Source organism: Schistocerca gregaria, chromosome 4 (assembly GCF_023897955.1).
Source record: "Schistocerca gregaria isolate iqSchGreg1 chromosome 4, iqSchGreg1.2, whole genome shotgun sequence".
NCBI classification, from domain to species: Eukaryota; Metazoa; Arthropoda; class Insecta; order Orthoptera; family Acrididae; genus Schistocerca; species Schistocerca gregaria.
The window spans coordinates 312732894-312795198 of record NC_064923.1 but is presented as its reverse complement, the minus strand read 5'-3'; the positions used below and the strand labels follow the sequence as shown (position 1 = coordinate 312795198).

Sequence of the window (62305 nt, the reverse complement as noted above, 5' to 3'; positions counted from 1 at the left end):
GATCAGGTGGAATTAATGCTCAAAAACCTATTAGGAACCTCGTTATGCAGTTCCCAAGCCTTCTCTGCAATCAGCACATCGTCGATGTAGCAGATTAACCACATTCTGAGATCTGTGGGAATAATGTTAAAACCAGTGATAAATGTAGATGAACTGAAGAGCAAGCTGTGGTATTAATAGTGAGAGCCATAACATAAGAATACTCCAAATTTTCGACACGAAGGATGCAACTCAGTCTGCCAGTAGTTTCTTGCATGTCAGTATAGACAGGACCTACTAAGACTTTTTTTTTGCTAAACTTCATTTAATGTGAATGATCTATCAGATTGCGGTACAATGGTTGTATTAATTTATCAGGAATCCAAAAGCAACTGAATACAATATTCCTTTTAGGACACCAGTAACAATTTATTATTACAATAATTCACAGCACTTTCAGTCACAACATTTTCTCAATTTCAGCCTTAACTCTTTCTTTTTAAACGACATTTCGCGTAAGAAAATGGTGATTGGACTTTTATAACTTTTCTTTATTTGTTGACACGATCACTTTTTTTATGCAAGAATCACAACCGGTTTCAGACGCAACAAAAGGTGATAAAAAGCTTATATTAAGAGCTTGAAGAAAGTGAAAAGATCTATGCTAGGTCCACTTACGAGCCAACTACTTATGAGATAAGTACTACTACTACTTATGAGATAAGTAAAGTATTATTAAAATACATGTGGATGATATCTAAGAGCAGTATTTGAGGACGAATGTACAAGTATTTTCAAACTGAACGATAGGGAAAATCAGCGAATTATATAGGTACAACAAACTGTACCTATCTTTCCTTACTCTTTGCACTAGATGTGTGTGTCATTTATAAGATAATCTTAATTTTTCAAAACAAAAAAATATGACTATTATTACAGCAATATATCAATTAGTTACCAAATAAAACAAAAAAACAGATTACAGGTCGTTTAATCAACAAAGCAATATTTAAAACAAAGTAAGGCCTTTGTAATAAAAGAAACAAAAGAACAGTACTGATGGTGCAGATTTACGATGGCTGACAGCGCTGTACTTATGGCAGCTAGATGTTTGCAACATTGCCCGTAAGCTTGGAAGAGACGACACAGACAAATACAGATTTATGCTGCAACTCATAGGCACTCCTCTTCTGGCTGCGAAGTGTTTACATCTGCTGGGCTGGTGCTAGGAAGTGAATACACGTCCCAGAAGGCACAGTGCAGCAGGGAAGCCCCTTCAACAGTTCGAGCATGTATGTAAACACGGCGACTACCTCAGCTGAACGGATCGTCATAGATATTAAAATATATATCTGTTGCAAACTCATTCTGTTCATTCAGGAGTTTGTTCGATTCCCTCCGCTTCGTAATACTCTATGTGATCAAAAGTATCCGGACACCCCCAAAACCATACGCTTTTCACATAAGGTGCGTTGTGCTGCCACCTACTGCCAGGTGATTTTCCCTTGGTGTAAGGAGCGTAAACATTGGACGACTGAACAGTAGAAAAACGTTGTGTTGAGTGACGAATCACGGTACACAATGTGGCGATCCGATAGCAGGGTGTTGGTATGGCAAATACCCGATGAACGTCATCTACTAGAGCGTGTATTGCCAACAGTAAAATTCGGACGCAGGGTGGTATAGTGTGGTCATGTGATTCATGGCGGGGGCTTGCACCCCTTGTTGTTTTGCGTGGTGCTATCACAACACAAGCCTACATTGATGTTTTAAGGACCTTCTTGCTTCCCGCTGCTGAAGAGCAATTCGGGGATGGCGACTGCATCTTTCAACACGATCGAGCACTTGTTCATAATGCACGGCCTGTGGCGGAGTGGTTACCGGACAATAAAATTCGTGTAATGGACTGGCCTGCACAGAGTCCTGACGTGAATCCTATAGAACACCTTTGGGATGATTTGAAATGCCGACTTCGTGCCAGGCCTCACCGACCGACACCGATACCTCTCCTCAGTGCAGCACTCCGCGACGAATGGGCTGCAATTCCTCAAGAAACCTTCCAGCACCTGATTGAACGTATGCCTGCGAGAGTGGAAGTTGTCATCAAGGCTAAGGTTGGGCCAACACCATATTGCATTCCAGAATTACCGATGAAGGGCGCCACGAACTTGTAAGTCATTTTCAGCCAGGTGTCTGGTTACTTTTGATCACATAGTGTATGTAAGTGCATATGTGCCGTACATGGCATACTTCTATTTTTTCCGGGTTTAACATTGCTCTTATTCGGTAAGACTGAGTCGACCACATTCTTGGTAAGTGATCCATCCCTCCATTTGCTCGGAGTAGCTTGAGGAGGGCACTGAAAACAGCAATCAGCATGGCTGGACGGACGGATATTTAAAATCAGCTCCCTCAGAATACGAACCTAATATGATAACTAATTATTTACCTCATTTAGTCTTTATGGAAGAATTACGGTGGTATTTTAGCAGCGTAACGGAATGATAACATTTTAAAGGCATATAACAAACAAAAGAATTCCGTCACAGGCTTCCTAAAATGTAAGTGTCTTTGTTGAATCTTTGGTTCTGTTCCTGGCCTTTATACCCCGTTTTCAAGGGGTCGGCATAGCATTTTATGTATTTGGCAATGTTAGTGGAGAGTGGTAGAGATGCTCTTTTCTCAGCACCACTTTCCACCCGCCTCCCCTCCTCCTGCCACCCAGCAACAAGCCCTCTCCACACGCACATTAGGACTGAATTTGTGTACACTTGTTTGTGTCTAGCGTTACTATGTGAAAGTGTACATTTTCTAAATGTTTACGAACCGTACATCAGAGGCGAGGCCTGGATATGAGCCCCTGAAAACGACATTCAGGCTGACCGCCACACTGTCTCTCATCGTTAAGTGGTAATGTGCGCGAAAGCGAGCAAAATTGCGAAAGTTTTTTATTGTTTCTTCGTTTACTGCGTGATACTGAAATTTAAATTCCTGAATATTACGTTCCAATTCCACTTCTAGGTGTGATAAAAATGGTACTTAACAAAAGCATGCACGGGGCGACGCCCCTGTTTTGTTCTGTGTTTCCTCACGTTATTTATTTCTGTGATGTTTTCTTCCAATTTTGTGGAGTACAAAGTGGGGAATATCTTGGTGTTTAGCAAATCGAGAAATTCTACTAAGGTGTGTGCATAGAATAAATAAAAGTCCTAATGAAAGTTACAACTCTCTGATAGGAAGCCTATTCCCAAAGACAACATTTGTTTTCACCACTGCTGATGAAGTTACAGCGTATGATGCTTGTTTAGTTTTTAACTGTGCTAATTTTGCCACTCTACGGACTCAAGAGAGGCTAGGATTTGGACCAGGAGCTTCCACGCTGCCGACATTGAAGGAAATCGATAACAGGAGGTTTGAAGCAGACAACATTATTGTTAGTTTGAAACACAAATTAATCTGAGAGGACAAGCAGAGGAGAAGGTATATGGTTTGCACTAGTTCACCTAGATAAGGCAAGGTCTAATACAAACACTGTCAAATCTTAGATTCAGGTTTCCCGTAACTTAGATTTTCGCAACTTCTTGTACTTTTTCCTCACAAACCACTGATATTACAGCGCTTAAATGTGCCGTGCAATCAATGAGTACTATAGTAAAACATTCTGTGGAAGGAATTTTCATTTACAAAAACATTAACGCATTTATGTAAGATTTGTTATTTTTTCACCAAAGAAGATACTAATATTCTGTTCAATAGATATATAGGGTAGTCTATCTGAAGTTTCGGATGAGAATATCTCGAAAACTATACATCGCATAAAAATAGTGGGTAAGACAAGTTCGTAAGCTCAAAGGGGAGGGGGGGGGGGGGGGCATCAAATGATACTGCACGTGACCCCAGCCTCCGCCCCATAGGATGGGGTGGAGGGCAACTTTTAAATCGTAAGTGGATACCCCCATTTTTTATTGCAGATTCGGATTCTCCATAAAAAAGTAATCAAGTTTTGTCTGAAACATTTACTGAAATCATTGACGGATGGCGCTGAAATCGAGAAAAATTAAAATTCGGGAAGAACTGAGATTTAATTAGAATGATCCGAGAAGGACTCATCAAATCGGTACAAAATGTGCACCAATTATTTCATTACGCCAAATCAAGCTATTTTTTTTTACAAAATATAGCCTCCCCGCCACAGTTTTTGATGGAGGTAGGCGGAATGGTAATACAATCTCGTTAGGGCACTCTTCACAATTGCATTACTCACCCTACTACTGTGGCGCTACCGTGGCCAAACTTCGATCTATGGCAATGCGATCACACGTCACTTCACTTTCAGATTGTGAACCGTAAACATCAACCGACGAAAATAAATGATTCTTTAGCGAAACATGGCTCACTATCCTCCTACAGAGATTGTTGATATGATGTTAATTTTACGCGAATGCCATAACAATTACGCTGCAGCTGCCCAATTGTATGCGGATCGTTTCCCAAACAGACGGCATCCAAACGAAAACATTATTCGAAAATTGCACTCAACGAGCTCGAAATCAATACTTGCACTGTTCACCTCGTCATCTCGAATTCAATGAAAATGACGCTCGTACCCTTGCCGTTGTCAACCGGGGTTCAACTGGATCCCGAAATAAGTAGTCCTGCGATTCAGAGACAAACTGGAATACTGGAATCAGCTGTTTCGAGGATTCTGGAGGCATATAAATATCATGCGTATCATATCACACTGACACAGGCATTAACGCCAAAAGATATGCGCGTGCATTTCTGTTAATGGGCCTTGGAAATGATATGAGCTGACAGTGATTTTTCTAGATACGCTATGTTCACCGATGAAGCCACATTCAAAAACAATGGCGAACTAAATCCTCATGATTGTCATTATTGGTCACCTGTCAACCTACACTGGCACAGACCCGTTGACAATCAAGACAAATAGTCGTTAATGATCTGGTGTGGAATTTTAAACTGTTACTTGATAGGACCATATAATTTTGACCGAAATGTAACTGGGGAATCTTATTTACAACTTCACCTCGATGAATTGTTGGAGCTAATGGAAGATGTTGATTCAGAAACTAGGCAACGAATGTGGTTCCAATAGGACGGAGCACCTCCACATTATGCTAAAATAAGCGGAACGTTTTAAATTTACGGTACGCTGGTCAAATGATAGGACGCGGTGGACCAATTGAGAGGCCTTTACTTACACCAGGACTAATATCTGATTTTTTCTTGTGGGGTTATTTAAAAAATATTTTGTGTGGCAGACAGCCCACAATCCGAAACGACATGGAGCAATGCATTCGAAGAGCGTGTGCAGCCATAACATGGGATGTGCTGCTCAAAACTGTGGACAACTTTCGCAGACGATTGACTTTACGCATTGAAGCAAATGGGGATAATTTTGAACAATCTTTTCGTGGCTAATTTCATTAATTAAGCACCTCAAATTGTGAAAGGCAAGGGACTCACACTAATGAAGCACCCCAACATGTGAGAGGCAAAGGGACTCACATTAATGAAGCACCCAATGGGAACATCATTCTACTATGTCCATGTCGTTGTTCCTGGGTTACGCTAAAAGTAGGATACAGTACATTTTGTACAAAAATTGCTTAATTTCGCGTAACGAAAGAATTGGTGCACATGTTGTATAGTTTTAATGCGTCTTTCTCGGATCATTCTAAATAAATCAGAGTTCTTCCCCAATTTTACTTTTTTCTCGATTTCAGCACCATCTGTCAATGGTTTACAAAAATGTTTCAGACAAAACTTGATTACTTTTTTTATGGAGAATCCGAATCTGCAATAAAAATGGGTGTTTCTATTATAGATTTAAAAGCTGCCCCCCGCCCCACCCACGGAGGCGGGGTCTGGAGGTTATGTTTAGTATCCTTTGATGTCCGCCTCTGAGTTTACAAACTTGTCTTACCCACTATTTTCACGCCATGTATAGTTTTCGAGATAATCTCATCCGAAACTTCAGATGGACCACCCTGTATGTAATAAGGTATTTCTATCTTGGGAAAAAATACTTTAATTTCGTTTTGACAGATTGTTCAAGAAAGGAACATATGTACTCACCTCGTTGAAAAAATGTCAATCTTTTATAATTAAAAACTCGCATCTTCAATAAGCAGGAAAACGTATGTGTAAATTCATATAACATTCCTTAACAACTGTGACTAATTTAGTTATTTTGCCTTGAGAACTTTGGACTTGATAAGGTTTTTTAATGTATTGTAACGTCCATCCGGATTCCATCTGTGGCCGCTACGTCTCCCCGAGTCCCAGAAACGGCTTGCTAGCGCGCGCGGCTGTTCAGGTGTGTCCTTCTCGCTGTGTTGCTCAAAATTGAATATAATTATAAAACATCCAAGGCTACTTCGTCCCTGTATTTTTATGATAACTGAGCTGATTTTGTCTCAATGTATTCACAGACATATAAACTTATTAAAGATACAAGTCTAGACGGCTAAGGATATCGTCGTGGACAGGATGTTAAGCCCTAGTCTTGCTTCCCCATAAATAAACAATAAATGAAACTTAACATGAAATGTTTTTGTATTTCATTTTTATTTTATTTAGTTCAGTATTGAATAAGTGACATCATAACTTTAATTACAGTGTCAAGTACGATTGTGCGATGGGTCCACTAAGAACAGTGATGTAATATTATGACGGCAGGTTTCAGTGACCAACAAGGGAGCATCAAACTACTTAGTGTTGATGCATGATAAGTTGCGTGTATGTTCCATGTGTTTATGATGCTCTACTCCTGGTGCCAAGGAGCGTGTATGCTGCTGTGGAGATTTTCTGCTGCGAGACGTCAGCGGCCGGCGAAGTTCTTCAGCACCGCGTAGTAGGAGTAGCCCGCATTCAGCAGCTGCAACAGTTTATTCAAACCAAGACGCAGATGTAACCGCACAGTCGAAATATACACCGAAGCGCCAGAGAAATTGGTATAGGCATGCGTATTCAAATAAAGAGATAATGTAAACAGGCAGACTACAGGGCTGCAGTCGGCTACGCCTACATAAGACAATAGGTGTCCGGCGCAGTTGTTAGATCTTCCACTGCCGCTACAATGGCAGGTTATCAAGTTTTAAGTGAGTTTGAACGTGGTGTTTTAGTCGGTACACGAGCGATGGGACGCAGTATCTGCGAGGCAGCAATGAAGTGGGGTTTTCCCGTACGACCATTTCACTAGTGTCCCGTGAATATCAGGAATCCGGTAAAACATCAAATCTCCGACATCTCCGCTGCCGGAAAAAGATCCTACAACAACGGGACCGACGACGACTGAAGAGAATCATTCAACGTGACAGAAGTGCAACCCTTCCGCAAATTGCTACAGATTTCAATGCTGGACCATCAACAAGTGCCAGCGTGTGAACCATTCAACGGAACATCGATATGGGCTTTCGGGGCCGGAGGCCCACTCATGTACACTTGATGGCTGCACGACATAAGGCTTTACGCCTCGCCTGGACCCGTCAACAGCGACATTGGACTGTTGATGATTGGAAACATGTTGCCTGGTCGAGCGAGTCTCGTTCCAAATTGTATCGAGCGGATGGACGTGTGCAGGTATGGAGACGACCTCATAAACTCATGGGCCTTGCATGTCGACAGGGGACTGTTCAAGGTCATGGAGGCTCTATAATGGAATGGGGCGAGTGCATTTGGAGTGATGTGGAACGCTAAAGACGAGTTGGGTGAAAACGCGACGACAACTTGCGGTAAGCTTTAGAAGGCTTTTGGAGAGGAGGTTATGTCAAGAGCTCAAGTTTTCCTTTGCATGAAATGTTTAGTGAAGGCAGAATGAATGCTGAATTTGAAGCCCGCAGTGGACGACCATCAACATCACTGACGGATGTCAACTTGGCCAGGGTGCGTCAACTCGTACGATCTGATCGAAAATTATCCGTGTAAATGGTTGCAGAAGAACTGAACATCAATCGAGAAACGGTTTGCCTAATAATAACTGAACATCTTGGTATGAGAAAGATTTGTGCAAAAATTGTCCCCAAAAATCTCACACCATAACAGCGAGAAACACGGAAAAATGAGGCAGCCGATCTGTTTGATCAAACGGAAATCAAACCAGAATTGTTGTGCCCTGTTATCACTGGTGATGAAAGTTGGTTTTTTCAGCACGATCCAGAGACAAAACGCGAAAGTTCGCAATGGTGCTCAAAGGGATCACCCAGACCAATAAAAGCTCGCATGTTGAAGTCAAAAGTGAAATACATGTTTGTGTACTTCTTTGATTCCTAGGGAATTGTTCATAAAAAGTGGGTGCCTCCTGGACAAACAGTCAAGCAATTTTAATACAAAGAATTTTTAGAAAGACTTGGTAAAAGAGTTCTATGTGTCCGTGACAACATAGCTGATAATTGGATTCTGCATCACGATGTTGCGCCATTCCATACTGCTCTGTCAGTACAGCAAATTTTAACCTCAAAACAAATTTCAGTACTACCTTATACACCAGATATCGCTACGTGCGACTTTTTTCTATTTCCAAGAGTCAAAACGGTGTTCAAGGGGCACCATTTTCAAAAAAGATATCCAAAAAGCTGTGACGGCGGTCTTGTAGAATATTACAGAAGATGAGTTCGAGAAATGTTACCATCAATGGCAGAAGCACTGGAAAAAGTGTGTGCACTCAGAAGGGAACTACACTGTAGGAGACAACACTAAACGTGACTCAAACGGTAAGCAACATTTTTCTTCAGATCAGTCTCATTACTTTATTGTCACACCTCGTATTTACTTATCAGTAACAGCGATGACGTTGTAATTCTGTCAGAGACAGCAAAGGGCTTGGAAGAGCAGTTGAACGGAATGGACAGTGTCTTGAAAGGATATAAAATGAACATCAACAAAAGCAAAATGAGGATAATTGAATGTAGTCGAATTAAGTCGGGTGATGCTGAGGGAATTAGATTAGGAAATGAGACACTTAAAGTAGTAAAGGAGTTTTGCTATTTGGGGAGCAAAATAACTGATGATGGTCGAAGTAGAGAGGATATAAAATGTAGACTGACAATGACAAGGAAAGCGTTTCTGAAGAAGAGAAATTTGTTAACATCGAGTATAGATTTAAGTGTTAGGAAGTCGTTTCTGAAAGTATTTGTATGGAGTGTAGCCATGTATGGAAGTGAAACATGGACGATAAATAGTTTGGACAAGAAGAGAATAGAAGCTTTCGAAATGTGGTGGTACAGAAGAATGCTGAAGATTAGATGGGTAGATCACACAGCTAATGAGGAGGTATTGAACAGAATTGGGGGAAGAGGAGTTCGTGGCACAACTTGACAAGAAGAAGGGATCAGGTTGGTAGAACATGTCCTGAGGCATCAAGGGATCACCAGCTAGTATTGGAGGGCAGCGTGGAGGGTTAAAAATCGTAGAGGGAGACCAAGAGATGAAAATACTAAGCAGATTCAGAAGGATGTAGGTTGCAGTAAGTACTGGGAGATGAAGAAGCTTGCACAGGATAGAGTAGCATGGAGAGCTGCATCAAACCAGTCTCAGGACTGAAGACAACAACAACAACAATAGCGATGGTTAACAGCTGTTGCTGCTTTAGATGCAAATCGAAGTACGTCAAAGAGGTTTCTTATTAGAAACGACTAATTTGTTGTATTTGCTGTAGTAACGAAGTAATACATAAAACCGATCCAAGTAACACTTTATGGCTTTATTTGCAAATCTCTGAACAATAATTGAAAGAAGCCTCACGTGTCAAGACAGGAAAATCATACAGAAATTGCAACATAAGCGATACACAGAACTGATGCGAGCGGTACAAACTAAAAGAACAAAGTGAGGGTGTGAGTCAGCGCTGCTCCACGCATGCATAGGCGCGAGTCGGTGGTAGATGGTGCGGCGGAGACCGTGCTGCGTGCACACCTCCTAAGGCGGCCTCTGGTGGCCGGCTCGCACTGATGCAGTTGGTTGATGTAAGTACAAACGCAAGGCGACACTGCACGCGGCGCACTCACACGCAGACGCAGTAGCAACACAATATAGCAGCTGTCTTCCCCGTAAGAGGTATACAAGTGTTGAACCGATTTCGAGACAGAGAGTAATACAGAGTTGATATCATAGGCCTCATTTGTGTACCTGTGTATTTAAATAAATATAAATCTGGCAGTGCGGAAGTGTCCTGATATTCTGTCTGCTGAGTATATGCACATTTAGAGCAGTTTTCACTTGTAGATAATAGCTGAGTTGGTGAAAAACACAAAATGTCGTCTGGGGGGGGGGGGGGGGGGAGAAATTCATGTAGTCACAAATGTTTGTACAGTGGTGGTTGAGGTGGTAAGGGGGAGGTCATGATCAACATACTAAAAGTCTTGACTCGTTTGTGTCTGGCTGGTTGGAGGGGGGGGGGGGGGGGGGGGGGTAGTAGCGATTAGTGAGTCGTGTTAAGGTCATATTTTTAAAGGTTTTTCGTGAGTTTCGAAAACCGGAGGTTCCACGGAATACTTGGCAGTACAGACGTAAAATACATTAAATGTCCTACATAGAATGTCGTACTTATCTTTCATCTAGGTCTAATAGGGGATATAGGACTCGCAGATTAAAAAAAATTGTGTTCCAACGTTGTAAAATTCAAGTTTATTGTTAAATGAAGTATCTCAAGAACAAATATTAGATAAAGGGTGTCCAGAAAAGGACTCCCTGATTTCAAAATTAAATATCTCGAAAACAAAGGTCGATAGAGGAATGCAGTAAACGGTATGTTTGTTGTGAAAGCAGTACGAAGTTTATACAGCAGTTTGAAATAATAGTTACAAAAGCTGCTAACAGATGGCGCTGTAATCGCCATACGTAATGCCTAGTATAAATAGTGATCCGAAGCCCAGAGGCCGGCTGAGTGGCCGTGCGGTTCTACAGTCGCAGGCTCGAATCCTGCCGCGGGCATGGATGTGTGTGATGTCCTTAGGTTAGTTAGGTTTAATTATTTCTAAGTTCTAGGCGACTGATGACCTCAGCAGTTAAGTCGCACAGTGCTCAGAGCCATTTGAACCATTGAATCCCAGAGCGATCAGTTCCACTGTTGAAACGTGAAAGGAGGTTAGCGTACCGAAGGAAGAGATTGAAACCATGTACTCCATTGAACAACTCATTTTTCTGGTGCTATAGTACCACAGGTTAGAAGAGAGTCCTACGGCAACAACGCGAAGTTTTCAAGCACGATTTAATGTTCCAAAAGGACCCAATGGGAAAACCATTCGTACTCTCTTCGCAAAATTTCAACGAACAGGCAGCGTAACTGATGATCTATTGGGGCATGTTTTCCGCAAGCAAACCGCAGTTACGCCTGAAAATATCGCCACAGTTTCTGGAATTATTCAGCGAAATCCAGTGTCATCCATCCGTAGAATTGCATCTGAGACTATTTTGAAGGTTTCTAGCACGCAGAAAATACTGAAAAAGAGCCTACACATGTTTCCATTCAAAATTCAAACGCACCAGGCCATACCCGTACGAGCTGTGCAACAAACGGTTGAATTTGCCAATCAGATGCTCACAATGATTGATAGTGAAGGATTTGATGCTGGCTGCATCTGGTTTACAGATGAAGCACACTTCCACCTGAATGGATACGTGAATAAGCAGAGCTGGCGATTTTTGGGTTTCGAAAAGCCATATTGGTGTGAAGCGAAACCCCTGTATTCTCCTAAAGTTACTGTGTGGTCTGCAGTACGCCGCAGAGGCATTATTGGCCCTTTTTTCATTTGAGAAACGGTCACTGGTGCACGTTACATTGCAATTTTTGAACAATTTGTCGCCACACAGCAAGCGTTAGAGGATCGACCAACTACTGAATGGTTTATGCAAGATGGAGCCGGACCACATCGGACCGAACAAGTGTTTCGCTTTCTGGAGGAATACCTCGGGAATCGTGTCATTGCTTTGGAATATCCGAAATTTACTGGTGCAGGCATGGATTGCCGTCCATATTCGCCGGAGTTGGCTCCCTGTGACTTGTTTTTTGTGGGGCACAGTGAAAGACATGGTCTACGCGAAGCATCCCGCCACGCTGGACGAGCTTGAATCGGCGATCTCTGTGGCATGGGAATCCATTTCGGTTGAGACACTACGAAATGTGATGTCAAATTTCATTCTTCGTTGCGCCACCTCTGTAGTGCCAATGGTGAACATTTTGAAAACATTGTTATGTGATTGTTTGCAAAGATTGTTTTCATACGATTATTTCACTTATGTATGCTGATATGAGCTGTACAACGCACAGCGCCAACTGTTAGCGGCTTTTGTAACTATTATTTCAAACTGCTGTATAAACTTCTTACAGCTTTCACAATAAACAGACCGTTTACTGCATTCCTCTATCGATCTTTGTTTTTGAGATATTTAATTTTGAAATGAGGGAGTCCTTTTCTGGACACCCTGTATGTGTACCTCATCTCAGTGTAGCAGAAGCGTATTAAGGGATAAATTGTGTTCTATGGGTTAAACAGGGTGGAAAAACGGGGGTGGAGATTAGGCGTGAGGAAATGTAGGTCAGCGGACTATGGTCATGCATTTCCCCCTTTCGTAGGTCTTCAATATGAAGAGCGAGCAGACAATTCCCCATTCTCTCTTCCGCACAACCCCATAAAAAGCATGTACAGGGAATTTCACAGTTATACCGACCGTTCCAGAGCTTTCCTCATGAACCACAGGCGAAGCGGTATGCAGACACGACCAGGGGGAGATGTTCACTTTTTACAAAGTCTGTTAACACTACTTTAAATACCGATAAGGTAAGAAAAGCCTCCGGAAAGATTCTACGTAAATCTATGCGCACAGTGCCGCAGTGCTACAGGGGAAATTGATTCTTAATCGTAATCAACCTTTATGGCAGATGTAGCGTTCTTCTGGGAAAAGCGGCTTCCTCTACAGCATTTCATGTCCATTTCTCTTATGAGACAAAATAACTTCTCTGAGCTCCTGTTTATTTAGTAGAATTATTTTCAGTCTATTGCGTACTTATTTGCAATTTTTAAATCAGCATTTATGTAATATAAGTTCCTATAAGTAGTATCTGAGACATACTTAATTTGTAATTGCGATGTTGTCAGTGACTTGTATAATGTTGGTTGGAAAGGGATTGGACATCTTGCTGCTGTCTGTCGTTGAAAACATATTGTAAAGCCATATAACCATATTGTAGTCGCTTGGTGATGATTTAATGAATGACCAGAAAGTGCAGTTTTCTTGCCATTAATTGTTACTGGTGGACTGTATAAATCCTCCCCATTCAGGAATTACCGGTATTTGTAGATTGGACTGCACTGAGTTGAGACACCGCCCACATACCACAGTAATATTCTGCCACGTGTGTGTCAGTATTTCTGATGGAATAGGACTGGCAATGTTTAAATCTAAAAGAGTAAACTGTTCGACTTGTGTCGATATATCTGAAGTTCCATAATATTGAGGTGACCTACCTGTGTTACAGACGGAGCCAAAGTAAGCTTGTGGGTCTCTTCCGATTCTGGAAGAGCTGAGGCTGGGTTTCATGCATTTGATACCCTCAAGCAGCGAAAAGTATTCCAGACATTGATGGCGAAGACAATGAAATCGACATTGTGGAATAAATATAAGAGTATGTTACATTTGGGTAGGCTCTTCTGTGTTATGGACAGTTGATAGCTCCAGCTGTTGAGCTTTTTGCGTAATAGCACTTTTAACAACTACTAATAAATGCTCACCTAATAAAATGAAAGTAGGTCCATTATGATAAACAGGAGCTCAGTGAAATTATTTTGTCTACTCACATAAGAGAACAGGATACGGTACGCTGAGGAGGTATAGTCTGTCTGTAAACTGGAAAGCGAGCTGCACTCGTGGTGGCGGAAGCTGCCTTTCCCACAAGAACACTACAACGGAAGGGCGAGTATAACTTTGTGAAACGTCCTGTATTTGCTATGTGTGACGCAGTGCGGTAGAAAGAATGGGGAGTTGCCTGTTCGATCTTCATTTTACTGAGCTGTGAAGGGGTGAAGTGAATAACCATAATCTGGCGACATACCGTATCTCGTGCTTCTACCTTCCAACTCCATCTTTCCAACCTGTCACATCGACAGAACAAAATGTATACCTTCGTATTTTTCTACTGCAATTATATGTGGGACAAACATTTAATACTGTTATTTGTTATTGAACAACATACATTAACTTTATGCCATTAAACACTATTTTATTTATCTATAGTTTTCTATCTAGTTTACGTGGAAATTACGTCACACAGAAGAAATGATACGACCTTTTTGTCAGGATTGTAATATAGTTGAAGTTTGCACAGGGAAACATTTTCGCTAGAAGCCGCGGTTCTCGGGTTATTCAAGTAACACGTAAGAAAGTGACCTTGAGACACCGCCCCTCCTCCACCCCCACCACCAACCCCATCATTTCGCTCACACACCGCCGATTAAGAATTTGTTTTATGTAGTTTATTACTTACACTCGTCTCTACCAGTGCATAAGAATTTGCCGCTGCCGGCCTCTGTGGCCGAGCGGTTCTAGGCGCTCCAGTCCGGAAATGCGCTGCTGCTACAGTCAGAGGTTCGAATCCTGCCTTGGGCATGGATGTGTGTGATGTCCTTAGGTTAGTTAGGTTCACGTGGTTCTACGTGTAGGGGACCGATGACCTCAGATGGTAATTCCCATAGTGTTTAGAGCCATATGAACCATTTGAAATTTGCCGCTCAACGAATTTTTTCCCCCCAATTTTCCTGTGAGATTTATAATATACAGCAAAGTCATTACATCCTCATTTTACAGATGTCCAATGAACTATGTTTATTTTAAAGTTGTCACACAATACTACACTCCTGGAAATGGAAAAAAGAACACATTGATACCGGTGTGTCAGACCCACCATACTTGCTCCGGACACTGCGAGAGGGCTGTACAAGCAATGATCACACGCACGGCACAGCGGACACACCAGGAACCGCGGTGTTGGCCGTCGAATGGCGCTAGCTGCGCAGCATTTGTGCACCGCCGCCGTCAGTGTCAGCCAGTTTGCCGTGGCATACGGAGCTCCATCGCAGTCTTTAACACTGGTAGCATGCCGCGACAGCGTGGACGTGAACCATATGTGCAGTTGACGGACTTTGAGCGAGGGCGTATAGTGGGCATGCGGGAGGCCGGGTGGACGTACCGCCGAATTGCTCAACACGTCGGGCGTGAGGTCTCCACAGTACATCGATGTTGTCGCCAGTGGTCGGCGGAAGGTGCACGTGCCCGTCGACCTGGGACCGGACCGCAGCGACGCACGGATGCACGCCAAGACCGTAGGATCCTACGCAGTGCCGTAGGGGACCGCACCGCCACTTCCCAGCAAATTAGGGACACTGTTGCTCCTGGGGTATCGGCGAGGACCATTCGCAACCGTCTCCATGAAGCTGGGCTACGGTCCCGCACACCGTTAGGCCGTCTTCCGCTCACGCCCCAACATCGTGCAGCCCGCCTCCAGTGGTGTCGCGACAGGCGTGAATGGAGGGACGAATGGAGACGTGTCGTCTTCAGCGATGAGAGTCGCTTCTGCCTTGGTGCCAATGAAGGTCGTATGCGTGTTTGGCGCCGTGCAGGTGAGTGCCACAATCAGGACTGCGTACGACCGAGGCACACAGGGCCAACACCCGGCATCATGGTGTGGGGAGCGATCTCCTACACTGGCCGTACACCTCTGGTGATCGTCGAGGGGACACTGAATAGTGCACGGTAGATCCAAACCGTCATCGAACCCATCGTTCTAGCATTCCTAGACCGGCAAGGGAACTTGCTGTCCCAACAGCACAATGCACGTCCGCATGTATCCCGTGCCATCCAACGTGCTCTAGAAGGTGTAAGTCAACGACCCTGGCCAGCAAGATCTCCGGATCTGTTCCCCATTGAGCATGTTTGGGACTGGATGAAGCGTCGTCTCACGCGGTCTGCACGTCCAGCACGAACGCTGGTCCAACTGAGGCGCCAGGTGGAAACGGCATGGCAAGCCGTTCCACAGGACTACATCCAGCATCTCTACGATCGTCTCCATGGGAGAATAGCAGCCTAAAGGTGGATATACACTGTACTAGTGCCGACATTGTGCCTGCTCTGTTGCCTGTGTCTATGTGCCTGTGGTTCTGTCAGTGTGATCATGTGATGTATCTGACCCCAGGAATGTGTCAATAAAGTTTCTCCTTCCTGGGACAATGAATTCACGGTGTTCTTATTTCAATTTCGAGGAGTGTATTTGAATTTCTATAAGAACAAGCGAAGAGCAAACATTTGGCACGAAAAAGAAATACTGGAAATAAATCGCTCCTAAAATAATGCAGCGTGATAATTTGATATTTTGCCCAATTTCATAGATGCAAATCTTTTGTTGATCGAAATTTTCATTCTAGTAATTATTTCCTAACGATGTCTTGCATTTATCATTGTTGTCCATGGAAAAGAGATTGCACGTTGTTTACAGTCCAAAGTTGTGATACTGAATAACAGTCCACAGTTGTGATCGCAACGATGGCTGGAAACGTTATAAAGTCATTGGATTAGACTTATTTTCATTTCGTCCTACAGACCTGCTTCCAACCCTGCACAACGTATTATGTGTGATTTAGGAAGTCTACGTAGGATTTATTTGCTCGAAGCAGGACACGAGCTGGGATGAAACTTCCTGGCAGATTAAAACTGTGTGCCCGACCGAGACTCGAACTCGGGACCTTTGCCTTTCGCGGGCAAGTGCTCTACCATCTGAGCTACCGAAGCACGACTCCCGCCCGGTACTCACAGCTTTACTTCTGCCAGTATCCGTCTCCTACCTTCCAAACTTGTCTCCGCAATATCCTTTCTTTCAGGAGTGCTAGTTCTGCAAGGTTCGCAGGATAGCTTCTGTAAAGTTTGGAAGGTAGGAGACGGATACTGGCAGAAGTAAAGCTGTGAGTACCGGGCGTGAGTAGTGCTTCGGTAGCTCAGATGGTAGAGCACTTGCCCGCGAAAGGCAAAGGTCCCGAGTTCGAGTCTCGGTCGGGCACACAGTTTTAATCTGCCAGGAAGTTTCATGTCAGCGCACACTCCGCTGCAGAGTGAAAACCTCATTCACGAGCTGGGATGTTTTCTTGCCAGACTTTCAAGATGTTATGAATGAGTTACCACACAGCTCCACCACGGTACTGAAGAACCGATAACCGTGCGATCGGATAAGAGAAGTAGTGGACTACGCACCGATACTAAAAGAACGACGCAAACACATTGTCAAATAAGCGCTATCCATCTCAGAGCGGCAGTCACGAAAAATAAGGAAAGGGCAGCCAAGAAAGCGAGGATTAGACAATTCCAGTTAGGACAGAAAATGTTGGTACGTTGTCATCGTTTCTTGAAGAAACAAAAAGCGGTTTGCTACAAATGTTTTCGCTCTATGAATGATCCACACGAATCCACAGAATGGCGCACGAGAACGTGCTGGCACTGGAATCCGTGAATACAGGAAAATCAACTGGTCCCCACCATATCAGCATTGTCAAGCCCTTCACGAAATTAGAAGGATGCCCGCATCTCGTGGTCGTGCGGTAGCGTTCTCGCTTCCCATGCCCGGGTTCCCGGGTTCGATTCCCGGCGGGGCCAGGGATTTTCTCTGCCTCGTGATGGCTGGGTGTTGTGTGATGTCCTTAGGTTAGTTAGGTTTAAGTAGTTCTAAGTTCTAGGGGACTGATGACCATAGGTGTTAAGTCCCATAGTGCTCAGAGCCAGCCAAATTAGAAGGAGTTTGTGTGTGGAACAAACAAATGCAGAATTTAAATGCAAGTAGGAGGTAATTGGCCTTGCATATTGGCGCAAATGTCGATGTTACATTATATTTTGTAAGAACGAGTATCATTTAGCTCATGTGGAGAACATTTGGTTGCATAAATTATTGCGAAGTCAAGAAAGAGATTAGTAACTTAGAGAAGTAGTGACTGTTAACTTAGACTTTTGTGTATTTTCCTTCTGTCATGGTTACTATTTATGCGGCAATTAAATTAGTCACAGTCTCTGAAACCATCGTAGAGTTGTAAAAGGTGTCGAGGTATTGTAAAAGAAGTGAACAGTTACTATATAAGGTCGATAACATGTTCTTTTAAGGAAGAATAATGAGGTTTTCACGATGAATATGAAGATCGGAGAAGTAAGTAGACGGCAATAGGAAGGGGAAAGACTGGGTTATTTTTTGTGATAAGAGAGTATAACGTGGAGAAGGTTTCTGCTACTCAAAGTATCGAGAGCGGCTATGCGCTTGATGTTTCATAGGGCTGGTCTTAGAATGGAGTGATGTGGTATTGATGTTTATGGTATTCAGGTCAACGCCAAGGGCGCATTTGGACAGAGATTAATGGAGTGGAGCTTTTGCACCTGAATATAAGCAGAGAAGGAAAGAACGGATATGTAGGCCAGGCCAACGTGCGTTTCTACTAAATGTGAAAGGAATATGGGAGGAAAGAAGTTGGGTGTTCAAGCGTAACAAAAAGCGCCGGAACGAAGTTGAAGAACGCAAGAGAAGAGAAGGCGGTGAGACGACGTCGGCCAGTGGTGCGCTGATTAAGACTGCACCAAGACAGGAGCGGCCTCTGCAAGAAGAGAATATAAGCGCCGCTCCTGCCAGCCTCGGTCGCACAATACTAGCACAGTACCAGACCAGGACCCACAGACCAGCACAGTACTGGCACAGTACTAGGAGAGCACTACGATAGCACTGATGTGTGCTCTATACCAATTGCTCACATGCACCTTGTATACAGCAAAGGACTTTGATTATTTACATGTTGCCCATCACTTGCGATACCATTGTAAATTCAAATTTGAGTACTGTCTATCTTCGTTATTGTAATAAAAACTATTAATGTGATTTGCTTGAATTGTGCCTGCCGGGGTGGCCGAGCGGTCCTAGGCGCTACAGTCTGGAACCGCGCGACCGCTACGGTCGCAGGTTCGAATCCTGCCTCGGACATGGATGTGTGTGACGTCCTTAGTTTAGTTAGGTTTTAGTAGTTCTAAGTTCTATGGGACTGATGACGTCAGAAGTTAAGTCCCGTAGTGCTCACAGCCATTTGAATCATTGTTTTTGTTTGAACTGTTGTATAGCATTCCGAGAACGCAGCATATTTTAGGCACCCCATACGAGAAGAGTGGGCAGGACCCCACATTTGGCGACGAGGTCTTAAAACCAAACTCCGCACCTGACGGACAGGGAATTTTCCTTTTCTTTTTTTTCCTGGCGCCTTAATTCTCTCTTGTCTTTTCTTTGCAGGGGCGTTTCATTGACTTAACAGTTTCTTGTTGGTTTTTTCTAAGCAGTGTTTTCAGGCAGGTACTGCAGAAAATTTTCTTTGCCGTTATTGCTTGCTTGCCTTGTCTTTTTGTTGAATTTATGTCTTCCCACATGCCCATCCCACCTCTCCCAGGCCGTGCTCAGGCGCCACAGCCACAATCGTTAGATGCCACTTTCCTTTGCCAGATATGTTTCCGATGCATCAAAGATCCAGTTGTTCTCAGTTTATCATACACATCTTTAAAAGCTCGACGTGTAGGGCGAATACGTTGAGGATATCTTTCAGCGTATAAGTCTCTAGCTCTCACTGAACTTCGTCGGCATTCTCCGTAAACGAGAAGCATATCGACTTGTTCTCCAAAGGAATACATCATTCACATTCGCTTGATTCACCGGTACTGGTCTTACCGTTCCTATTAATGTTGTATTGCGAAGCCGTTGAATTGTGATTACATGCCATGCATATTTGGCGAATACTTACTGTTTGTACGATTTACGAAAGAGAATTGTCAGAACATGTGCTTCAATAAGTGCAGAAGTGATAAGGAGAAACACTCAATCCATGATAAGAAGATTGCAGCCCTACAGTGATACCAATGGTCATCACTTCGAACACCTTCTGCAAAAGGACGTTCATGTCACCTTTGTGGCCTTTGTTGACCTCCAAAGACCTTATTGTTACACATCACTGGATTCGTCTCCATAGCCACTATCAGAAAATAATTACCAAACTACAGCATCCCATTAAAAAAAAAACAAAGTCGACCTTCATATCTCTGACGCCAACTAGCAACAAAACACCAACGTCCTATTATGGCCCCTGTTGTCCCGAGCAACATTTGTCCCACAAACTTATCAACTACAATCAAACTTTCGGAGTTATCCTAGGTGGCAACAGATAGTGACTCATCCTGTGTATAAGGCAATTTCATAAATAATTTCATGGGGAATACTTTCTATTAAGGTTTAAACAGTTTAATTTCTGATTTATTATGTATGTACAAAGTGATTGTCATAATCTAATGTTTAGTTGGCAGTAACGTGCTGATGGCCCAGCAGACGATACAGGACTGGCGAGCGGGTTTCACTTATGCTAATGGATGAGATGCGATGGAGAACGGCAGCAATGGCGACGGTTTCCTCGTCAAGAATCAAACTCAATGTCACGCCTTTTCGCCGAGGGACTTGACTTTCAGCCTCCCCCCACCCCTCCACCACCTCGCCCACCCACCCACCCACCCACACAAACAAGCTGGAATGAATCATTGTCTACTTAATAAGTGTGTTATCCCTGCATATCCAAGAGTACAGAAAAATATGTTGTCCTGTATGTGTGTGCCATCTCTAATTCAGTGTAGGAAAATGAGTTTTGTGAATTATATATATATATATATATATATATATATATATATATATATATATTATTTACAGCAAGACTGCTCTGGAATTATTTGTAAAGTTTAACTTTTATCTTTATGTCATTTATTTGTTTTAACATTATGTAATTCAATCGTTTCTCAGTATTATGCAATATGATGTACATGAAATTTTTTTATTATTAGTTTTTGTAACTGTTGTATATGTTAGAATTGTTGCAAAGCTGAGAACCTCAACTTATTACTTTTTAGATATCTTTGTAAACTACTAGCGTATTTATGAATTCACTTGGGATGTTCACTTTATAAAAATGTTATGATGCTGTGTTTTATAATGTATAGTTATTGTGTAACTCCTTACTTCTCTCATTTGTTCAAATTTTATTTTAAGTAGAAGCGTTTGAATGGAAATGATAGGTGAATGTGTGTGGTCCTTATGAAAATTTTGGTTACCTTGTAAACTAGCATTAAGTTGGTACCATCATATTGCTAGTTAAGAGTGAACAGAAGATATTGTAACTGAGTACAATCTTTGCCGAATGAAGTGTGATTTTGAGTGTTTTTTAGTGAAGAAAACTGGACTGATTTGCTTTTTAGACTGTTTAAATCTTGTAGCTGTTGCCATCCTGAAACTAAACTAACACAAGACTTGCAACATATGTAGGTACCTTCTGCACATCAGACAGCAAATAAGTTTCAATGAGGGTGGTTGTCATAGGGATGAGTGTGATAGTAAACACTGTACTTTAACTTATAAATTGGCAGTAGGTCCCATTCCATAGTTCTAGTCAGTTTTGTTTCCAGTTACCCAATCGATAGTTTATGAAAATGAAAATTAACGGTATAAAAATAAACTGCAATTTCCTAACATATTTCGTTCCAAATTCAAGTAATTCTCTTTTCACTGGCTATCGATGTCGCTTAAATATTACATTATTTCGTTGAAAAAATCTGTAATCGCTTGAATATTACGCAAGATATGTAAGTTTCACAAATTAATCATATGGCCAAATACTCTCCTCTTTGCATGGTATCATTTGCCAAAATCTTGTTTCAATATATGGAGCCGTTTACGAGATATAATGAATTTTGTGAATGTTTGTTTCTGACTTTTTCACTGGCGCGAGAGTTCGGTATGAAGTTCCTTATGTATGATCCATTTTCTGGAGACTGGTAATAGAGAGTAATATCGTTCGAAGTTAAAATTCATACACAGTAACAAAGGACCTAACATGCACCAATCGCAAATTCGTATCATCTACTTTCCACTGCAAACTTTCCGAAATTCTTGCAGTAGTTTATTTAGTCCTGAATTATCATAATAGATATTAGGAAACTGATAGGTAGTCCATCATGAAGCTGGCGAATGAAGTTATAAGATTTTTTCACTGAAAGTTTCTTTAAAATCGTCTGAGAAAGATTACGGTCTGGGTGGCTTGCACCCCCTGCCGTTCACAGAGTCAAGACAGCCAGCTAGCTTCCAGCCGAATGATACACCGTGTGAAGGGTTCAGCAAGGGAGGTAGCTGTCACCCCGAAGGGTTGGCCGGCAGTCATACACGCCGTCTAACAAACTTGTGGAGAAACTTATTCTCTGTGAGATGGGCTTGAAAGTCTTAGTGGCATGTCAGTTGACTCAGGAGAGCCGTGCGGAGTGGTCGCGCGGTTAGAGGCGCCATTTCACGCCGGAGGGTCGAGTCCTCCCTCGGGCATAAGTGTGTGTGTTGTCCTTAGTGTAATTTAGTTCAAGTAGTGTGTAAGTCTAGGCTGTCGTTGACCTCAGGAGTTTGGTCCCTTAGGAACTGAAACATTTTTGAACTCATAAGCTTATATTTCGCACACGGACCATAAGAACAAAACGAGACATCATGATGATCATTTCTTTGTAGGTGCTACAGTCATAATACGCTGAGGTGACAAAAGTCATGAGATAGCGATATTCACACATGCAGATGGCGGTAGTATCGCTTGCGCAGGATATAAAAGGGTAGTGGATTGGTAAAGCTGCCATTGCACTCAGGTGATTCACGTGAAGAAGTTTCCAACATGGTTCCCGCCGCACGACTGAAATTAACAGGCTTTGAACCCAGAATAGCAGTTAGAGCTAGACACATGGAACATTCCATTTCGGAAATATTTAGAGAATTCAGCATTCCGAAATCCAGAGCGTCAAGAGTGTGCCGATAACACATTATTTCAGGCAATTACTTCTCACCACGCACAACACTGCAGCCAACGGTCTTCACTTAACGACCGAGAGAAGCGGCATATGCGTAGAGTTGTCCGTGCTAACAGACAAGCAACACTACGTGAATAGCTGCCGAAGTCAATGTGTGACGTACGGTGAACATATCCGTAAAGACAGGGCAGAAAAATTGGGAGTTAATGGGCCATGGCAGCAGACGAGCGATGCGGGTGCTTTTGCCCACAGTACGACATCGCCTGCAGTTCCCCGCCTGAGCTCGTGACTTTACCGACTGGATCCTAGACGACTGGAAAACTGTGCCCTGGTCAGAGGAGTGCCGATTTCAGCTGGTAAGAGCTGATGATAGGATTCGAGTGTGGTGCAGACACCACGAAGCCATGGGCCCAAGTTCTCAACAAGGAACTACACAAGTGGATGGTGGCTCCATAATAGTGAGGGCTGTGTTTACATGGAATAGGCTGGGTCCTCTGGTCCAGCTGAGTCGATCGATGACTGGAAATGGTAATTTTCAACTACTTGCAGCCATTCATGGACGCCACGTTCCCAAACAACGATAAAACTCAGATGGATTTCAATGCGCCATTTCACGGCACCACAATTGTTTGCGATTGATTTGAAGAACATTCTGGACAACTCGAACGAATGGTTTGGCTATCCAGAGGGCCCGATATTAATCCTATCGAAAAATTATGGAACATAATCGGGAGGTCAAATGGTTCAAATGGTTGTGAGCACTCTTGGACTTAACATCTGTCCCCTAGAACTGAGAACTACTTAAACCTAACTAACCTAAGGACATCACACACGTCCATGCCCGAGGCAGAATTCGAACCTGTGACCGTAGCGGTCGCGCGGTTCCAGACTATAGCGCCTAGAACCGCTCGGCCACCTCGGCCGGCTCGGGAGATCAGTTCGTGCACAAAATCCTGTACCGGCAATGCTGTCGCAATTATGGACGGCTACAGAGGCTCAGTATTTTTGCAGGGGACTGCCAACGACTTCTTGAATCAATGCCATGGCGAGTTTCTGCGCTAAACTGAGAAAAGGTATGCCCGACACAACGTTAGGAGATATGCAATGACTTTCGTCACCTTAGTGTAAAATTTTTAAATGCTGACGCTATTTGACAGTATGTTTTTTATCATTTCTTCTGACGGGGATTCTTCGTTTGAGCCATTTTACACAGCAAAGGGGAAAGATATCATTGAATGTCATACACAAACATATATCTTTTATCTACATCTACATTCATACTCTGTAATCCACCTGACGGTGTGTGGCGGAGGGTACCTTCAGTACCTCTATCGGTTCTCCCTTCTGTTCCAGTCTTGTATTGTTCGTGGAAAGAAAGATTGTCGGTATGCCTCTGTGTGGGCTCTAATCTCTCTTATTTTATCCTCATGGATACTGCTTGACTCCTCGGTGAAGGTATGTTCTCGAAACTACAACAGAAGCCCGTTACGAGCTACTGAGCGTGTCTCTTGCAGAGTCTTCCACTGGAGTTTATCTATCATCTCCGTAACGCTTTTGCGATTACCAAATGATCCTGTAACGAGGCGCGCTGCTCTCCGTTGGATCTTCTCCACCTCTTCTATCAACCCTATCTGGTACGGATCCCACACTGGTGAGCAGTATTCAAGCAGTGGGCGAACAAGTGTACTGTAACCTACCTCCTTTGTTTTCAGACTGCATTTTCTTAGGATTATTCGAATGAATCTCAATCTGGCATCTGCTTTACCGACGATTAATTTAATATGGTCATTCCATTTTAGATCACTCCTAATGCCTACTCCCAGATAATTTATGGAATTAACTGCTTCCAGTTGCTGACCTGCTATACTGTAGCTAAATGATGAAGGATCTTTCTTTCTATGTATTCTCAGCACATTACATTTGTAAACATTGAGATTCAACAGCTATTCCCTGCACCATGTGTCAATTCGTTGCAGATCCTCCTGAATTTCACTACAATTTTCCATTGTTACAACCTCTCGATACACTGCAGCATCATCCGCAAAAAGCCTCAGTGAACTTTCGATGTTATCCACAAGGCCATTTATGTATATTGTGAACAGCAACGGTCCTACGACGCTCTCCTGCGGCACACCTGAAATCACTCTTACTTCGGAAGACTTCTCTCCATTGAGAATGACATGCTGAGTTTTGTTGTCTAGGAACTCTTCAACCCAATCACACAATTGGTCTGATAGTCCTTATGCTCTTACTTTGTTCATTAGACGACTGTGGGAAACAGTATCAAACGCCTTGGGGAAGTCAAATGGCTCTGAGCACTATGGGACTTAATTTCTTTGGTCATCAGTCCCCTAGAACTTAGAACTACTTAAACCTAACTAACCTAAGGACATCACATACATCCATGCCCAAGGCAGGATTCGAACCTGCGATCGTAGCGGTCGCGCGGTACCAGACTGTAGCGCCTAGAACCGCTCGGCCACTCCATCCGGCTTGGGGAAGTCAAGAAACACGGCATCTATCTGGGAACCCGTGTCTATGGCCCTCTGAGTCTCGCGGAGGAATAGAGCGAGCTGGGTTTCACACGATTGTCTTTTACGAAAATCATGCAGACTCCTACAGAGTAGATTTCTAGTCTCCAGAAAAGTCATTATACTCGAACATAATACGTGTTCCAAAATTCTACGACATCGACATTTGAGATATAGGTCTATAGTTCTGCACATCTGTTCGACGTCCCTTCTTGAAAACGGGGATGACCTGTGCCCTTTTCCAATCTTTTGGAACGCTACACACTTCTAGAGACCCACGCTACACCGCTGGAAGAAGGGGGACAAGTTCCTTCTCGTACTATTGCACGAAATAATGGCCCAAAACGTCAAATCGCGGTACTGGAAATGACAAATAACAAAGTCAAATGGCGATAGAGTTATCACACAAAAACAGTGTGTGTGTGTGTGTGTATGTGTGTGTGTGAGAGAGAGAGAGGAGGCAGAGAGAGAGAGAGAGAGAGACAAAGAGAAAGGGAACAAGAAGTTTAGTGCATACTAGCGTTAAATTCAGCACTGGAGTGGGGAAGTTTATTAGTAGATGCGTCATGAAGACTGTAAGTGCTGTAAAGTGACATGTGGACTATGTCGGTACATGTAAATGGCGATAGAGTTATCACACAAAAACAGTGTGTGTGTGTGTGTGTATGTGTGTGTGTGTGTGTGTGAGGGGGCAGAGAGAGAGAGAGAAAGAGAAAGGGAACGAGAAGTTTAGTGTATACTAGCGTTAAATTCAGCACTGGAATGGGGAAGTTTATTAGTAGATGCGTCATGAAGACTGTAAGTGCTGTAAAGTGACATGTGGAGTATGTCGGTACATGTAAATCATGATGATGTTATATAGGTAGAGGTAGATGGTTTGGATGTTAAACCATCACAGAAAAGGAAATACAAGTTGGTTACAACATGCAATAACGATTTCGCGATGGAGAGATTATGCAGCAATAGCCAAAACAGCCAACAGTGTGAAGAGTAGACTTTACCGAGAGGAAGGTGCCCCTCTGTATGGGGTAGATCCCGCCGGCGGTGAGCGTCAGCGGCCTCTGCCCGCGAACCATGATCAGCAGCAGCGACTTCTGAAAGCTGATGTTGGTGCCTGGCCAGTCGCAGCTGTACGCAGCCGTGGACACAAGCTCCCCCTAAAAGCAAACATATAGGACAATTTTTCTTTTTTAGGGAAGGGGGCAAGTCGCTACAATGAAAATCAAACGTACATAAGCTTAAAAAATCAAAAATTTATATGCACCCCTAAATTAAATCCTCTTTCACTCATTCTCGGTCACAGTCTTCGATACAGTCGTACTATCACCCACGCTGTAAAAACTATAAACATTGTCTTTATTGTAAGTGCCCCAAATCAGAGTACAATAACAAGGAAATAGTTGAAATAAAACTCAATTTATTGTACGCCCATAGGAGGCCAGCAAAAAGTGTCTGTTTGAGGGGACTTCCGCAGCATACATACAACGCAGCATGACTCCGATGCAGGTATATAAGCATTGACATGCAAGAGGTTAGTGTGACATTGTCTTTACGACGCGTGTGCGATAGCTGCAGTGACGTGAACAATGGCGACTTCATTACCAAATGTTCCCAAACAGAAACAACATGTTATTGTTCTGTTCTTGGCTGCCGAAGGGCAAAGACCGGTAGACATCCAGCGGAGAAAGAAGAATGTGTATGAGGCGGCATGTTTTCAGAAAAATAACACTGTGGAATGGTGCGCAAGTGGTGCTGCTGCTTCATGGTAAAGCACCTCCCCATAACGCAAATATCGTAACTGAAGTATCAGTCACCCGAGCACACGCCGTGTAGTGTCATCTCTTCCCATGCGATTATAAGGCCTTCGACCCCTTAAAGAAGGCTATGAAGGGTCGACGATTCTTCTCGAACGAGGACGTGCAGCAGGCCGTTACGGACTTCTCCGTGCAGCAGAACACAGTGTTTTATCAAATGGGCAACTTCAACCTGGTGCGTCGGTGTGATGATGGCATCAGCGCTTACGGTGATTTTTCCTGGTTGGCCTAACGAGAAAAATGTTCAAATGTGTGTGAAATCTTATGGGACTTACACACTACTTAACCTAAATTATCCTAAGGACAAACACACACACCCATGCCGGAGAGAGGACTCGAACCTCAGCCGGGATCAGCCGCACAGTTCATTGGCCTAACGATTCTAGACTGAACGGCCTTCGAACGGAAACTTTTTGATCGCTCCTTTCAGTCGGCTTATTTCTTAAAAGAAACAACAAATCTCTATGAAACACCCACATCGACAAAATATTAAAATATACCGTTCAAGAATTTAAGAAGCGAGTTAAATAGTCACGGAATTTTAAAAGGGGTACCACATTCATTTCATCACTTATCGGAATAGAAGCGCGTTAACTGGTAAACTATCATCTGCACTCTTTCCTCATAATGAAATACAGTACACTGAAATGAAGTCTACTGAAATTTATGCGCCACAAACACCATACACTGGTAACGAAATTACATTGCCTGTGTTATTCTGATGACGATGCACATGCTGCACGGCATTAGCCGAGCTGTCTGAGGCGCTGCAGTCATGGACTGTGCGTCTGGTCCCGGCGGAGGTTCGGGTCCTCCCTCGGGCATGCGTGTGTGTGTTTGTCCTTAGGATAATTTAGGTTAAGTAGCATATAAGCTTAGGGACTGATGACCTCAGCAGTTAAGTTCCGTAAGATTTCACACACACAGGATGCACAACGTGTCATTTGCACCGGAATACATATAATGGATGTGCGAGTATAGATCTTAGACCTATAGTTGGAGGCCTATGGAAGTTTGGGTCTGGCCGTGAGCTTTGCAAGGACAAAAAATGGTTCAAATGGCTCTGAGCACTATGAGACTTAACTTCTGAGGTCATAAGTCCCCTAGCATTTAGAACTACTTAAACCTAACTAACCTAAGGACATCACAAACATCCATGCCCGAGGCAGGATTCGAACCTGCGACCATAGCGGTCGCGCGGTTCCAGACTGTAGCGCCTAGAACCTCTCGGCCACTTCGGCCGGCTGTGGAAGGACAGCTGAATGGTAGGGCGACCGCTCGCGATAAGCGGGAAATCCGAGTTCGACTCCCGGTTTGGCACAAGTTTTCATTGTCATTCCATTCTACAGCTGATGGTGGTCATTACTTGCAATTATGAATTCATCTGATGTGATACATTGGTAAGTCCTCTATCACAAAGCCGTTTGTCATCACACATTGTCCCTTCAGTAGGCTAATGACAATGATATCAGATTTTATGAGTAGCTGGGAGGATATATGGCAGAGTACGGCTTCATTTTTCGCAGCTTATTGTCCGCCACTTCCAGACACACTTCGTTTCACTAAAACATCACTCCGTTGAACAGCGAAGTGATAAGATGCACGGTGGTGGTAGATCGAGCTACGGTAATTTTAGGGCTTGCCTCCTTGACTTTCACATATAGTAATCTTATCCTGAATTCGGACGAGCCCTGTTATACAAAAAAATTACCTTCCCTCTCACAGAAATTTATCTGAGGAGGTTTAGTTTCCTAACAGAAAATCTTTACTGGAACAGCTGCAATACAGGCTGCACGTGATTCGTACAGTCTCATCCCAGCGTATACCCGATCAGAATCCCGAAAAAGCGGCCATAAATTTAAAAAAAATGTTCGGAGTTCGGAAGTTTCGTGTAATGATGGCATCTTGAGTACCGGTCTTAGAAATAGCCAGCTATTTCTTCCCGAAGCTGAATTGCAGATTCAACGCGGCGTTCATTTGTGATCCACGCACCGATCTAGCCGGGCTGGAAGATTGGATGAAATGCTTTCCTTCAGCGAAATTAGATAATTTTTAATGGATATTCCACGAAGTTTATACTTAAGTATGAAGATATATTTCATCATTTAATCGTTAATTAAAAATTGGTTTTCGTTAATTGGCTTCTTACCAGAATGAAAGGTAGAAAATTGTAAAACGCGAGCTAAAAATGGATAAGTTTTAAATTCGACGACATTTCGCCTATTATTGATTCCGTCTTTAAGTAATATTTACTATGTACTATCTTCACGAGACAGCCTTGTAATCCAGCTTCTAGCCGCTACACCGACTTTGGACCATTTTTGAAGTGACAGTTGCAAAATGCCGTTATTTACGCTGAGAAAATGAAAACTGACGTCGAAAAGTTTCGAAGCTACGCTGTTGCAACAGCCACGCATTATGTCGAAGAATACTAATGGTGCAACATGCCAACAGAGGCCCATAGGCTGTTAATCTACACTTTTACCAATAGGTCAGCTTTTGGAAGATCCACAGGAATGAACAAACATGTTAATAAGGCAATATCGCCTAAACTTTGGCGGAAAGTCTTCTCGCGTGAAAAATATGTAGGATTCTTTGTGGTGACTTCTAGCAACAAGCAATCCCTATAATTATTCTTTGTGGATACCGTCTCCAAGGAAAGTGAAAACGTTGTCTTCGGCAGCAGTTGTCCTCTTGGTGCTTGCTGCAGACGATTACGAGGCACAGGATGGTGCGGGTGATAAAGGGAATAAAAATGTCGATGAGGAAGAACATGAGGAAGGAACTGATGATGAAGAAAGATGAAGAACAAGAAGCACAAGAGGAATAAGATTAAGGAAACTTAAAGAACTTTCAATTTTTGTTACTGATATATATTTTCTGTAATAAAGAGAATAATAGAGAAAATTCATAGTAAAGTTTACCGTTAAAATTGCAAGTGTTAACCGTAAACATTATCTGTCGACTTCATTAATTTTTTCCATATTATTGTCGCAATATTGGATCCACCATTTTGAATTTTTCAATTTTGATGTAAAAATACAAGGCGTACAACTTTGCTTCTGCCGTTTCTTCCCCAACACTTGAGGCTTTAATGAAACAAATTGGTTACACTTGTATCATTCCATCGCTGGCCAATACTTTTTCCCATCTTTCGGACAGTGTACGAATTACATGTCGAAAAAATGGTTCATCTTTTGAAGCGATCCACGAATAGATCCAATTTGTGACTTCTTCATGACATCGGAAGTGTTGGTCGCCCACGCCCTGCGCCATTGATCTAAACAGGTGATAGTCAGAGGGAGCAATATCCTGAGAATACGGCGGGTGGGGTAGAACTTCCCATTTTAACGTTTCCAATTACGTTTTGACCTCTTTTGCAATGTGAGCTCGAGCGTTGTCGTGCTGCAAAATCACTTTATCATGCCTCTCGCTGTGTTGCGGCCGTTTGTCTTTTAATGCTGTGCTCAAACGTATTAATTGCGTTCGTGAACGAGCACCTGTGATTGTTTCACTTGGTTTTAACACCACGTAGTACACGACGAGCTAGTGCCACCAAATGCTGAGCATGATCTTGGAGCTGTGAATATTCGGTTTGGCCGTCGACGTGGAAGCATGGCAGGGATATTCCCATGATTTTTTGCGTTTAGGGTTATCGTAATGAACTCATTTTTCTTCCCCGGTCACAATGCGATGCAGAAATCACTTCCGTTTTTGCCTCTGAAGCAACTGTTCACAAACACACCAACGCCGTTAAACGTCTCTTGGTTTCAGCTCACAAGGCACCCAATTTCCTTCATTCTGAATCATGCCCATAGCTTTGAGATGTTTTGAAATGGTTTGTTGTGTCAGTCGCACTAATCGTGACAATTCTTCTTGAGTTTGGTGCGAGTCTTTACTCAGCAATGTCTCCAATTCTGCACCTTCGAAAACATTCTCTCTTCGACAACTATGTCGGTCTACGACATTAAAATCACCGTTCTTGAAGCGTTGAAACCACTCACGTCATGTTCTTTCACTAATAGCGTCCTTACCATACGTACTTGAGAGCATTCGATGAGACTCAGCTGCTGTTTTATTCATATTGGAACAAAACAGTAACACCTACCGCAAATGACGAGAATTAGGCTCGAAAACTGATGTTTTCAATCAAGAACAATTTTATGATGCAGACACAAATCGACTAATGTTTGAATGAGATTACGTTGACCGAGGTCCAAGCTAACCGCCTGACATCTGCGTTCGGTTTCTTCCGACCGTCGTCGCCATCTATTGGCAAACGGCGGAAGCAAAGTTGTACACCATGTAGTTATCAGAAGGGTTAGAAATACCATTACATCCATTTTTTGCCCATATGGGAGGAATTTTGAAATTTTGGCCAGGTTTGCAGGATTTTTACAAACTGTGCAGTGTCTTATTAACACAGTGCTCTCCGTGTGCTGCCACTTTTCGTGCTGGAAGAGAGGGAAGAAACAGTTTAGAAGACGAACGTGTGACTCACCTGCTCCCGCACGCTGTGCGCTCCCACACAGTAGAGCAGCAGCTGCATGCTGACCGCGGGGGCGCAGACCAGCACCTTGAATAGGGCTCCGCTCTCATCACTCTGTGAACACACGCCCGCCCTTCAGTATCTGGAATGTTTCTAAGTCATCAGACTTCCAAGTGGTTTCATATTGCCCTCCATATTTTCTTATCTTGGACAGATGTTACGTCTTTACTTAAGGAGTGTAAGATGTCAAACGGGCTGACTTAGAGTAGGAGAAGCATTTTAATTTCCACTGTCTAAAATTTTACAAATAAATTCATAAAACTTTGTCAGCATGACCAGGAAGGATTCAGGATTCACAACCATAGCAGTGGAAGTTCAAAAATACCACAAAATATTTTTTTTTACATGTGAAATTTCATCATTTTGTCAATTACTAAAGGCTCCATTTGTTGCTATAGGTACACTTTTCTTCAGAAGTATGCGAGATTCTCCTTTGACTTTGAAACAGCAAACAAACCATACTTACAGGTGTATGAAACTCTATAATTTTCCAAATCTAATCCAAATGGTGCTTAAAAATGAAATAATTAACTATAAAATTTGAGTTTATTCTAAACATGAAGTTAAAAATGTAACAGCTCATTCATTTTTCATAAATTAAATAACCTTTTTAGTACACACCCCATTACTCCAAAAAAATTGCATAAAATGGGGGATAGGTCTGATGCTAATAACTAACACCCAATCTCACTTCTGACAGCTTTATCCAAAATTCTTGAAAAATTAATGTATTCGAGAGTAGCATGGCCGATCTGTAAAAATGAAGTACTCTCAAAATGTCAGTTTGGTTTTCAGAAAGGCTTTTCAACAGAAAATGCTTATTATGGTTTCACTGATCAAATATTAAGTGCATTGAATAACCGAACATCAGCCAATAGGATATTTTGTGATCTCTCAAAGGCTTTTGATAGTGCCAATCATGAAATTCTTCTAGATAAGCTTAAGTATTGTGGTATCAGTGGGACAGTGCACAAATGGTTTAATTCATATTTAACTGCAAGAACGCAGAAGTTCGATATTAACAGTACAGATAGTCTGCAAAAATCAGCAGAGACCTCCAACTGGGGAGGTATCAAGAATGGTGCCCCACAGGGTTCAGTCTTGGGTCCCTTATTGTTCTTAATATACAGGGTGGTGCATTGATAGTGACCGGGTGAAATCTCTCACGAAATAAGAGTCAAACGAAGAAACTAAAAAAGAACGAAACTCGTCTAGCTTGAAGGGGGGAACCAGATGGCGCTATGGTTGGCCCGCAAGATGGCGTTGCCATAGGTAAAACGGATATCATCTGCGTTTTTTAAATACGAACCCCCATTTTTTATTACATATTCGTGTAGTACGTAAAGAAATATGAATGTTTTAGTTGGACCACTTTTTTCGCTTTGTGATAGATGGCGCTGTAATGGTCACAAACGTATAAGTGCGTGGTATCACGTAACATTCCGCCAGTGCTGACGGTATTTGCTTCGTGATACATTACCCGTGTTAAAATGGGCCGTTTACCAATTGTGGAAAAGGTCGATATCGTGTTGATGTATGGCTATTGTGATCAAAATGCCCAACGAGCGTGTGCTATGTATGCTGCTCGGTATCCTGGACGACATCATCCAAGTCTCCGGACCGTTCGCCGAAAAACTACGTTATTTAAGGAAACAGGAAGTGTTCAGCCCCATGTGGAACGTCAACCACGACCTGCAACAAATGATGATGACAATGAGGTGTTTTAGCTGCTGTCGCGGCTAATCCGCACTAGCAGACAAACTGCGGGAGAATCGGGAATCTCAAAAACGTCGGTGTAGAGAAAGCTACATCAACATCGATTGCACCCGCACCATATTTATATGCTCCAGGAATTGTATGGCGATGACTTTGAACGTCGTGTACAGTTCTGCCACTGGGCACATGAGAAATTACGGGACGATGACAGATTTTTTGCACGCGTTGTATTTAGCGAAGAAGCGTCATTCACCAACAGCGGTAACGTAAACCGGCATAATATTCACTATTGGGCAACGGAAAATTCACGATGGCTTCGACAAATGGAACATCAGCGACCTTGGCGGGTTAATGTATGGTGCGGCATTATGGGAGGAAGGATAATTGGCCCCCATTTTATCGATGGCAGTCTAAATGGTGCAATGTATGCTGATTTCCTACGTAATGTTCTACCACTGTTACTACAAGATGTTTCACTGCATGACAGAATGGCGATGTACTTCCAACATGATGGATGTCTGGCACATAGCTCGCGTGCTGTTGAAGCGGTATTGAATAGCACATTTCATGACAGATGGATTGGTCGTCGAAGCATGGCCCGCACGTTCTTCGGATAGGCGTCCACGTTTTCTTTCTGTGGGGAAAGTTGAAGGATATTTGTAATCGTCATCCACCGACAATGCCTGACAAGATGCGTCAGCGCATTGTAAATGCAAGTGCGAACGTAACGGAAGGCGAACTACTCGCTGTTGAGAGGAATGTCGTTACACGTATTGCCAAATTCATTGAGGTAGACGGACATCATTTTGAGCATTTATTGCATTAATGTGGTACTTACAGGTAATTGCGCTGTAACAGCATGCTTTCTCAGAAATGATAAGTTCACTAAGATACGTGTATTACATTGGAACAACCGAAATAATATGTTCAAACGTACCTACGTTTTGTATTTTAATTTAGAAAACCTACCCTTAATAACTGTTCGTCTAAAATTGTGAGCCATATGTTTGTGACTATTACAGCGCCATTTATCACAAAGCCAAAAAAGTGGTCCAACTAAAACATTCATATTTCTTTACGTACTATACGAATATATAATAAAAATGTGTTTCTTATTTTAAAAAAAAACGCAGTTGATATTCGTTTGACCTATGGTAGCGCCATCTAGTGGGCCAACCATAGAGCCATCTCGTTTCCCCCTTCAAGATAGACATGTGTCGTTCTTTGTAGTTTTTGCGTTTGACTCTTATTTCGTGAGATATTTGGCCCGGTCACGATCAATGGACCACCCTGTATATTAATGACTTGACACTCTATATTCATGAAGATGCAGAGCTAGTTCTTTTTCCTGATGATACAACTATAGTTATCACATCCAACAAGCAAGAATCAGCTGAAGAAATTGCAATTAACGTGTTTCAGAAAATTATTAAGTGGTTTTGTGCAAATGGACTCGCACTAAATTTTGAGAAAACACTGTATATTCAATTCCGTACAGTAAATGGCATAACACTATTGATAAATATAGACTATGAACAGAAGTCTATTGGTAAGGCAGACTATTCAAATTTCCTGGGTGTGTGCATTGATGAGAAATTGAATTGGAAGAAACTCATCGATGATCTTATGATACGGTTAGGTTCAGCTACTTAAGCTATTAGGGTTATTGCAAATTTTGGTGATAAACATATAAGTAAATTACCCTATTATGCCTGTTTTCAATCCCTTCTTTCACGTGGCATCATATTTTGGGGCAATTCGTCATTAACAGAGAAAGTATTCATTGAACAAAAGCGTGTAATCAGAATAATAGCTGGAGCCCACCCAAGATCACCTTGCAGACATTTATTTAAGGAACTTGAGATATTCGCAGTACCTTCACAATACATATATTTACTTATGAAATTTGTCATTAATAACCCATCCCAATTCAAAAATAACAGCGTAGTGCATAGCTACACCACTAGAAGAAAGGATGGTCTTCACTATTCTGGATTAAATCTCACTTCAGCACAGGAAGAGGTGAATTATGCTGTCACAAAAATCTTTGGTCATTTGCCAAATAGCATCAAAAGACTGACAGACAGCCAACCAATATTTAAAGCAAATTAAACGAATTTGTGAATGACAACTCCATATACTCAATAGATGAATTTTAAGATATGGAGTAATAACGGTAAAAAATAAATAAAAAAACATTAATTATTTATTTTTTGTAAAGAAAACTTACGTAAAAGTGACATGTTCCACACCATTACGAAATGTCGTCTTCATGATCTATGAAACAAGGATTAATGTATGTATGTATACAAGAACGTGATTTCCAAAATTGGTCGCTATCATTGTGATTGTGGAGGTGCCTATAATGTCTATGACTTATACTGTGTTACACAGTATCTCCATAAAGTTCAAAGACTAATTTTATGCTTAGCGTATAAGAGACATAGGCGCAGACGGTGTCAGCTTAAACTAATAAATATAGGCAACAGATATGTATTCCACCAGTCATTTGTGAGCAGGCTGTGTTAAGTAGTTGGGCTATAGTGTGTCAATGTTGTGTCACAAAGCGCAATACAGCAATATCTCTAAATCAAGTGTTCAAGGCATTCTCAAGAATTTTTCGAAGAAGAGAAACATGTGTGCGAAGTTTTTCCCTGACACTGAGACTCGTGAACAACGACCCGTGGACGCCAACCACGAATTGATTGATATGCAAAATGCAGAATATAGATTTCTGAAAAAAAAATAAATCATCACGGGTCACGAGACATGGTGTTATCAGTACGAAAATATCACACAACGACACAGTGCAGAAATTCACATGGAAGGTCAACACGTAAACATTGAAGCCAGTGTGACGCGATAGTTGAGCAACATCCTAAACAAGGACTTTTCCGGCAATTTCACACGGTTGCATGAGCATTCTGTGATCTGTATTCAAGTTGGGGGAGGCTGTGTAGAACACCAAAATCATTAAAACCATCAACTTAGTTTCTCTCTATTATTTTATTAATCTAATCCCGAAACTTTTTGGAGTGAGGGGGTATGTACTAAAAAGGTTACGTCGTATAATTTTCTTTCAGGAATTACTATTTCAACTACGAATAAGCAACTTCTCATAAGATATTTTTTCTGCAAATTTTCTTTTCGTTCGCCCGGATAGCCGCGAGCGTTAAAGCACTCACTTCCAGGACGGGGAAGCGCACTGCCCCCATTTCGAATCAACTCTATGGGCTGACGAGAAGAGAGCAGGTTTTTAGGCGGTTTTCCACATTCGTACAGGTGAATATTGGGCTGGCACTAACGGCCCGCCACAGATACACGACGCAAACTTTAGAAAACTTTCTTACATTTGTACAAAGAATTTACGCTAGAAGCAGGCAGATGTGGTACCTTGGAAGTGAATAGGAGGCTGATGATCTCAGATGTTTAATCTCCTTGCAAACGTAATCAGCAGCAGCAGCAGAGTCTGTCGGAAGCCTTCATGGATACTAACAAGTGCACAACCAGCAAAACAAATTTTTAGTCTCGGAATCTACTGTGTAACCTGTTCTTGTCTACATTAAGTTCCCAAACATACCAGAAAAACCTGCTGGAGCACAGAGAATTTCGTCAAAATAGCTTCATTCCCATCAGTATTTGTCGGCGTACATTACCCCTTGCAATAATGAAAGCCAAATGTAGTGAAATGGTAGATTAATTTGTAATACATGTCATACGCTGCACTCATTCTGTGGTGCAGCTCAATGAATTTCACAGTCTTTGATTCTGAAATGATACATAAATACACTAATGGCCATTAAAATTGCTACACCACGAAGATGACGTGCTACAGACGCGAAATTTAACCGGCAGGAAGAAGATGCTGTGATATGCAAATGATTAGCTTTTCAGAGCATTCACACAAGGTTGGCGCCGCTGGACATACCTACAACGTGCTGACATCAGGAAAGTTTCCAACCGATTTCTCATACACAAACAGCAATTGACCGGCGTTGCCTGGTGAAACGTTGTTGTGATGCCTCATGTAAGCACGAGAAATGTGTACCACCACGTTTCCGACTTTGATAAAGGTTGGATTGAAGCCTATCGCGATAGCGGTTGATTGTATCGCGACATTGCTGCTCGCGTTGGTCAAGATCCAATGACCGTTAGCAGAAAATGGAATCGGTGGTTCAGGTGGGTAATACGGAACGCCGTGCTGCATCCCAACGGCCTCGTATCACTAGCAGTCGAGAAGACAGGCATCTTATCCGCATGACTGTAACGGATCGTGCAGCCACGTCTCGATCCCTGAGTCAAAAGATGGGGACGTTTGAAAGACAACAACCATGTGCACGAACAGTCCGGCGACCTTTGCAGCAGCATGGACTATCAGCTCGGAGACCATGGCTGCGGTTACGCTTGTCGCTGCATCACAGACAGGAGTGCCTGCGATGGTGTATTCAACGACGAACCTGGATACACGAATGGCAAATCGTCATTTTTTCGGATGAATCCAGGTTCTGTTTACAGCACAATGATGTCACATCCGTGTTTGGCGACCTGGCGGTGAACGTACATTGGAAGCGTGTATTCGTCATCGCCATACTGGCGTATCACCCGGCGCGATGGTATAGGGTGCCATTGGTTACACGTTTCGGTCACCTTTGTTCGTATTGACGGCACTTTGAACAGTGGACGTTTCAATTCAGATGTGTTACGACCCATGGCTCTACCCTTCATTCGATCCCTGTGAAACCCTACATTTCAGCAGGATAGTGCCCGACCGAATGTTGCAGGTCCTGTACGGGCCTTTCTGGATACAGAAAATGTTCGACTGATGTCCTGGCCAGCACATTCTCCAGATCACTCACCAACTGAAAACGTCTGGTCATTGGTGGCTGAGCAACTGTCTAGTCACAATACGCCAGTCACTACTCTTGATGGACTGTAGTATCGTGTTGAAGGTGCATGGGCAGCTGTATCTGCACACGCCATCGAAGCTCTGAATGCCCAGGCGTATCAAGGCCGTTATAACGGCCAGAGGTGGTTGTTCTGGGTACTGATTTCTCAGGACCTATGCACCCAAATTGCGTGAAAATATAATCATATGTCAGTTCTAGTATAATATATTTATCCAATGAATACCCGTTTATCATCTGCATTTCTTCTTGGTGTAGCAATTTTAATGGCCAGTATTATAGTAAGACTATATACATTACAAAATACAGGGTTTCCCAAAAAAAAAGAAAAAAACCAGCGACAGACTGTAGAGACGGTTTCCTTACATCAAAAGAAGACAAAAAGATTGTTAAACAAGGGCTCTAAAGTGCATACCTGAAGAGATATGAGAACTTGTGCATCTTCGATGCTATGAAGCACCCTCTTCTTCTGCAAGCCCTTTGCTTTTCATACTTTGGGGAGAGGTAGTATCGACGAAAATAAGAAAAAAAACTTGAAGCAAACATGATCTCTAAAATGCGTAACTTAAGAGCTATGAGCGCTTGGTCAGTAGAAGAGATGTGTTCCACAGTAGCCAAAATAAACAAGTGATCATAGCTCCTAAAGTATGCATTTCAGACCCCATGTTTACTAGACATTCTATTATTGTTTTCATCCGTGCTACGTCTTCCCAAAATACGGAAAGCAACGAGCTTGCAGAAGAGGACATCTGTTTCACAGTATCGAACATGAAAAAGCGCTCATGCTTCTTCAGGTATACATTTAAGAGCCCATGTTAACTAGATATCTTCTACTTATTTCTGTACATGGAACCTGTCCCTAAAGTTTCGCGGTGTTTTTTGGGACACCCTGTATATATCTACAGCCGGTCTCCTTAAGCATAAGGGACCATGTGTAGCTTCCAGTTGTCACCAGAAGAGATTATTTGAAAATATACTATATTGTTCTGTAGTTTACAAGAAATAGATTCGAAACGTTTAAAATATTAACATTTTAAGCATTTTTCAGATCATGAAGTCTTACAGTGTGAATGATTGCAATATTTATGAAGCAGGTTTTGAGAACATTGCCTGCGGCTTATGTAACAACTCACTGGGTTATTAACTGACTCAAATTATGGCAGTTTTCCCAACATTAGGGCACATTTGCACCACCTGCAAAAAATGATGAAGACATGTTAGGGAAAAAATTATTGTATACTACTTGGTATTTTCAGAGAGTCCTGTTATTTTCAGAGAGTCCTGTTTTTCTGACAACGCAGAGATCATTAAGTAAAAGTATTGGGTGACAGTTCTGGGGTATTACTCAATGTCTAGCTTTTTGTATTTGCACCCTTGAGTGATTAATTAATGAAAGTAACAAAAGACGACCTTACGAAAGAAAATGTGTAAATTCTTAGACTGTTTACATAGACGAGGGCGTGCTGAAAGATAACGCCTCGGAATGTTTTCAGTGTGAAAATTCATAAAGGTTTTGAAATAAAACAAACATTCTTAACATTCAACATAATTATTCTTCAGGCCTATACATTTACTTCCAACATAGTCACTGTTACGACGAAGACACATCTCCCGACAGACCTGTTTGTTGATACCGTCACTACAGAACGTTTGGCTTTGTTGATGGAGCAACAACCCCATCTCTACTTGCATCTCTTCATTGCTATTAAAATGTGTCATCAAAGGTGTCCTGTAAGTTTTGTAAACAGCTGAAAAGTCGGGACTGTATGGAGAATAGGATATAGAAGCAATTTAGAGGCGGGCTGCTAGATTTGTTACTGGTAGGTGTGATCATCACGCGGGTGTTACGGAAATGCTTCAGAAGCTCGGGTGGGAGTCTCTAGAGGAAAGGAGGAGTTCTTTTCGTGAATCGCTACTGACGAAATTTAGAGAACCAGCATTTGAGGCTGACTGGAGTACAATTTTACTGCCGCCAACTTATATTTCGCGGAAAGACCACGAAGATAAGATTAGAGAGATTAGGGCTCGCACAGAGGCGTATAAGCAGTCATTTTTCCCTCGTTCTGTTTGGGAGTGGAACAGGGAGAGAAGATGCTAGTTGTAGTACGAGGTACCCTCCGCCACGCGCCGTATGGTGGATTGCGGAGTATGTATGTAGATGTAGATGTAGAAAGATCGAATACAGTGACCCAAGGCGTCGCATTGTTGCAGATGCAGCGTTCGTGCGTCGGTTGACGTTGTTATCCTGAAGGAGATGATTCTCCGTGTGCGAACGAACTCTTCGAATTCGGAACTCGATTATAGCACGATGTTTCTAACGCAGCAACATAGTTATGTTAGACACCGCCATGTTACACGCTACAATTCGGAGCCCTCTAGTGGCAGAGGGATACAAATACGTAGTCATGAATAATAAAGACGTAGAATGTTCATAACATTATCTTTATTTAAAGAGTTTTAAGGGTTTTACACATAAAATACTCGGAGGCATTTCTTTTCAGAATGTAGTACGTATCAACAGTCCAAGAATTTACAAATTTTCTTTCGTTAGGCAACCTTTTGCAGCTTTCAATATTTAATCAATCACTGAGTGATGCAAATACAACAAACTAGCCAGTTACTAGTATACCAGAAAAGTCAGCCAATCATTTTGTGTAATGCTGTCTATGTTGTCATAAATTGCACGACCGTCTGAAAATACCAAGTAACTTTCTCACTGACAGATTACCATTTCAAAATCACTAATCAGGTACGTAGAATTTTTAAAATCACAGGAGTAGCCTCATGTGTCTCACACAACTTTTTTCTCTAAAATGTTAGCTTAGCTTGAAATGCATATCCATTAATATATCGACAACAGTTTCTCAGATAAGTATGAATACCGATTTTATGTTTCTAAACTGATGGGCTAAGCCGGTGGGCTTGAGATCTTGGCACGCAAGTGAGTACTTGTATGAACATATACCGATGGCCTTTGAGGCATTCGTCTTTAGAGTCGGTTTTGTGTTCAGCTGTCATTTGTCAACCATTGACTTATTTTTATCTTCTGATGTAAACGTCTGTAAGTTCAATTCACAAAAACATTTTCTACGGAATGAAGCGTAAAATTGTTTGGGGTCTTTTACAATCTGTACAGAAACATGATGTAACACCCCCACCGGATGCTGCTAAATTAGCATTTAATTAAGAACAAGCCAGGATAAGATACCGATGGAAAACAGAAGTTGGCAGATAAGTTAACCAGGAAGGCGCAGACAAACGATGAAACTTCTTCACATTTTTTGTTGTTGTACTGTTTATTGTTTTTAGTAGTGGAGGCGAGTCAAAGTTTTTCTCGTAAGAGAGAAGAATGAGCCTTTTGTAGAGCAAAAGTACTGTAGTCTAAATGTAGTTAATATGAGCGTGAAGAACATAATGTTCAAGAGCAGCACTAAGCATTTTTATTTATTGAAGTATGTGAAGTGATTTGTTTTGTAATTACGAGAAGTGCCATTGGCCAAGGAGTCCTCTGCAGGCTGCATCTTCAACTAGGTCAGCGAAGTTCGAAACGAAATTAAGTTAAGCCAAGACACATTTATGCAAGCAATTACATTTTTCATATTCAGTATAATTATAATTATTATTTTCATTTTTTAAAATATATTACAGAGCTTATTTGCAATTAGTTTTCTTCCCTGTCGAACGTGAATTCAATTCCTAGTAACACCTATTTTACTGATTATAGCTGTTGTAAAATGCTTCTTGTGATGAAAAATGGACATTATGGGTGATATTTTTTCACAAATTATGGCGAAAAGATCAGTCGCTAAGATAATATGAATTATTTGCGCTCATGGTGTATGTATAGGATGCTTACTGAAAATATCCAACGTGACGAAAGGTTAATGCACACGCTTGAAAGTTATAGGCGTATTGTTTACTCACTTTTGGTTGGTTTTTGTAGTTAAAGGGATTGTACTGACATTCGTGAATTTTCGTTTTAGCTCCGTAAGAATGTCTTCATGGAGGTGTCATAGTTCCATGGCAGATGAAGCTGTGGTTGATCGTGTAATGAATTACTGGGAAGAGGTTGCAGGAGGACACGCAGAAGATTTAGAATTTGGAAGAGGTTCTGATGCAGATAATATAACTAGTGTTTCTCCAGTTGCAACCGCTACAATAGCAACTAGCCTGGGTAACGCCGTGTCATGTGGAACAATGGGTGAAAAGTCTAGTACAGATGTAACAGGTCGAGTAGTCTGTTTGCCTGCATTTGAAGAAGCGTTACATGTAAGTTGTGAAACTCACTGCGCTACTGAAGTGACTGCAAATGTAGATTTATGGGCGTGGTATAAACATGACTTTGAACCCTAGTTCTTTAGTAAATGTATTCCTGCTGAGGACATGCACTACCCTTGATATGTTTGGAAATAACAAGTGATAATGGACAATGGAAAGGAAATAAATTATAAAATTGTATTTTTTTTTGGTTTCTAAACGTGTATTCAAAAAATTTCATTTTTGGTTTCTAAACGCTTATTCCCTCAGAAAGATCCCCACACCATCAAAGAACCCCCTGCATGCTTCACAGGTGGAATTACGCCTTAAGAATTCAACCGTTCAGGGGTTAAACGGCGTACAAATTGACGGCGTTTACTCCCAAATATTTCGAATTTTGATTCATCACTGAACAAGGTTTTCTTCCAGCCTCCTACTGTCCAATGTTGGTGTGTTGTAGTACACTGAAGCCTTTTCTTCTTGTTGATAAGTAGCAGCAATAGCTTCCTTGCTGCTACGTAACCCTGGAGGTTGTTTTCTGCCAGGCGCCGTCTCACTGTTGATTCACCCACTAGTGTATCCCTAGTTGTGCTTAGCTGAGCAGTGCCGGCCGCGGTGGTCTAGCGGTTCTAGGCGCGCAGTCCGGAACCGCGCGACTGCTACGGTCGCAGGTTCGAATTCTGCCTCGGGCATGGATGTGTAATTTTTAGTAACAGAAACTGAGATTGCTAATTTCCTGCAGAACTGTTTCAGCGTAGATTTTGAGCTCATGATTCATTGGCAAGAATAATATCACCATCTAACTCACGGGGAACTTAGAAATACGTAATAAATTGAGTGCTTCTGCTAATTCATTTTTCAAAGAGTACATAAGGACATGTGTTCATGGTTGGGTAACACAGAACATTTTGTCACTTAAAGGATTAACTGACTGTAAGATAAGAATGTTGTGTTACATATAAAGCTTAGTAAAGTGTTTTCTTCACTATTTCTATTAAATGTGATAATATCAACTCTCTCGTTTTCCAAAAAGTTCTTGAGGCCAGTGACACTATCCCGTAGTGTGTGTCCTCCTCAAAAGTGTAATTAAGACGTCTCGAACGCCTCTTACTCTTGTCTACAATTGACGCTTCCTCAGCTGATGGACGAATCAGCCAAATATCGTATCCTTCACGTGTACAAATTCCCCTCAAGTTCGATTTTTATTTCTAGCCTAAGTGATTGGAAAGACTGTTGTAGGAACGAGTAAACGGGCAATAAAAGGGCGTAGCACAATGTGCGTATCATACTGTGATTAGTCTTTCCCTCAAACAACTATTCCTACCGTTACACCGAGGTGTCCATCTCTGGTACATCTCTGTAATTCTACTTCGCGACCCGCCCAGACAGCCGAGTACGTTAACGAGCCGCTTCCGGGATACGAGGAGAGGAGCCTGACGCTAATGTAACAACGAGAAGTGGTGGGCGGGCTGCCTGAATGCGGTTTCCCACATTCCACCTTCCAAATCGCTGCCTATGCTACAGTGCTGTGTAACCAGTAGCTTCCCATACCATAATACTAGGTAGTGGTCCCATGTGAAGATGACGAATACCATCGGGCAATGTTAGTTTTTATCAGAGCCTCGAAACACAGATACGCAGAACAGGGAATCGTCTGAAAATACGACGTCGTAGCACTTCATGAAGCTTCCATGCAACAAATGTCAAATTGGCTAAATGTGCACTATATGCCTGGTTACGCAAACGATCAGCATTTCAGAGAGGTTACAAAAACTAAGCAGGAGTAAAGACAACCAGAATATGTGTATAAGGAAATATTAATACAAGCTCCTCGCGCTCAAGGGATGTCTACTGGCCACCGCGCCATCCACTGCCTTGCGGCGTCATGCCGACCCTCAAAAAAAGCAACGCAAGACCCCATGTCGACCACGCTGTTCTGCCACACGTCGACACAGAGGCCATTCGACTGTTAACCCCGCCAACACGATCTACAGATCTCTCACCCACTGAAAACGTCTGCTCTTGAGTCTCTGAGAGACTGACATGCTACCACTTGCTAGTCTCTGTGAGTGATGAACTTTGGAATACAGCATGAAAAGACGTACCTATATATCACATTAACCCACGCAATACCAAGAGGGGATTGGGAGTGGGGGGATATTTTATGCCCACCTTTTGAAAATATTAAAATCTACTCAGGTACCTTTTTTTTAAAATTTTGTGAAAAATGTTTATTGCCTTTAATGAAGTCTTCTTCCAGATTCTATGACTATTTTTGACTTCCCACAACAGTCGCCTTACTCCACAAGTAATTGTATTACGTGACCTTGCAACACACGGACATTATATTTCTCTGGGTTGACAGCAACACTCCCTATGTAGGAATCACAAGCTAACTCTCGTGGGAACATTACAAACTAATAGGAAACACAAACCTCAAGAACTGAAAGATATCTCAAGAGGAGAATTATATTCTAGTAAATTTGCTTTCAGTGATACTGGTATTGGAAACATTCCAATCTCAGTTGTTTCTTATATCGTCCGTGAAAAACCCAAAAGGAATCTGTTGTTCGTATCGTCTCAACATTACGACGCTGCAGTTGGTTCTCCTACTGACACTAAGAAGAGAACAGTTAAACATTTATATTATAACGAGACTAAAGCTGGTGTTGACACGATACATCAAATGGTGAGGAACTATTCAACTAAGAAGGCTACAAGAAGGTGGTCGCTGTCTGTTTTCTATACTCTTGTGCACATAGCAGCCATAAATAGTTATACAGTATTTTTGTTAAACTTTCCGGATTGGAATAGGGAAAAAACCTAATAAACGACGACTTTTTCTTCTAGAACTGGGAATGCAGCACACGAAACCATACATTGAAGAATGGGCTACAAATATTGCAGGACTGATAAAGCCTGTAGTTTCAAGTACGCAGGGTATTCTCGGACGGAAAGTCAAGCAGAACTTCGCGCAAATGAAGCTCATTTGCGTGTTAATGTAAGCCGTTCAAAAGCAGAAAAGTACAACAAAGCGAACAAAACAACAATAATCTGCAACAATTGTAAGAGCTACACATAAGGTAAACACAGCAAAAAAACTGTTGCATGTTCCAAGTGTGAAGTAGATTCCGAAGAAAGTGGTGAATAATTCTTCTCACAAAACTATGTTATGCACGTAAGCTATTTGTATATTACCTATGTTTTCATTTTAGTAAAGTGTACTTCAGTAGTACTATAATTTCTTTTATTACTAACATTTGTCAAGATAATTAGATTTGGTAAATTTAAATGACGAAGTAAGTGAAAGAAATAAAATGCATGTTTAAAAGTTTTAAAAGAAATATTCAGGTTCTGGATCCCGATTATGTATCAACAGACCTTTCAAATGTATGTTATTAATGTAATCCAAGTACAATTAATGAATTTTATGTATTTTTTAAATTTTTTATGGTGGGCACAAAGTCCCCCCACCCTCCCTTCCTTGGTAGTACACGTTACTGACAATGGCTTGGTATTGCGAGGTTTAAGGTCAGTTCGACTCGATACCAAGACAGGTTCGAGCCATTGTTATTGTGAGAGGAGAAAGTTCTGCATACTATTTGCACCCCATGTACTCTCAGATCTACTACAAATTTAATCATGTATTCTTGTGTCTATACTATATACATACAACAAGTAAATCGTCGTCATTTATCATCCCTCCTGGTGCTGCATTTCACTGAACGGCTGTGTGTGCAGGGTGATCCAGCTGCCTACCTGTGAATTTTACACAACCTGCAAGGCCTTCAAAACCCACATGCGAGATCTTCGTACTCTCTCGTTCGCTACGTGCAAACTATGAGACCTACAGAAAAAATGAACGGGAGATTTTTGTAGGAAATTTAATGTAGTTAAATTATGTATGGGGATAAATTTTTGTTAGAGGCCGCAGTTTTCGAACTATTCAATAAAAACGTACAAAAGTGACATTCAAATACGTTTTTCTTGAATAACTCGGAAACTATGTGCTCTAGGGGAAATATGTCCCAGTATTAAATAGAACTATCTTAAATTTCCTTAAAAAATCTCCTGTTCATATTTTCTGTAGTACTAACACTTTGTGCATAGCAAGTGACAGAATGTGACAATCTCACACATGATTTTTGAAGATGTTGTGGGCTGCTTAAAATCAATAGGCATGAATAGCTGAGTCGCATTGTATAGAGAGCTGAGCATCTGAACATGTGATTTCGATCTATAAAGGAGATGTTTAAGATACTCTACTCATCTATTGATCATTCTAACACTTCCATTATACACACATCAAAACAAGTTTTGCACAACCCTGGTTCCCAGAACTCCTGAATATAGACGTTTACTGTGCATATTGTATCACAGACACAGTCCCTTTGATTGTACAGAAATGTCCCTAAACCTACCCAAAAATGTAAACAATAATGCATGAGCAGCGCCTATTGGACGGAGTCCGACAGCCGGTCAGTTTCAGTCATTCCACCAGCATGTACACTGCTCGTGTTGTTTGTAGTTCAACCATGCCTAGACGATCAATACCGCGATTCGATCGCGTCCGCATTGTTACTTTCTGCCGGAAGGGCTCTCAACAAGGGAAGTGTCCAGGCGTCTCGGAGTGAACCAAAGCGATGTTGTTCGGACATGGAGGAGATACAGAGAGACAGTAGCTGTCTCGCTCACGCTGCCCAAGGGCTACTACTGCAGTGGATGACCGCTACCTACGGATTAAGGCTTGGAGGAATCATGACAGCAACGCCACAATGTTGAATAATGTTTTTTGTGCAGCTACAGGACGTCGTGTTACGACCCGCACTGTGCGCTCGGCGAGGTCCATCTTTCCAACAACGACACCATGCAGCGCGGTACAGATGGGACCAACAACATGCTTACTGGACCACTCAGGATTGGCGTCACGTTCTCTTCACCGGTGAGTGTCGTATATACCTTCAACCAGACAATCGTCGGAGACGTGTATGGAGGCAACGTGGTCGGGCTGAACTCCTTAGACACACTGTGCAGAGAGTGCAGCGAGGTGGAGGTTCCCTGCTGTTTTAGGGTGGCATTATGTGGGGCCGACGTACGCCGCTGGTGGTCATGGAAGGCGCCGTAACAGCTGTACGATACGTGAATACCATCATCCGACCGATAGTGCAACCATATTGGCAGCGTATTTGTGACCCATTCGTCTTCATGGACGACATTTTGCGCCCCGATCGTGCAAATCTTGTGAATGACTTCCTTCAGGATAACGACATCGCTCGAGTAGAGGGGCCAGCTTGTTCCCCAGACATGAACCCTATCGAACATGCCTGGGATAGATTGAAAAGGGCTGTTTATGGACGACCTGACCCACCAACCACTCAGAAGAATCTACACCGAATCGCCGTTGAGGAGTGGGACAATCTGGACCAACAATGCCTTGATGAATTTGTGGATAGTATGCCACGACGAATACAGGCATGCATCAATGCAAAAGGACGTGCTACTGGGTATTAGAGGTACCGGTGTGTACAGCAATCTGGACTACCACCTCTGAAGGTCTCGCTGTATGGTGGTACAACAAGCAATGTGTGGTTTTCATGAGCAATAATAAGTGTGTAAATGATGTTTATGTTGCTCTCTATTCCAATTTTCTGAACAGCTTCCGGAACTCTCGGCACTGAGGTGATGCAAAACTTTTTTTGATGTGTGTGTTAACATCTGATATGCTTTTGTGTACTTTCATTTTATTTCAATTATTTATCTGAATAATCAACATTGGGCTAATAAAACTGCCTACAATTGTAAAAGGGGATAACATCATTGTCAGTATGAACGTATGTAGGCCTAACTGTGGTGTTGTACTGAATATAATAAAATGTATTAAAATCTGTACGAAAATGATCACGCCAAACAATTTTAAAACTTACGCAATTCTGTCAATAGCGTACAACGTTGAGTGTAATTCAGTACTAAAAAAATTAACTTTTGGTAGCCTGAGAGTGATAAATATATGATTACCTAAAATTTAGAAGCGTTAATATTTCTGCACATACATATTTGCACCAAATGTTCGTAACTGTCAATATGATCTTTTAAAAGAGCTCTCCTTTTTGTATCAGTTCTTGTTGTTACTCCTAGTTAACGTTTTCTTCCTCTTATTATAGAAATTTTTATTCTAAAATGGAATTAGTGGGCACATACGGCATTATATAGCCTGTTGAATTCTATATTTACAAAGGCATGTGTAAATAAAAAATGGTTCAAATGGCTCTAAGCAATATGGGACTTAACATCTGAAGTCATCAGTCCCCTAGACTTAGAATCACTTAAACCTAACTAACCTAAGGACATTACACACATCCATGCCCGATGTAGGATTCGAACCTGCAACCGAAGCAGCAGCGTGGTTCCGGACTAAAGCGCCTAGAACCGCTCGGTCACAGCGGCCGGCGATGTGTGCCTCACTGCACAGATGTTCAGATATGTAGCTTCTGATCTTCTATCCTGCATACCGAAGAATTTGGCCAAAGATGCTCTTTAAGATTGTACGACACTCGTTACCCATTCCCAAATGACAAACGGTGCTCTAAAGGCTGCACAACTTACGTCTTAAATGTTGCAGAGGTTAAAAATACCGCTTCAGTTGTAAGTTACTTTATTTTGAGACGACCGGTTTCAGGCTGTTATAAGCCCATCCTCAGGTGTCGTAGCTGTGCTGTGGGGTCGCCGAGCGGCGCGTGTACCAGGCGCGGTGTGCTGCCTATGAGTGCATAGGCAACATACGGTGCCTGGTACACTCGGAATTCGAGGACCACAGCACAATTACGGGGTGGATGGACCTGTAACAGTTCGAAACCGGTCGTGTCAAAATAAAGTAACTTATAACTGAAGCTGAAGCGGTATTTTCAACCTCTGCTATAATACTCAGATGCGGAAGTTCTTCCAACAGGATTTTTAGGCTTAAATGTTGCATTCGCTACGAAAAACAATGGTACTCACATATGCCGCTGGAAATATCATCATACAACCGTTGAACACTCCGATGGCCAACTGCATCATTGCTATAGGGTTCATAACACTTTCTAGGTACCCGATAAACCTGTAAACACAAAAACAATTGCATTATGTAAACGCCAAGGGAAATATAGAGTACTTCTTTGGATTAGTTTTTGAGTTTATGAAGAAATGTACCGCACTCACTCGTAGTTGCAAAGTTTTGGTACAAAAATAGTTAAGGAATGAAGTGGAGACACGAAGTAGGAATTGAGAAAACGTTAAAAAGTATGAATGCGCAAAAAAATCTGTGAATAAACGCTGCCCGAAGAGAGAAAGGGTTATTAAGATATCATCCAAGCCATGCAAGAATTGACAAGTAGGAATTTGAAGGGACTGTTGTAATGGCCCATTTTCAGTTTTTTGCGTTTTGTAACCTTTCCCAGCGTTTCGTTTGTACCAGCATCAGTCAACATGGAAACGAATACGCGTACTTCTAACACTTAAGTAATATTATCTGTTTGTTGCATAAGGGAAGATGTCAAGAACAGAGATGCCCTTGATATCATAGGCGTGACCTCTCGTAAGATCGCAGTTACGCCAGGCTGCGAGCTTCAAGTAATCTTGGGTAATAAACATCGCTACTAAAAGGGAAATGTATATGTATATGCATCAATGTCTAGTATGCGGTTTACCTTTTATTTAGCGTCCAGATCGGTCGCATGTTTAGTGAAAGCGAGCAGCAGCACTTTTTTGCCCGAGTAAAGAGCGTCTAAATCATTTGATCTGTAACGAACAGTTGTGCTGGTTAGGGTTGAAAGTGGAGTAGCAAAAATTGCTCCCAAAACGGATTACATATAACTGATAAACTTTTTGTTTGATACATAGGAAGTGATGACTTTGAATAGATTTTTTCAGTCTTCCTTTTCTAGAGAATCGTCGAGTCAAAGGTATAATGATAATAAATTGTATATGTCTTCATACGGTCGAGAATGTGGATCTACAAAAGTAAAGCTTTCGATTGCAAATTGCATCAACTTGCCAATTCATAACGCTATTCATAGTTATAAGCGATATTTGTATTAAATTATATATTTTGTCTGAAACAAAACTGTTGTGTTACTATTGTAACTAAAAAAGGACCCGAGTTGTGGACAGTTGAAATTTCCTGTATGTATCTGAAATATTAACTGAATAGTTATAATTACAAACTGAGAGCCTGAGCTATTAAATATGCCTACCAATTAATAACAAGAAGAAAAATTTGAAAAATCAATCTGAACTTGAGTAAATGATGATTTGTCAGTTACATGTAGAATTTGTAGCTCCAGACACAGCGACTTATTAAATACTTTCGCTGCCTAACTAAGTGTTAAACGGTTTCACAAATCAAAACGCTCAAACAGCAAAATCAGTTTTACCAAGGATTCTTGAAATTTTCCATACTACTTTTTTTTTCTTAAATTCAGTCAGAGGCGTTGTTTCCGGGCTCTGGTTTCCGTAAAAGGGAAAGAGAAGTTTGGAGTAGCTGGTTTATCATAAACTGACACTGCACTACCAACGACGACCAAGAAGACAATAAGACGTTATTTAACAACCGGCAGTGAGATCAATTGTGTTTATTCCCGTTAATTTTGTACGTAAGTGCGGAGGCGGTGTTTTACTGCAAATTTACATCCATTTGTCGTAGTAAGCATTCCGTGGTTAGCCGTCATGGCTTGTTGGGTTGTCGTCGCACGAAAGCAGGTGGAACACACAATACGTAGGTTATCTAGTCTATACATAGGTAATGACAAGGTCGAATCGATGTGGATACGCAACGACTTCAGAGCAATCGAGGCATTAAAAACTGTACAAGAATGAAGAATGTTAAATACAATATACGTTTCTAGTACTCGATGTAATTTCTTCTGCTGAACCTTGTTCAGAATATGTAAAGTTTTGAAGAAAAGGTCATAATATTCCTTGTACAGCTACGACTGGTTTCTGCGGAAAAATGTACGTAAGACCCCACGTTATGAAAGTGATACACAATACGTGACTGAGAAACAAAGTTGAATGTTCGAAAAACACTGTGCTTTGTTGTTCACGTATTACGACCACCATCTCTATGTTATTCAGACCAGAAATATGTATGTGACATACATGTATTAGATATACAAAATATTTAGGTCAATCAATACAATAAATGTGGAGAAGCTATCCGCATCTCAAGGGCAACTCAAATGAAAATGAGGCAGTTGGTAAAAAAGTAAGTAAACTGTTTATTATGTCGAAAGTAATCGCCTCAACTGTTAATACAGTTATACCACTGTGAGACAAGACAGTCAATGCCTTCATGAAAAAGTTTACGATTGTGTACGCAACCAAGTATGTTGCTGGGCGTGCATCTCTTCGTCCGAAGCAAATCGTTGGCCACGAATGTCATTCTGCAGGGCTCTAAACATAAGACATAAGGTAATAGCATGGGGGACATGGGAACTCTATGCACGATGCGTAAGAGTTTGTCACAGAAACTCCTGCAGCGTGGTCGAGACAATCTTGGCAACATGTAGTCCCACCCACTTGTTTCGAGTACGCTGCAGAATTTCCGATGGGAAGCCCTTACGCACCTTCTATACAGTACTGATCTCTACCCATGCAATGTACATATTTAGAGCCGTGAAGTAACACTTTCGTTGTCGTCGATTTGGTTCAGAAGAATAGGTGTATGCCTAGCTACAATCACGGTTCCTTAGGCGATTACAAACACATTCCCATGAAGTCACTGACCGTCTTGTCTCACTCTGAGATAAATGTATTAACAGTTATGGTGATTACTTTTGAAATAACGCACAGTTTACTTAATTTTTTACCATCTATCTCGTATTCATCTGACTGCGCCTTACACGTCTGTACTCCGGAAGCCACTTCATGGACGACCATTATCAGTTACCCTCTTTCCTATTAGCTTGATAATGGTGGGCAGGAAGAAAACTCATAAAATTTCTCTGACTTTTCTGTCTTGGAGGGAAGTAATACCTTGTTTTACAATTCTTGGAACCAACATTTTCGTCATTTCTATGGTAAACCTCTCCGTGTCGCATAATTGCTCTTAAGTAATGGGAAGCGCTCTCGGTAACTGAACGAACCTGTGTTGGCGTCAGGAAGGGCATCCAGCCAGCGACTGTTACTAACACCGCCTCAGACCATGTAATAAGGCAACTGCATAGAGAAACGTAAAAAGGCAAGGAAGAAGAGGAACTAGACTACCCTGAAAACAAAGTCGCACTAAACTTTGGTCATTGCTGCAAGTATCCATTTCACATTCTGGCAGTAGACAGCATGGAGATATGAAATGGGATGTTATATCAGTCGTGGATAAGATAAACTGTCACTGCTAATGCTCGGTAGAATACTGTGATACTGAACCAGTTCCTTAAAGCGCCTGCTCGGAAATAGCTTGAACAACATCCTAATGTTGTGCTTGACTTTGTGATCCATGTAGTTCGACTAACATAATGCATGCTCCGCACAGAAAGCAGGGAAGGCAACGACCCGCGTTTTCTTTCCTCTCATGTATTTATTTTTTTGTTTATTTATTTGCAGCATGTTCCATTACAATATTTGTAAAGTGTACTGTAATGTTTTTACTGCATGATGATGATGATGATGACGAGAGAAAGGGGAGGGTGAAGCCCGGCATCGGCACACAGCCTGCTCCTCGCGAAGGGGACCGTTAAGATTAACGTACGTATACGACGCAGAGATTTGGTATTTAAACCAGGTCAATAGCGCAAACTCTTGTGATCAAGAACCACCTATTCTCCCATTACCGGCCAAATATAGCAGTGAAACTCGCGTGTATTTGACATGAGCTAAAAGTCTTAACTTGGAATCATTCCAAAACAGGCGCCATCTTCTTCACGATACGTAGAAAATATCAAGAAGAAGTTCCCAACGGGAAAAATAGTAATTTTCAGCAGAATATGTTCCCAACGGTGAAAATAGTAATTTTCAACTATGGCGGAGGGATAGAAGGTAATATTTGATAGTATCATTTACCATAGAGGTCTACATGGTGAGTAGAAGATCCGTACCAAAAGACTGGAAAGTTGCACAGGTCAAGAAAGATTGTAGGAGTAATCCACTAAATTACAGGTTCATATCGTCAACGTCGATATGCAGTAAGATTTTGGAACATATATATTGTGTTCGAACATCATGTATTACTTCGAAGAAAACTGTCTATTGACACACACTCAACTTGGGTTTCGAAAACATCGTTCCTGTGAAACACAACTACTTCTTTATTCACATGAAGTGTTGAGTGCTATTGACAAGAGATTTAAGATTGATTCGACATTTCTGGATTTCCGGAAGGCTTTTGACACTGTACCATACAAGCGGCTCGTAGTCAAATTGCGTGCTTATGGAATATGGTCTCACTTATGTGACTAGATTTGTGATTTCCTGTCAGAGGAGTACAGTTCATAGTAACTGACGGAACGTCATCGAGTAAAACAGAAGTGATTCCTGGCGTTCCCCCAAGGTAGTGTTATAGGCCCTTTGCTGTTCCGTATCTATATAAACGATTTGGCAGACAATCTGAGCAGCGCCGTCTTCGGTTGTTTGCAGATGACGCTGTCACTTATCGACTAATAAAGTCATCAGAAGACCAAAACAAACTGCAAAACAATTTAGAAAAGATATTTGAATGGTGCGCAAAATGGCAGTTGACCCTAAATAACGGAAAGTGTGAGGTTATCCACATGACTGCTAAAAGGAACTCTTTAAACTTCGGTTACACGATAGATCCGTCTAATCTAAAAACAGTAAATTCATCTAAATACCTAGGTATTACAATTACGAACAACTTAAATTGGAAGGAACACATAGAAAATGTTGTGGGGAAGGCAAACCAAAGACTGCGTTTTATTGGCAGGACACTTAGAAAATATAACAGACCTACTAAGGAGACTGCTTACATTACGCTTGTCCGTCCTCTTTTAGAATACTGCTGCGCAGTATGGGATCCTTACCAGATAGGACCGATGGAGTACATCGAAAAAGAAAAGAAAGACGATTTTCGTTGCGACGGAATCTTCTCACGAAATTCCAATCACCAACTTTCACTTCCTAATGCGAAAATATTTTGTTGACACTGGCCTACATAGGGAGGAACGAACACCACGATAAAATAAGGGAAATCAGAGCTCTTACGGAAAGATATAGGTGTTCATTCTTTCCACTCGCTATAAGAGATTGGAATAATTGTGAAGGTGGTTCGATGAATCCTCTGCCTGGCACTTAAATGTGATTTGCAGAGTATCCATGTAGACGTAGATGTAGATGTAGAAACTGTAGAAAGTGTCTTCATCGCAGTAGAAGTCGCAAGTCGTTCAAATTATCGCCTGCTGCCTCATTGCAGGAGAACTAACTAATATTTCAAATTATGATATGACCACTAGTGGATGGTGAAGCTACGATGGGACAATTATTAGACAGTTTTACACTGCATGCCACTACAGTATTTGCGTTGTCAGTTGCCTCATACAAGCAACTAAAAATGTCTGCAAAACTTCGGCGAAGGACGTTTACAGCCTGTCGACCGTTTACTGCATCTTATGTACTCCCCCGTATCACCACAGAACACTTACATTATGGAGGAGACTTTTTCTCTGCCTTTCTTGGTAGATATTATGATTTAAATTTCACTTATGAAATCGTTTCGTGGTATCTGTCGAGTTGCATTGTCGTCTTGAAGTTACATTTCAACGAGTTTCCTACTCGTCACCTTCAGAGAATGTTATTTCTCTAGATTATAAGGAAGGAAGCTCCTTGAAGACTATGTTCTACACGCCGCTGCATCTTGACTCGTAAGAAGATAAGATTTCATAAATCTCTGTCTCGTTGCAGTGTAACTCACTTCATAATGAAGTCCCAAGCTTTTTTCTTGCTCGAAGGGAGTGGATACGCAAAAATAGGCAAGAAAACGTAATATGAGTGAAGCAATTTGGAGAAGCTACGAGAAACATAAATCATGTTGCTCAGAAAGGGATTTGATTTCCGCTTCTCCACGTCAAATGCGTCAAATACTTGTCGACTCTGATTCCCATGACTACAAAAATTTTCTTTGGGTCGTCATCTACCGACGTGATCAATTGTCGTCAGAGACAGTAGTTGCACAAGAACTCGAAATTTCAAATGGATGTGGTATTGAAGTATTATTACCAAACAGTTTCAAACATCTTTTAAGGATTATGAAAACAGAGTAACAACACATACATTTTTGTTACCCATGAAGCCTCGCTGAGAAATTTTGTCAAAATGTAGCGTATGTGCGCTGTCCACTTATCCACTCTCCTACTGCACTGTCTATTTTTGGGAGGAGCAAGTCGGGCCAAGAGAAAACAACCAAATCATGTAGGTAACTCTAATAAACTGTGATTCCCATAGCAAAGTTTATCAGACGGTACATTACCATACCATTACTTGGAGATAAAACTAATAGAGATTTTGCCTCACATGAAATTTTCATAGTTATTTAAAAACAGTTTACTATTTTCTGGATCTTTTTGTAGACAGTGTGAGTCACTCAAAGTGTCAACACGAAACGTGGTAGCAAAACAAGATAAACATTCGAAATTACAAGTAGTTGAGCTCACTGTTCTCTGCCTTGACTTGTAGAACATATGAGTCATTTAAAATGTCAATATTGAAATGAGAAAAGAGGCTGGAAGCAAAAAGTTCTCTCTAGCTCTATTGGTGAGGTGTTCCAGGCATCTGCAACTTCGTCCCACCTTCTTGTCTAACGCAGGTAGCACGTAGAGTAAATATGCCCCTTAAGAAACAAGCTGGAATGCCTTATTCATATCAAAGAAGCATCTTTGGGTTGTAACTGTTCGTTTTTCTATCTGTAATGTGACGAAAAGCCGGTTTTGTAAAGATCTGAATGATGGCGTAACTATGACATTTACTTTACATTCAGTTCTCGGGAAACTACTTAGATTACTGTGTTAGTTGAAAGAATAGGGTAATATGAACTAGCAAGTGTATTAATTCTTATGGTGTAATGGAGAGATTCCCATGTGGCTTTTTCTGACATGGTTTGAGGTACATTTGTTTGCTTCTGGTACTACGAGAAAAAGTTTTCTGTTTGGAGATTACAGCATTTTGAGATATCATCTCAGCTTCTTTAGAATATCACTTGGCGCTGTTGTAGACGTAACTCTTACGTATAACATTTATATCTTTATGTAACATACAACTTTTAAACGATATCTGTCAACTTACATGCGATATGGTTTCTATCGAACTGAAGACAACTCCAGGTTGCAACATCGAATATAGACAGAACAATCTGAGCTTCATGGTTTCGAACCTGATACATCGACAAAAAAAAATCGGGTTTATTTGAATGTCTAAAATTTTGTACACGCAGATATTTCTGTAATGACAGAGCTATTACGCTAAATAAGGAGCTACAAAAATAAAAATAACCTATTTCAACTCCATGCTGTTGAAGATAAGGCAAACCTCCCAGCTGTGAATTTAAGTGCATCGTATGTGTAGACGGTATGCAGGAATGGAACCAAAGAAGAGCGCTCTGGGTTCCAGAACACGCTGTTGTTAATTTCTGACAAACGATGCTTCTCATAAGAAACGACGTGCTCTCGACAAGTGAGCCAGCCACGCCATTCGGAGTACCGGACTTCTGTGACAGCCTGTATGTTTAACTATTATTTTAACGTTCTCAAATTCGGTGTCCATGAGGATGAGTGACCCACATGCGGCTGTAAGACAGCCTATGCAGAACGGAAAAGAATATCCAGATTTTCTAATTGTTTTAAAAATTGCTTTTGTCTCTTATACAGTAACAACTTAAAGATTGAGTGTTCTTTGGTATTGCACAAATATCAAGTAAGAAACCGTAATAATCCGTGTAATTAACCCAAACTACGATTATTTTTTAATATTGGTCGATACAAATATCTTTTGTGTAAATGTTGGCAGAAACAAAGTAGTGTGCCATCCGTATGGGTAAAACGAGGTTGGTTTTACAGGAGCCGTAATCTTTTCAGCAGTAGCATAACGTTACGTCAGGATTATGAGGGAATAAAGTTAAAAAAGTAATACAAATAATGGAAAATTCAGGATCGAATAAAGACAATAATATGACAAGGAAAAATTACTAATCACCATATAGTGGAGATGATGAATCGTAGACAGGCACAACAAAAAGGCTGCTAAACAAGTAAGTTTTCGATCAAAAGACCTTCTTCTGAATTAGACAAAATACTGACGTCTGCCGAGGCCAAACCAGAGACAGTGGTCGTGTGCTTATAAGTTGCGAATGTGTGTACGTGTTTTGTCTAATTCAGAAGAAGGCATTTTTGCCGAAAACCTATTTGTTTAGCATCTCCACCATATGGTGAACAGCAATCTTTCCCTTTCATAATATTGCATTCAGTATTGCTCGTCTTTTTCTATCTGTTCTCCGTAAAAACAGAAGTGTAGGTTTCTCTATATTTTGTACCTTGTGATATCCTGATGTGTGCGGATGCAAAGGCACAATTGTTTATGTGTCTCAATAGCAGACATAGACTTGTGCAATCTCTTGTTTTCATTAGACTCAAACAGTTCATTCTTGTCTCCTCTCCGAAGCTGAAGATCAGCTATGCGCTCGCTCAGAATTTTGAGCTGAGCTGAGATGTGAAACATAACCACTATGAAGAAACTATCCATCTGCACGTGGATTAAACCAACGAAAAACATCGAGATGACCTGCAACGCGTAAGAAAGCTCATACGCGTACGTGGGCAAGATCGTAGTGTTCGTCACTGGGAGTTGCTGGAAAGGTAATCTTTTTTCGGGTGACATCAGTGGTGCAACGAACCAAAGAGAGAGCAGGGAGATATTATACGCGTTGAAGGCCTTCGAGATGCGAATACCGCGTCTTTGCACCTCCTCGAAGATTGCCTCGCGCGTGGACCGGCTCCGCACGTACTCTCTCTGGCTGTTTACCAGCGCGTCCAGCCACCGCACCAGACGACAGTAGCCGGCCTCGTTGCAGAGGAAGAACGTCGCCTTGGTCGAACCGACGACCATTATGGACAAGCACGACAGTGCCAACGTGTAGTCCTCCAGGTCGCCGCGCAACGTGCAGAGGTGGACGACGCCTTCGGCAATGTGTGCCAAGCTCAGCGCGGAGATGGTGGCTGTGAAGATGCGAAACAACGGCGAACCCGACAGCGGCCACACGCCAAATGCGTGCAGCCAGCGCAGGTTGTACCGCAGAACGGACCCAGCCGCGTACTGCCCCGTCAGCGGCTCCACGGCCTGTGAATCCCTCTCCATGGGGAGCGACTGCCCGAAAACGGGGACTCTGCTCGGTTTCAGCTCTACCGTTCCGTACGGCCACCAGCAGCTCAGATGATGTGGGCGAGACAAGACTCCCGGCTGCGACGTCCTCCACACGCCGACTCTCTTATAAACGAAGAGCGGCAGTCAATAGAAAGGTCAAACCAGATTTTTCTTGCACAGCTCGCAGGTCGCTGGACTGACCTCGCTGGGTGTTAAAGAGAATTTCTGATTAGCGCAATACACTCTTGTATTTAAAAGCATATGGTGGGGCTAGGAAACCAGTTTGACGTCACTCCAATGTATATAGTTTACACCAATAGCTGTACGAGAACGACTGTGCATCTCAAAAATCCCACGAGAGAAATCAAATGTCCCCAACTAATTAGTAATATATTGCTACACAACACGCTTCATTACAAGTATTATTCAAAGGGAATATTCCACTGCCAGCACAAATCATGCTTCTCACCGAGACAAGGAAATTCAGGAATGAATAGTTAAGTGGATTCGAGTACAACGCGTAATTGCAAGTTGAATGTAAACACAGCCTGCGTACCTCGAACCGAAACCGTCTTCTAAGCTAATTAATTAACCATTTTGAGCTTCTGTTTTCTAATTGATGTCGAAGACGCAACGTTTCTCGGAATCGGTAAACTGAACGTGTATTATATTAGGATCTCCGTTTTTCCGTTCAGCAGAGTATTTCACGTAGGATTAAACGTGACGTAACAGAAGATAGGCGGAAGTAACAGAACTATACTCGTATATATAAATAATTTGACGCTCAGAGGACTTTCATGAATCGATTGTCTTCCACCGCTGAAATGTGGACTACTGCCAGTTCTCCCATTCGTCGAGACTAGTACTTTGGACGTAGCAGGTGTTACACTTCTTATTGGGCATTATGATTCAAGCGCCGCTACGCTGTGAAAGACAGTTCTCCTGTACTTGGCCTTCTTTATTGAACTCGCAATCCTGGCACAGACATCAACGACTGTGTTCCGTAAGTAACAATTTGTTTCTCGATGGACACTGCATGAAATGCATGTAGTGTGTTTTCTTTTTGTCACTGAAATTCAACACAGTAAATGCAGTTCAGTACTTGTTAGAAGTTTCCTATCAGTATATGCCTAAAATATGACGACAACCAGATAGAAGAAGTCGGCAGTGCTAAATTTTTGAGATTAGACTTGATAATAAGTTCACCAGTAGGAGCATACCACGTAACTGTTGATGCGCCTAAACAAATCACTATTTGGAATGCGAATGTTCACAGACGCAGGTGATACTAAAATAAGAAAGCTTTGACTTTCATTCCATAATGTCACACTGGATTACTTTCAGGGTTAACACATCCAGCCCAGCTAAAGTTTCGCGGATCCAAAAACGTGAAATAATAGCCTTAACACTATCCTGCAGAGGACTGGTTAGGGAACTATGGATATCAACTACTACTTCTCAATATATTTTTGTCTACTGAAATTTATCCTTAAAAATGCCTCTTTTTCAAACCAACAGCTCAGTTCACAAAATCAGTAAGAGAAATAAGAATAAGAATAATAATCTTCACAAATATTCAGAGTCACTTACTTTGGTCCAAAAAGATGTCCCTTATTCAGGAACACACATTTTCAATAACTTGCTAATAAGTTTCAGATTAAGAGGATCCTATAGGGTTTTCTGGTGGCCAGATCCTTCTATTCCACTGAACAAATCCAGTACAGTAACCGCTCTAAAATCATATTTCTACATTGATGATGCATGACTACAATAGCCTAAGAATTATCATATAAACTCCGTGTATTGAACATCTACATATCTTGTAACGAGTTATTTATTATCTTTTAAATGAAACATGTTTAAGATTTTTCAACATATTCCACATCCATGAGGACCATTTCACATAGTATCAGTGGAAAGTACATTTGCGTACTTGTTTTTCGTCGTAAATATTTATTGTGTTTTCTTGTTTTTCTGACGAGTTGTACATCGTGGTGGGTCTCCCCACTATGAATATATTGGAACGAAAAACACATCTAATGTAATATAATCTGATCACGTTAGAAAACTCTACTTCCCGTCTTTATGGAAATAATTCTTTATTTGCAGAAAAAAGGTAAAAGTAACATGCCCATTTCATTATGAGACACGCGAGGTCTAACTGGATGCAGGTTAATTATTTACTATCATTTGCGAATAAGTCCGTTAGGACTGAACAATGTGTTTAGAGGTGGGTATTTGCCGTTCTTTGTGTCTGTATTTCATTCATTATCTTGCCGTGGGCTTCTTTTCTCTGTTCAAACCATGTTTTTCCAGTCTTCTTCTTTGGTTTTTCCTTTTAACCTTCTTGCAATTGTGAATTTAGGATTTGAAGACTTTGCTGTTTTTCGACATATTCCGTGTAATCCCTGCCAATTTCAGATCAGTTTCGATTTCACCAATCCACTTCGTCGTGTCCGTTTCGGCCTTACTCCTGTCGTCAAAGAATTCGACTGTTTTCTGAGTTGTCTGGGTTCAGTATTTTAATGTCTTCATAGAACCTTCTTCTGTATTTTCTAATGTCACTAGGGATATTTATGTATTGACCAATTTCCCGATTCCCTCTGACAATGAATCGGTGTTGTTCGTCTACAAGTTTTGGACCTAGGCGTTTTCTTAGGATTTTACCTTACTCTTTCTCACTGTTTTCATTTCTATTTTCCTGTTCAGTTAGAGTTTCGGTGCTATAAGGGCATTATTGTTTAATTACTGCATTGTAATGTCTTAATTTTGTATGCTTGGAAATCCATTCCTTACGTGTATCCATTTTGGATCTTCTTGCATTTAATTTCGTTTGTCTTGGTTTCGATTCCATTTTTTGAGTGTATTCACTAAGATATTTAAAGCATTTAAATTTTGGGACTCGTTTAATTTTTCTATAGTTCGTCTCCATGAACTTTGGCCTATGTTTGTCTCAGGGCACGTATTGTGTCCTTTCAAAAGATTCTAGCAGACCAACTCTTCCTATAATTTCTTCCAAGAGTTCGGTCAGACTCTGGGCTGATGAAATGTTGCGAGTGAGGACTGCTAAATCATTTGCAAATGCTAAGTAATCTACAGATACCTTGCTTCAGCCTAAAGTTATTGGTTGATCAATTTTGAGGATTGATTACTCTTTGCGCCATTGTTGTATCACTTTCTGAGGGACACAATTGAAAAATAATGGAAACAGCCTTATTCTTATCTAATTTCTATTCTGATTTCGAAATTGTCTGAGATTTCCCCCATAAATTTAGTTTTTGAGGTTGTGTCTCTCAGTGTATGTTTTATGACTGAAAGTGTTCTCAG

The 62305-nt window shown here is 41.7% G+C and overlaps 1 protein-coding gene across 1 annotated transcript; it reads right to left on the bottom strand.

Moving 5' to 3' along the window:
- Positions 1–6597: 6597 nt before the first annotated feature.
- On the bottom strand, positions 6598–59062 carry LOC126267840 (odorant receptor Or2-like). Its single transcript, XM_049973145.1, has 5 exons — positions 58152–59062; positions 49640–49739; positions 31719–31820; positions 26405–26560; positions 6598–6883 (listed from the first exon to the last, which is right to left on the bottom strand). The coding sequence occupies exons 1-5, from the start codon at positions 58970–58972 to the stop codon at positions 6827–6829; spliced, it is 1236 nt and encodes a 411-aa protein (XP_049829102.1). The 5' UTR covers positions 58973–59062; the 3' UTR covers positions 6598–6826.
- Positions 59063–62305: the final 3243 nt, after the last annotated feature.

What these genes read in the sequence shown, in the direction of transcription:
- LOC126267840 (XM_049973145.1), bottom strand. Translation starts at nt 58,972, where the DNA reads ATGGAGAGGGATTCACAGGCCGTGGAGCCGCTGACGGGGCAGTACGCG. An exon ending in ACACATCAGGATATCACAAG is followed by an intron (nt 49,740 to 58,151) that starts GTACAAAATATA and finishes TTGTGTTTACAG; the next exon opens with GTTTATCGGGTACCTAGAAA. An exon ending in TGATATTTCCAGCGGCATAT is followed by an intron (nt 31,821 to 49,639) that starts GTGAGTACCATT and finishes GTGTGTTCACAG; the next exon opens with AGTGATGAGAGCGGAGCCCT.